Raw genomic sequence first — 70,655 nt, forward strand, 5'->3', positions numbered from 1 at the left:
GTGTCCCAAAAACTTATTTATGCAACAGCCCAAAGCATCAAAACAAGGTCACAATTGAATATCAATGTACTTTTTCATAGCTGATCAGATGTGTAAATGTTTCGTTCAAACTTTAATTGCGGCTGACTGAAAATGGGTCAAGTTACCTACCACCAACCCCTTCCAGAGACTAAGTCCAGGTTCCAAATTTCTCAGACAATCATCTGCAAAAATTCATGAGACTGGTGAGTTCCCCTCCCCCCTAAGGCAATGTTGGTTGAATCCGAGTATTTTCCGTAGTCAAAATTACGTCCCACCAAGGCAACATTGATTGGGGGAGCGGGGGGCCCGAATGAGCCAAAATGTCTCATAATTTTTTGCAGCTGATTGTCTGAATTTGAGAAAAAAAATTGAACAGGACCTACCCTTATTGCTGGGACATTTTTTTCGAAATAATAGCTCCCCTGGTGCCAGTACTTTTTCAAACGTCTAAGGCCTTCACTGCTATGCTTCTTTGTGGTTTTGAGGTATAGGATTTAGACTGACCATGCCGTTTGGGTGGTTTTGAGTTATTGCTTATTCGAAAATGACGTCATAGACGCGGGAAAATTCGTAGTGGCGCGAAATTCGAAATTTGAGGAAATGAGAGCATGGAAAAGCTTCTATTTAAACGTATGACCATAGAATGGTCCAAGGAATGTATAAAAGGTAACACCTGAAGACTTTTTCCTTTTTCATATTCACACAGACACTACTTACAGCACAGGTATGTACACAATAAAATATAACACCGTAAATGTATGTAAATTTTAAAAACAATAAGACAAAGGATGATATTTACAAAGCTAAGAAAGTTTTTAACGCAACAAAACTGTATGTCTACGGCTTGGTACCTGACCAGCTGCTAAGTGAAGCTTTATCTATATCTTGTAGTTCGCACCTTTTAGCACAAAGCCATGGAGATACCAGCAAAGCCCGGCAAACTACCACCCTTACATTCAAGACAAGACCGCATGACGTATCTTGTCACGTACAGTCAAGCTGATTTGACAAGATTCCCCAAGAGAGAAGATTTTGCTTGGTTGGTGGTGGGCCTATTCAATGACAGTGACGCTCAGGGACGAGTAGAATATTGGGCATGTGGTCGTGAGGCGCATCCAAACACTTCCGGGTTCCACTACCACCTGGCACTTAAGTTAACCACAGTGATGCGTTGGAATCAAGTCAAAACTATGTTGATGGAAGATCATGACGTTGTGGTCAACTTTTCAGGTGAGCACAACATGTATCCTTATGCACAACGCTACGCTGTCAAAGAAGACCCTGATGCAGTCTTTAGCCCCAACCATCCGCCGCTTGCCGCTCTTGGGTCACCCAAAACGAAGAAAGCTGTTGCCAAACGACGCTTGAATGCAAAAGCGGCAAGGGAAGCACAAGCCGCCCAACCCACCACAGACAACACCCCATCATCCAGCAGACCAACCACACGGTCCCAGTCCCGACGTGCACAGGAGTCAAACCCAGAAGCCGCAGCCCAGAAGCAACCAAAAGTACCAAGAGTCGGTAAATTTGAAGTCAGTAGGTATATTGCGGAACATAATATTGAGGACGTTCAGCATCTCTGGGCTGCGGCCAGGGTCCGCATGGATGCTGGGGAAAATGACTTGGCGCGTTTCCTGATCGATCGCCAGGCCCGTCCAAAGGAAATCTCTTCTCTCTTTGAGGGAAATTCGAATTTGGAAAACTCTTTGGCTCCAGCAGACCGCCCCGAACCCCGGGCCAGAATGGAGGTATTGCGGGAGGTTTTAAGAGGCTCATGTGTACCGGGTTGCGAGCAACGTTGGTTTCGCTCGGCCATTGAAATTTTGGAGCACAACAGGATTGATGTTTTAACCTATGCTCAATCGATGCGCGTTCTTTTGGAAAAGGGTAGGGGTAAGCGTCGCAATATTATGATCATTGGACCGAAAGACTCCGGTAAGACTTTCCTTATGGACCCCATTAGATTTATATTCAAAACCTTTTTGAACCCAGCGGATGATAAATACACCTGGCAGGACGCTGAGCACTGCGAAGCCATGTTCTTCAACGACTTTAGGTGGTCAAAGAGCATGATAAGATGGAATGATCTCCTTGTTTTGCTTGAGGGTCACCCTGTTAGATTTCCTGTCCCTAAAAATCAACGTGCCAAAGACATCCTTTTCACGCGGGACGTCCCAATTTTTGGTACAAGCCGGTGTCGTGTGACTTATGGGAAAGATGACAATGATGAGGATGACGAAACAAAAGGGGTTGGAATGGAAAATGGCATGATGAAAGTACGTTGGGTTGTTTTTATCATCTCCCATTTTCAATTCCAAATATTGTTGAAATGGACCCTTGCCCAAGATGCTATGCTAATTTGGTGTTTTACGGGGATCCCACTGCATGAAGAATAAAGTTTATTAGTTGTTAGTGTAAATGACCTACAGTTAACCACAGTTAACCACAGTTAACCGGTGCTCTCTGAAAAAAAAAAAATCTTAATTTTTTTTTTTTAAAGGAGCACTGGTTAACAGTGGTTAACTGTGGTTAACTGTGGTTAATTGTGTTGATTAGGAACCACAAGCGCCGTAGACCCCCCAAACAACAATAAAAGTTATAAATTTAGCTAATACCGCAGTCTGCCACCACGTCGTTTCACAATCTTTAGCATGCGATTGGGCATCGATTTAATGATACGGTCCACCATGCGCTTATCAAAGTTTTCAATTGTGCTTTTGACTCGTGCACTGAACTCCTCAAAATTTTCCTTTGTGATGCGGTTTTTCAAAGCATCTTCCGATAATTGACGTGCAACCAAGTTGAAAAAATTTTCTATGGGATTGATATCGGGACTTCTTGGAGGGATTGGGAATACTTCTGCATCCACATCTTTGAAAGCTTGTTTCGCCTTTGCAGAATTCTGCACTGGACACCCATCTTGAAGAAACATGTTGCCTTTGATATGTGCAGTCTTTTTAAGCACGTCCGGGAAATCCTTCCTTACCATTGCCGAGAAGTTGTCTCCATTCCAGCGCTTGTAGTACTGTTTACAAAAAACAACGCCACGACGTGGTGAAAGTGCTACCATAAAATTAGACATACGTCCACCTGTACCAGCCCGCTTCCCCTTTGTTGTGCATAAAGGACTTAATCCCTCTGAGCGCCTCCTCCATGCCATAGTTCTTGTTGATCGAGCTTCATCATGGGGGTTATTCTTATGCGTAAAACCTGTGCCATCAAGATAGAAATTTATACGATTCATCCAAAAGTTCTTTGGGAACCTCAATGCTTTCCGGGCAAAAGTGAGTCTCTTATGGAAGTCTGTACGCTTCATAATACCTTTGCGACGTGAGTGTAGGTAGCGGTACCCATGTTTTCTTAGTACTCTAGAAATTGTTGCCATAGAGATTCCCTCGTCAATACCAGATTCTAAAGATAAGCGTCTTAACGTAAACGGTCCAATAGAGTTACGCAACCGGTTAATGTTTCTGATCAAAATGCGTTCATCACGTTCACTCAATTTGCGCGGTCTGCCTCGGTTGAGTTTACGGCGGTCGAAGGCACGTTTTATTGGACGTTTAACATGGCGGAATACTGTGGCACGACTGTAGGTAGGAAATTTGAGCATAATCTTTGCAACGGACATCTTCATCTCCACGTATAAAAATCTCATATAGAGGGAATCTTCCATTGTCACGCGGTTTTCTTTTTCTATTCATTGTTTTTATATTTGAAATATTTTTTCCTAAGTAAAAAGAAGAAATGTAAATATAATATCTTTTTGTTAACAAGTAACGACAATATAAACAAAACAATGCATAGGAGAAGATCTTGATAAAGTAAACAAACATAGCTCCTGTCCTGTAAAACAAAAACCCTTGTTATTTTAACCTTCATTCCTTTCGAGCTGGCCTTTGTCGGATGTCGCGTTAAGAATTAGATACATTCCGTAGACTTATAAATAGAATTCTAGAATATATGGTAGTTATTTTTTATCATACTATTATTTATTTTCCATACGTCAAATGTATTTATATCTACTTTATGACTTATTAGCTTTGTAAAATAAAAGCTATCCAAGCTACTTCGCTATGTTGTTTACTTTAATTTTGTCGGTCTTCCCCTATGACCCGTTCTTTCGCCTCTTACGAAACACCAGGGCAGGTGGCTGTGGTATTCTTTAATGCCCCCACTGCAGGGCTGGACCAGCTTCTTTCCTTTAATGACCGGCTAACCTTAATCATAAATATGTCGGTCGAAGATAATGAAAACATAGAAAGTTTTGAAAAGATACATAATAACCTGGCCGTACGGTCAAATAGCATCTCCATGCCATCTCTCGATTTCGATTCCCGCCTCAAATAAGCAATGGTGGTTAGATTAAAGCACTACGTGTCCCAAAAACTTATTTATGCAACAGCCCAAAGCATCAAAACAAGGTCACAATTGAATATCAATGTACTTTTTCATAGCTGATCAGATGTGTAAATGTTTCGTTCAAACTTTAATTGCGGCTGACTGAAAATGGGTCAAGTTACCTACCACCAACCCCTTCCAGAGACTAAGTCCAGGTTCCAAATTTCTCAGACAATCATCTGCAAAAATTCATGAGACTGGTGAGTTCCCCTCCCCCCTAAGGCAATGTTGGTTGAATCCGAGTATTTTCCGTAGTCAAAATTACGTCCCACCAAGGCAACATTGATTGGGGGAGCGGGGGGCCCGAATGAGCCAAAATGTCTCATAATTTTTGCAGCTGATTGTAGGTCCAAAAAGCGTTCAAATTGGGAACAAACTGTCGTCACTGTAAACACAAACCTTACTGTTACCTCCGTTTTCCATTTTGTCTTTAATTTAGGGGCTCTATATTAAATCATTAAAGTTGGATTATTGCTTGATCTTGTACTACCCTACACAAAATGTTAAAACGTTACCCATCTAATCTTCTAAGGTCCATAACGTTCAAATAACGTTGTGTAAAAGACGTTTACTCAACGGGTCATTACCAAACGTATTGGTCATCACCAATAAAAATAGCTTTTGTCAAGACCTGAAAAGCTCTCGTTAATATATTTATTTTAATTGAATAGAAAATCAAATCAACAAAAGTGAAAAGTAAAATTTTCCTCATTTTAACCCGTTAGGTTCTGCGGTCTTTTTTTCTAATATTTTAAGAAGTTCGCGCTAGTTCAAACTTTAAAGGCTTATATCTCCGGATCTAGAAGGAGTTAGCTGCGCCGATCTGACTGAATGACAGAAAGATACCCAGTGGTAAAACTTCAAATCAATTCGTAGAGGACAGAATCAAGTGAAGCGGGGCCAAATTTGGAGGTTTTTGGATTACCCATTGAACAAAAATGGTCAAAAAACGGTCAATATCTCAAAAAAGTTTTTTCTAGCCATTTTTATGACTTTTTGGCTTAAAATCTCTTTGGAAAGACTCACTTTTAATCTTTTTTGCTTTACCATGAAGCACAATACCATTCCTACGAGTTAAATCAAAAATGACGATTTCTAACTCAAACCGATATACCCGACATTGGCACTTAAAGGGAAATCATTATTTAGGATCGCCTACATTTTATCCCAACATTTTAAAAATATCAAATTTCAAAAGAAGCCACAATCAATTAAGTTTATAAGCTCTTAAAATAAAGTTCAAGAAAATTATAATTTTTTGTGATAGTTTGTATAATAGGTCACTAAAAAATAATCTGTTAATAAACATCTTGTTCTCATTTGATAAAAAACCATTAACTTTTTGGGGTATTTGTTCCGGAAGGGTTTGCATCGCCGGCAATGCATTGAACATTTTAATGCAACAATTCAAATTGTTTGTTGGACGAAATATTGGATGAAAGTCACGTGGAAAAATTTCGAAAAAGTTGCATGAAAAGTCATTTGCACAAAACGTTAAACATTTTCATCCGACATGATTACGCAAATGCGTCCAAAATTGAAACCAACGTAAAATTGACGTCAATTTCATAAAAATGTTGGATGAAATGTTTGGCGGTGATCAAAACTTCATCCAACATTTCTTATTAAAAAATGTTGGATCCAATGTTGGATGCATTTGCGCCGTACTTATATATGCTCTATGGTGGGGCTTTCGAGGATACAAAATATCATAAGGGAGCGGTCATTAAGTATAGCATATACCGGGGTGGAAGGGATTTTTTTGGCAGACTTCTTATTTTCATATCCTACCAAAAGTTCTCAAATAAATTTCATACCCTACCAAAAATTAGATGAAAATTTTCGTACCCTACCCCTTACCAGATGGCAGCTTTATGACACTTTAAAATTTCTCAGTATTCAGGGTTTGCAAGAATAAAATGGAGTTTTAAAATTGACAAAATTGAAATTTTTGTTAAAATAAGATTCAGCTAAAAATATTTTCGTACCCTTCCCAAAGCCCTCAAGTTTTTTTCATACCCTACCCAAAAGAGGGGAAAAAATTCATACCCTACCCAAATCCCTTCCACCCGGGTATATGTTATACTTAATGACCGCTCCCTAATACCGGTATAATATTTTCACAACATACCAGCACACCGGCCAAAAATTTCTAAATACCGTTCAAGAATGTTCAGACGCGTACAAGAACACCGCAAGTTCAGCTTATCAATACTGGAATACCAGTCATTTTTTCGTTTAATACTGGACTATGTTTTCTTTAGCCTCCTGATGAAAAGTGGGTTAAGACTGCAATGGATATTGATTTCATTCTGCTTAATACTCAGCAAATAATTAAACGAATAATTTTTGGTTCAGAATTCGAAAATAAAAAAAATCATTATACCATTAAAAGAATGACAATACGACTAGGTTTGGTTACGACACGGCCACGTCTTTCACCACGTTGTTGATCTTAATACCTTGGAAACTTATACTACCACGAGTTTATGGTTTACCAATGCCACGAGTCCTTTATTTGTATAACTAATATGTTTGCTGTATTTTCATTGGTCCAGAGTTATGTCAGCTCCATTTGATGAACACATAAATTTAAAGGTCTAAACACCATTTTACAATCACGACTTTAATCAAGTTCAAGATTACTTCTCAAGAAGAAAATTAATTGTTTTTCAGCTGCCGATCTAAGGTAAATTTCTAATATTTTTTTCTAATTTTGATATGTGATTGATGTATGATTTACTAATGCTAATTAAGTCTTTGCACATTAGACGGCTTCAACGTTGTGATCCGGGGGGGGGGGTACTAGGGCAAGATGGGTTACGGGGATGCTCCGCTGGTCAGGGTACCTTTTCTAACCTCCACAAGTCCCAGGTAGGGTTGCAAAAACACCAAAATAGAAAAATCAGTCCCTCGTAGGGTGCCTTTTTTTGGAAAATTTGGGGAAAAAGTAGAAAATTTGAGAAAATTTTGGAATTTCAGTCCCATTCAGGGTCACTTTTTTCGCAAATTTCGAGTCTCACGTAGGGTCCATTTTTCGAACCTCAGCGGAGCAGTTGGTCGACAAGGGTAGTACCCCCCCCCCCCCCGGGGTTGTCTACAGACGTCCGTAGAATTAAGAAAATTTATACATCTACTTATTTTGTAGATTTTCTAGTGACACTGGCCTGACAAATTTCATAAAGAACTACAAACTTCGCCAAGAAAGTTTATGTTTTCGATAAATATATTTTCTTTATACTTGCGAAATTAAATGTCGTGAATTTCGCAATTTTTTAACCCTCGTCTCATCCCGCAAAGATTTTTACGACTTAATCATATTAAGGTGGACTATATTATATGTTTACTAAGGTAAATTATTCACCGATGACGAATTCTACGATGATGGTTCACCCAAAAAAATACAAAAGATGAGTGTATTGTTAAAGCTAATTTTTTTCTCTTTTCTTCACAGGAAAAGATGAAGCTCGCAATCGTTTTGATGTTGACATTCTGTTTGTTCTTACAAACTCAAGCCAGGAAAATTGATGACGAGAAATATTACGAGAAAATGGAAAACGACCCGGCTCGCTGTGTTTACAAGGGAGGTTTTTGCAATCCATTCGTTAGATGCTGTGCACAAAAACATCAAATGCTTTTTTGCATTGGTTTCAGATGTCGAACAATTGGCAAAAAATTTGTATTTTAAACCAAGTATTTTAATTTTCTTTAACGCTAGCATTTTCATTTTCATGGAAGAGAAAATCGTATTATTGTATCTTATGAGAAAATATTTCCATCAGGTACATGATTTTTTATAAGAGCTAATAAATGTTGGTTTGGATTCCTTATTTTCAGTGATTTTGAGGCGTACAGTTTAAGTGTTTAAATTGTTAACTTATTCGTTTATTATTGTCTTAAAATAGGCTGAAAATATGTATTGTCCAAGTAGTAGGGGGCATACGATATTTCGGAATTGCGAAAAACGATCTTTTTTTCTTCGGAATTTAGGAAATCGGACAAAATTCCTTCGGTTTTAACACGGACTTGGTATTTTGGAATGCTGAAATTGTTTCGGTATCGGAAATCCATGAATTTTTGCTGCGGAATTTTGGTATTATAAAGTTTTTATCCCCCTTTTTCGTAATTCATACATGAAAAATCAAATTTGATGAAAAATTAGTCAAAACGAGGAAAAATAGCCAAATAAATCGGTATCGGAATTGCAAGTATTTTTTTACAGAGTTTTGGAAATTTTGGCAAAATTATTCGGTATTTCGGAAATTGCGAACTAATTGCGAAGTAATGATACACCTTCATGGAATTTTGCTACTCGAGCTAACAATGTCACTTTTAGCAGAGTATTTTCAATTATAAATTGCCAATTACCCCCAAATAAGTTTCACTCCTTTCACAAAAATGCCATTTTATGCTCGAGACGTATCCTGAAGTGGTTTGTTTCAACGATAAATTTCTAAATTTCAAGGTTGCAACTCTCCTTACACTCTAAAAATTAGTTTAATGAGCTTTTAAAAAGAGCCTCCCCTCTACTAAAATGGGTCAGTGTCAATTTCTTTTCTATCTGCCTCCATCATGACAAGCTCAACATACATCAACATTATTTACATCTTTCCCATTCTTATACACTGATGATACATTTGACGTTTTACTGCTCAAAAGTTCCCCTTTTCGATTAAATTGAAATCGCTTTCAAACTTCCTGAAGTAACTATCATAATTGAAGGTTTATTATTTACTAAGCTCATATTTATGGCGAAGATTTCAAGTCCCATTCTCTTATTCCATTTGTGAGTGTAAAAAGGTATTTACGAAACATCTTCACACTACTCGACATACTCCCGTGTTTGATAAAAAAACTAATCTAAATCCCCCTTAAACGTTAAAGATAAAGTTAGAGAGCATCAACAATACCATCTTTGTCATCCTAGGGGCTTTTGATGCGCAAGCTAAACCGGCGTTTGCAACGACGGGAACCGTCTAGTTTTATCTATATATATTTTATCTAATCTATCTATATATTGAATGGTGTTATGCGCAGATATGTAATTTCTGCGCAGATATGTTAAACCCGATCTTTAGGACTTAGGTTTTTTCTGGGATTTTTTTTAATTTGCTCGATTTCAATATTAAGTATTCAATTGTTTTTGTTCTTCGACTATGCTTGGTGATTTTTGTTTTTCTTATAAGAAACAGTTTTATGAGAATTAAATCAATAACATTTTTTCTCAGTAGTGGCGATTGGAAATTTGCTGAATTTGACTTTTCCTATAAGAAACAAAGCAATAACTGATAAAGGGCTGGCGCACAATATGAGCATATTCATTTTTATTATAAGCATCTGCTTTATAAGAATCAAATCAATAACTCTCGATAGAACGGTGACATACCTTTCGGTAATTGGTTCTTACAAAGTAAGCAAGGAATTGTAAACAATATGAGCATTTTTATTTTTCTTATAAGCAACTACTTTATAAGAATCAAATGAATAGCTCTTGATAGAATGGTTTATACCCTTCGGTAATTTTATCTTACAAAGTAAACAACGGATGGCGCACAATATGAACATATTTGTTTTTCTTATAAACAACTACGGTACTTTATAAGAATCAAATCAAAAACTCCATATGAGTGTATCTGTTTTTCCTTTGAAGCATCTATTTTTGAATTTTAATATTTTAAATCGATAAATCTTAACAGATGGTTAGATACCAATCTTACAAAGTAAATACGATGTTTGGATATATATTTTTCTTACTGGTACAGTCTGCGAAAAATATATTATAGTGAGATCTTGGATAGAATCTCAACTCAAAATTCGCACCTATGTAACCTTTGATGATTTTGTAGATATGAATTGCATTTTTTACAGTGGAATAAAATAAAAACATATTGGCTGTCTTTACCTTTACATGGACAAAATACATGAACAAGTTCATGAGAAAACTATCAATCTTCTTCTTTTCATGGATCGATCTACAAATCAAAATAATTTAATGAAGTATCCAATGAGAGAACTGATCACCGAAGCTAATAACGATTAGTTAAAGAGTTATGAATTATGTTCTTGTAAAGTTGATGCTTATAAGAAAAGTAAATCTTTCCAATTTAAGCACAATTCCATGTTTCCTTTGATGGAACTGATCACCAAAAGCTAATAATGAATGGCTGAAGAGTTAGCCCGTCAGGTAAGACCCCGAAATTTGATTTTTCGGCTCCGGAGAGGGAGTAAGCCTATGGTGGGTTTTTGGCATCCTTAGACATCTTAGTTATGGAAAAAGTTGGTCGGCCTGTTCAAATCGGTAGCTTTATATGAATTTCAGGGTCAAATGTAAGATTGGTTGATCAAAAATATTTGAAAGATTTCGCAATTTTTGGGGGTCGGGCAAACTTGTGAATGGCATAACTCTTGATCAAATAGTGGTATTTACTTCAAATTTAGAGGAAATCTTCATTAATGTGGAATTGGAGTGTAAAAAAGAGAATTTGAAAAGAAGCCTTTGGGACCCTTGACTGGCCCCAGAAGGCCGACTCTGGTCAGAAAATGAAATTTTCGAGTGTTGATCAATTCGTTGGGGGTACAATATATTCATTTATATTTTTGCTTGGTATTTGATAAAATATCTAAGTCCAAAGAAGGTAAGATTATCAAGGGGTATCCTTGATGTTAAAGATCGGCTTTTCTCGAAATTAAAATATCTGTGCAAAATAATTACATATTTGCGCAAAAATTACATATCGGCGCATAACAAATGGTGTCTATATTTTGAATCATAAAGAACATATTGTAAACAGCTTTTGTAATTTGAGTTACTATGGTATGGTGACCCATTAAATCTAAAAGATCGTACCTTCATAGCTTTTTTCTTGGACTTAAAGGGACATAAAAGTAGTGACGAAATTAAACCGTATGCAGCGAGATACAAAATCAAAACAAATGTCAAAATAAAACATGATTGTTTCAATTGTATTACAAGTTTGTTATGAACACGTGATTTTAATTGTTCTCTTTAATTACACGTGGTTCGCGCAATGTTTACATTTTACGTTTATGTCCCTTTAAGAGGGCTCTTTGAATCCTACCTGAATTTCCCCCATTTGGGGAAAAAATTACAAAATCTAAAAAAACCACAGCAAAAAAACACAAACTGAAACAGATTTGACTTACATGCTTAATCCACATGGGTGCTTGTACAGAATGGACAGCATTTTACATCTTTTAATACTATCATAGAAATGGACATTCAAAATTGACGTCAAGTAAAAAATAACAGTATATCCTCTAAAACTAATTTGTGCGTAACCGTAATCCTCGATTAGTCTGACCTGTATTTATGATATTCATTACGTATTGTCTCAGTAGCGTGGTGGGTAGACTAAACTTGGGGAGGCAGCTCTAGAAGATTTTGATTTTGGCACCCCCTACGAGAAGTAAATATTTTTTTGTAAAATAACGCGAGCAAAGCGAGCAGAAAATTTTTTGGGTATTTTCTACTCTTTTTGGCCGAAAACTGCCATATCTAAGGTGTAAGCAAAGGGGCGCCGAAATTAGTAATTAGAGACGTCTTTTTGCACCCTTTGTATTTCGGCGCCCCTTTGAAAAACCTCCGCTGGGAAACATCCCGGTCTTTGCCAGTAGTGAAAAATTAAGAAATTTAAGCTAGAGAATGCATGTTTAAAATTTGCCACTACAGGCAAAAACTTCGTTGTTTCCGTAGAAAACATTACGTAATGAATATCATGCATTGTAGAGGGTGGCAACATTTTGGAATCTACAACTGTATATAACTAAATAAAATACTTTTCGTGAGTAGAAAATAAATACAAGAACAAAATATCAAGAAAAGATTTAAAATGTAATATAATTATGAAATACAAAACTTGAAAATTTTTTATCATTTTTGTCAAGTTTATCAAAGTTGCTTTAAGGTATGTTATTAGTGATCAAGAAGTTAATGTCTGGTCAAGGTACATTTTCTCTTGAATTTTTTACTGCATACCTCACATCTAAACATGGATTTCCTTTGTCTTGGCTTATTGTGGTTTTTGAGACCAATACTTGTAGTGAAACCTTTTCCACAATTTTGACAATGGTACGTCATTACACCCACGTGATCGGTTGCCATGTGTTTATCAAAACGATTTTGCAATGAAAACCATTTTCCACATTCTTTACATTCGAGGTAGCTTTCTCTCAAATAATGCTCATCAATGGTTGCAAGAGGCTGATTGTTTCCTTTGAAATCGTAACCAGTACCGAAAGAACCATAAGGAACTTGATATCTTAGATACTTAGCAATATCGTCTATCGAGAGGAATGTCTTTTTGTAAATTTCCTTATTAGGGAAAAATAAAAACATATTACCTCTTCCATCGTGTATTTCCATTGGTTTGTATATATTTGCGAAAGATATATTACAGGTACCCACCAAAACGCCACGTGTTTTGATCTCAACTGAAAATGTGATTTGATGATGTGATGTTTGTGGGAATCGATTAACAGCGCTGGATGAGTAAACAGTATTTACGGGAACAAATGAAAACAAATTTCCAAGCTGGTCTCCCATAAACAAAGGGTTGAAAAGGTTTTGAAGAGATAAATTACAAAGTCCAGCCAAGAATTCTTGGATTCTTATTTCCAATGAAAAAGTGATGACAGGATTGCTCACTGGTGGCTTTTGTTGGTGATGAGATTGTTGGATAGGTAACGCTTCATTTATCAGCAATCTTCCAACTTCCATTTTCGTTTATTTATTTAAATTTTTAGTAATCTGGTATAGTCTAAAGGAAATTTAGCGAAGTGAATTAGACAACTTAGAATTTTTAAACAGAGAATTTCTAGGTGATTTTCTCCAAGCGGCTGTTATTAGCGAGTTTATGTATCGGAGGATATCGCGAGCGACCGTAAGAGTAATTGACGTAAAACAAAACCGATAGTTGATTTACGGCTCTATATCACCTTTGCTCACCTAAACAGACGACGGTATTTTGGTGTTTTTGCCGTCGTCGACCAAAGTGGATGGCGATTATGGCGACATGTCAACTTTGCTTTATACCGTCTCCTTCGATTTACTTGAGGCGTACAAACTTTCGCGATTTTCGCGAATTTTGAATGAATCTAATGATATTTATATATTATCCTAAACTTTCTGGTCATTGAATCTGTATTATATTTGCAAAAAGATAATAGCTGGTAGTAAATGTCTTTAAAAATTCTAAAGTTTATGCTCGCGAAAAATTCTTGACAAAATAGATTATCTGCAAAACTTCAAACTTTAAATAAAATGTAACTTTTTAGCCTGCTAAAAGAGTAATAAGTCAAAGGACAAATGTTTCAACCCAATCCAAGAAGTATTTGTCCCTATAAGCCAAAGTGAAAATTCTCAATTTTACGTCTTGATTTGCGAAAGTTAATGCTCGCGAAAAATATTTTCCGTTAAATTCTCAAAAGTAAATGTCGTGAATTTCGCGATTTTTCGTCCTCGCGAAAGTTTCTGCTCGCGAAATTTTGTACGCCTAAAGTATCTCGAATACATAAACTCGCTATTAAAGGTTTCTCTCGAGACAAGCAAGACACTCAATCAAAACATGCATGAGCGAAATTAGAACTTAGTGTCACAGTAAAAGAAAATCACGTTCACAGTTTATTTGGGTAATCGCCTTTTTTAATCTATTCAACATCCTTGTCTCCTATCGAAACTTTTCTTTGGACACATTGGATCCACTGAAACCATTTAATGCGCTGCCCAGAAAAGCTTTGAAAGACAGAGAATTCTAGCCTAAGAGATTTGAAAAAAAAGCTAAAACATGTATCGCATTAACTAGATTTCAAAATTTGGAAAGAATAACTTTATGAAATCAACAAAAATAAATCTAATGGAACAATTTATAACTAATAGAATAACAACAATTTACATATTTGATAATTTGAAAAAATATTTTTTCTCTAAATTCATGTTATGAAGACCAGGTTCATGTTGCTTCACGTAGTGGACCTGAACCTAAATCTGACCTGGACCGAGCGACCGGAATTTCATGTTCTTCTTGTTTTTCGATTTAAAACCCTGCTCTCACTTACTAAGCTTTATCTCATCAATGTTTTCTCCTCCGGGCAACACAGGCACTGTAGCGCACCCCTAGCCATAGTTAATTGTTAGTTTTATTATAAACGTGTGCTTCGTAATGGTGATTCTCCATACGATTCCTTTTGACAAATCCCTCACCACAAACCTTGCACACAAATTGTTTAATTCCCAAATGTCTGCTGTTATAATGCTTTTTCATATCATCTTTGCGTGAAAAACCTTTACCACATGCATCGCAGTGAAAAGGTTTCACACCAATATGATTGACTCTCACATGTTTTTCATAATGACTTGTTCGTGTAAAGGTCTCACCACATACCTTGCACTCGAACCAGTCTGACCAATTGTATTTCTGTGATGGTAAAGGATGAACTGTACTGTCTTTATTAATTTCATTAATGGTACCAATCATCATACCCTTTTGGTTACTCGAATTGGCTCCCGCTAAAATTGGCTCCCGCTTGTTTACATTAAAGTTTTTCATCCCCTGTGTCGTTACCTTTTTAGTTGAGGTTGAGCCTCTGCTTTCACCAAATGAGTCCGCCAATTCATGCTGGGTATTATTTTCTAAAACCAAGTGTTTTAAACTAGTCTCATGATCCACATCTTGGCCCAAGCGACCCTCAACCGAATCTAATAAATCATCCATTGTTTCTCTAATATCATGTTGAATTGTATTTAACTTTTGTAGTTCATTTGAAATTTTTTGAACAATCAAGTCCTCATCGATAGATATGAAGGTTGTTCCATAAATCTTTTTACTCGGTATAAATGAAAATACGTTGCCATTACCATCAATAATTTCTAAAGGTTTGTATATATTTTGGAGGAATATATTACAGGTGCCGACCATATGTTCATCTATTTTGATCTCAATGGATAGTTTAATTGGAGGATGGTCAGCATGTTTGTGTCCAGGTGGTAGATGTTCATGGCTCATGTTTTTCAATATTTTTTCCCCTTTTTTTTCCTTTAAGCGTTCTAAAATTAGAAGATAAAAGAAGCAATAGAACGTAAAACCTCGTTTGGAATTAAAACAGCTCATCTGTTAGATTTAAAGGGATAATCAGATGTGTTGAGACATTTTGCCTGTGGATTACTTCAGTGGTTCTGATAGCAAAACCTCAAAATATTTGTGTCTGATTCTTTTCCAAAGTTGGGGTATTAATATTATAATGTTTTTGATCCTTAGCATGAAAACAATAGAGTTGTGACGTAAGTAAAAACACACTTTTAAAGTATTTACATTGTCATACCCCGAAACTTCGGAGATTCCGCTCAAGAATATAGAACAAATGTACAGGCGAAAGATCTCAAACCATCTGATTATCTCTTTGATTTGTTTGTCTTGGTTGTTTGATGATGTAAGCCAAGTATTTTGGGAAAAGATTGGAAAACAAGTGAAAAACGACAAACCACTCTTCAATCAATCATCAAAAAATGTTATATACAGTTAAAATATAATTTATAAATAAGAAAATAATAACTCCGTGAGTACACTCTACTAATCATCAATATATATTACAATTTATCCGAATTAAAAATATCAATGTACAAATAATTAACGCTACCCACTCACCATTTTATGGTCGGCGAACAAGGCGCACGGCTAGAGCGCTTTGGTCGCTGAACGCTTTTCTCATTCCGCTCAAACAAAATAAAGGGAAAATGTGCTGCCGACCATAAAATGCTGAGTGAGTAGCGGCCTTTAGATACTCCTGTGTTTTGTGTTCTTTGTTTAATACATTATAAACCTATTCCAAGATCTCGAATAATTTTACGATCATCCCTCTTTGACAGGACACGATTCCATGTCCCGGGTAACATCATACAGACATCTCCTAAAAGCAATCAAAAATTTGCGATCAATTAACAGGCGCCGAGAGATCGACAGTCGACAAAGGAGTCAGTTGGAATTTGTTGTTCAATTCTTGAATGCGTTGCGTGCGACGTTCCTGTTGGAGCCAGTACAACATTTCTGTTCGATCTGACTGGATCTTCAACATGTAATTTCGCCCCTGAAATTGGACAAAAATGGAACTTAAATATCAGAAGGATCATTCTCAATCGTAGTTCTTAAGCCCCCCAAAAAATAAAGCATATCCGAAGGTAGAAGTCTTATAAATACGTTGTAATTCCGGGGGGGGGGTACTTAGGCAAAAATGGATGATGGGTATGTGCGGACGGTAAGGGTCGGTTTTTTCACCTTTCTAAGTCTCTCTAAGGGTCGGAAAAATCAGAAAGTTTTAAATTAGTCTCTCTAAGGGTCGGAAAATTGAAGATTTTTAGGAAATTTTTTTATTTCCAAAGAAAAAATTGTAATAAAGTCTCTCTAAGGGTATGACTTTTCTCAAAAATCGAAAAAAGAATTTCAAAAAGTCTCTCTAAGGATCACCTTTTCAGTAAAAATCAGTCTCTCTAAGGGTCGGTTTTCGGAGGTCCCGTCCGCACATACCCCTCATTCGCCAACCCTAGTACCCCCCCCCCGGGTTGTAATTAAATGGAAGGAAAGATGGCGAAAACATATTTAATTGTCAAAGTTTTATTTTAAGGTGCTAGAAATAAGGAATAATTATTTCAAAAAGAAATTATTCTATTATTAACCAAACTATATTTTAGCCTGTTCAAACGCAACAAAAGTAAAGCTGGGAGCAAACTATCAAACATGGTTCTTCAAACATTTGAACTTTCTTGTTGAATGGTTTGCGCGGCATTTTCCAACATTGTCTCAAACATTTATTTTGTTGCATTACAACGGCTTCTTTCTTTTGTTTATTTTTCAAATCACACGTTCGAAATCATATTCAATGTTCGATTAGCAATGCAATGTCTTCCTTCTAGAGAAAAAGCCCGAGTTGAATGTTTGAAAGAATTATGAACTTGTTGAAACATTGTTTCAAACATATTTTTTGATCTTTTTGTTGAAAAGATACGATTTTTGACTCCGCAAACCGTCAAACATCGATTTCAAACATGAAACGTCACGACGTTTGAAGAACAATGTTTGACGGTTTGCTCCCAGCTTAAGCTTTACCTGATAAGTGACGTCATCATTGAATTTTCGTTTTATATCTTCAAGCATTGGTATGATTTCCACGTCTAATCTTTTGATCTCCTGAAAATTTAAAAAGCTTTTTTAAATGATCGACATTTTCAATCAGGGGGAATAAAAAGTGAAAATGCTAGTTCCCATGAAATATTGCAATCTCAAAGAGCCTATTGATGACCATATATCCTAGCGACGCGGCCAGCTCTTAAGGAGACTGTCGTTGAATTTACAAGGACCATTTCTTTCGACGACGGTATCGAGGAATGTAAGATGATAGCATTGAAGTGACAAAGTGACTTTTCGCTGTTTGAATGCTAAAAATAATTTGCACCTTAGAGACTCAGGAAAATGTCTCTTAAATGAAATAGAGTTTTGGCGGGAATGTGCTTAGTTTGTTTAAGAGGCAGCTTGAAAAAGCCGTTCACCTAGAAAAACCTGTCCTTGGAAATTCACCACTCTCCTCAAATGCCAACCACGCCACTAAGTGTTGATAAGTGCATTCAAACCTTTTTTCATGGACCTATTATTTAATTTCAAGGCTTTAAGTATTATCTAAGTGGTTTCACTTATCAACTAGTTTAGTCAAAGGAATACCTTCTCTAATTTTTCACGGACACGGCTTTCATTCAAACGGACAATGGATGATCCTTTGGCTCCTAGAAATAAAATAAAAAATTTATCAGAGCCATTAATTGTAATTTTGAAATGCAAGTTAAAGCAAACATGCAAACACAAATACTTCGATTTCTTCAAAATCTGAATTTCCTCGCAATTTTTGTGATGAACAACAGCCGCGAGAATTAATTGAAAGTGATGAGGGCTACTTAGACTACACAATATATTGGTTTGCAATATTCGACACTATAGTTTGCGGACCGTAAAGAACGAAGTAAACAACAGGTTTCTTTCTGTAAACAATTCCCCTATATCCCTGGAAGACACGCTTCTTTTTTTTATAAGAATGGTGTAAATCCATTTCATCATGGATATTCTTAACGTTTTTGGGAAAATCATCCTAAAATATTCTTAAAGCACATTCTTAGGTTAGGATCCTAATTCGTAATAGATTTAACATTTAGTACATACGTCTCAAGCATAAAATGGCACTTTTGTAAAAGCAGTGAGCCTAATTTGGGCCTAACTTGGGGATAATTGATAATTTATAATTGAAAATGCTCTTAAAATGGCATTCTTAGCTTTAGTAGCAAAATTCCATGATGGTGATATTCTTAGCATATTCTTAGTTTTTTGGCCATTTTCATCATGGACATTCTTATAAAGTGTATTCTTATAAAAAAAAGCGTGTATAGCAAATCGAGCTGACAATATATTGCGGACACCTTTTCAATATATTGCCGGTATTCAGCAACATATTATCAATATATTGCCCGACAATATATTGTGTAGTAGTAGGGGGAAATTTGTTCGTTTTTTTGAGGTCGCTCGATTTTTTTAGTCAAAGCACTTGTTATATATTTTTGGAAAGCTAAGGGGTAGGGGAATCAAACTAACTTGGGTGCCAATTTTTTTTCGGACACTTTGGTTTGATTTTCGGACAAATACAACGGTCTCGCCCGGCAAAAATCATAGGGTGGAAAATTAATGAAAATTTTAGCTTGAGAAAACGGAGACCTGTTGTTTATTTTTGGAAAGCTCTCAAAAAATTAAGATTAGTGATATATTGCGAGTATAGGTGATTTCTTTACTTAACTCGAGATATTAATCCTTAAAAACAGTGTTTTTCAGCCAGAAACAGCTGTTTTGTCCAGTTTTTGCGCTTTCGGAAGCTCAATATCTCGAGTTAGGTACTGAAATCACCTATACTCGCAATATATCACTAATCTTGATTTTTTGAGAGCTTTCCAAAAATATACAACAGATCTCCGTTTTCTCAAGCTAAAATTTTCATTAATTTTCCACCCTATGATTTTTGCCCGAGACCGTCGTATTTGTCCGAAAATCACACCAAAGTGTCCGAAAAAAAATTGGCACCCAAGTTATTTTGATTCCCCTACCCCTTAGCTTTCCAAAAATGTATCACAAGTGCTTTGGCTATAAAAATCGAGCGATTTTACAAATTTCCCCCTACTATAGTGTATGTAAGCCCTTAAAACCTTTCTCGAAGAATCGATTAGGATCGGAAGCATTTCGTTCGAAGGCTTCTAGCTTAGCCATCCAATTTTCTCTTTCCACAATCAGTTTGGTGATGCTATCCCACGCCTGGACAACCTTCAAAAGAAACAGAAGCAAATGGAGAGGCTAGAAGCTTAGCTATGCATTAATCAATCATCATTAAGGTTGCCCTATCTTAAACCAAAAAAATATTAACTTACCCGATAACTCATTACATCAACATTTACTCTCGTTCACAGTTTTCCATATGACGAAAAATCTGAACTCGAAAAATATATCTAATATTGCACTCGATTGTGCGATAACTATTAATTATCATTGAGCCTGAATCTTAACCATATACAATGCAGTCTCCATAACTAGAACCACTATTACTCAAATTATTCCTTAACACGAACAAGTTTGCTGGTCCCTTTAATTAACAATGCCTTAAACAACCAGTCTCTATAACTCGAAATTTCTACAACTCGAAGAAATTTGCGTTTCTCATGGTTTTTCGAGTTATGTAGACTCTACTGTAATTTCAATTCAAATAAGTTTCTAGAAACATATCTTGGAGCCAAAATATTGAATGCAACTCAGACCAGACAAAAAAAACCTTCATACCCTGTTCAGTTTTTCCAGCGTAGGGTCAGAGCTGTGTTTGATAGCCATATCAACTCGTTGCCCATCAGGCATCCTTAGTAATTTCCAAATTTGCTCCAAACGGTTTTGTAGATATAAGAAGGATGTGTGCTGGTAATGGTACAGTATGAAATTTAAAATGTAGGGAAAATTCATGATATTCATTAAGTTTTCTACAGATACACCCCGGCTTCTGCCAGTAATGGGAAATTTCTCTACCTTAAACTTGCCACTACTGGCAAAAGTATTACGTCATGAATGAGTGAAAGAATACATCACACGAAAGTAGACATAGAACATACAAATTAAACAAGTGAATGAAATACTTTAATGTCAGAAATTTCAAGTCAATACATTGGGAATTTGATTTCGCGGAGTTGATTTTCTAGCAATTCGCAAAAATCGTGAACATTTCTGACATTGAATGATTGATTGTTCACAAGAAAAAAGAAATGTATAAAAGTCGAACAAACGATTTGATTTTCTTACTCGATCAGGTTCCTCAGGACCTTTTTTGTCAGTATCTGTAAAAAAATAATAATTTGATATTCCAAAAAATGTAAACTGTATGACTGAAAAAAAATTCTGTAAATTGTTACTACCTTATCGAACCTTTTAACGCCGGCCCTAATTGGCCTTACTTTTCGTCGCTGGCGTAATAAGGGCTGGAGTAAAGGATCAAAATTAAATTAGGGCTGGGCTAAAAATGAAAAAAAGTCTGGCGTAATAGGGGTCGGCGTAAAAAGACGGATAGGGTAATCTACTATCTACATGAAATCTCGGAAATTGAAATGAAAAGACCATAAAGAAATTTTAATTACCACTCGGTATTTTAGCAACATCTGGTTCTCTCCCCAATCCTCCGAGATTAATGCATTGCGCATTCCAGAATCCTTTGTGGTATTCGCATTTTTCTTGCAGTAGCTTCCTACGGATTTCTTCACGTTCTCTGAAGAAAGTGATGCAAGTAAGTAAGTAAGTAAGTAAGTAAGTATATTCATCTGGTGGCTGTCGGCGGAGCCGGGAGTGAGGGAGTCTATCCCCTTTTCTATTTGCGCTAGACCTGGGAGATCGAATGCTGAGGTGGAGCACCACACCTACTCTCAGCTCCCAGTAACTTACCGCCTAGATCAGATTACCCAATCTAAGCTACTCATCCGCTGAGTTGGCGGTGACCGGGGATCGAACCCACAACCTTTAGATTGTAAGGCAAATGCTCTACCGACTGAGCTGCCCGGTCACGTGATGCAAAAGAGTGATGCAAAAGAGAACATATTATATTAACCTCTAAAAATGAGCAACCATTGAAACCTTTATTGACCCAGATTGACCAAGAATTGAGATTTTGAGGTTTTTAATTTCGATATAAATAAAAATTCATAGATTCGTAACAATTTGCGATTTTCTAATTTCAACGGCTTCATACCGAACTGACCTTAACATTTTTAAATGAGCAGACGTGCGTTCAGCTTCCAAGATGACTTCTTCACTTTCATTGGAGTCGTACAAATGATGGAGTTGACACAGGTAATCGGTTTCCTATTTTTAAAAAGGTTGAGAAAATAAATTGATCGTGAAACTAAATGTGAAAAGATCTGTCCCTGGTTGGCGGTGTCGCTTTCAAGTTTCTGATGCAGATTTAGGATGAATATTGGATTTAAGATTTCATAGCAAGTTGATTAACTGAAGTAAAACAATCGCATCAAAATATTGGTTACTGAGTATTAAGCAGTCTCTATTATAGAAACTTTTTGTATGGAGGTTGAACAGAAGCCTATACGACTCACAGAATAACCAAAGTCTCGATTGAAGGAGGAATAAAACCTTTTTTTAAAGTGGTTTAAAAGCAAGATTTTGGATTTTACACAGCAAATTAGCACATATTGTTGAAATGTTAGTGAATTACGTGCAGAAATTAGAGACGGAAAAACTTCTTTAAATACTTCGCTGAGACGGAAGAACTTATAACAATGATTTAACTTACGTGGTTTGAGATGAACTTTCTGTAATCATCCACATCGATGTTATTTTTATACCAAGTCAACCACGATGCATAGTTCTTGGCTAATTGGCCAGCACCTCCCAAATCTACTGACTCAAACAAACCACTTCGACGTAAATCCGCCTTGGTCTGAATCTTAAAATAAAAGGAAGGAAGGATATATAGACTGAGATGAAGCTTTACTGTCGACATAATCACGAGACGAGAGATCTGGAAACACTCAGCAATCTGATTGGCCCATGTAATTGTTTACAAGCCTACTTGGTCCCAGGGCATCCAACCTGCAAAAAATGGCGGACTATTTACCCGAAATCAATGTTGCAACAAGTCTGCGTAAATTTATTAAAATAAAATCATGATTCGTCTTGAAAAAAAAGAAACTATGCAAGAAAAACGATCTGATAACATCAGTTTCCATCAGTAATGGAAACTTTAATACCTTAAGCATATCTTCTCGGCCAATTCCAGCAAATTTTGGCCTAATAATAAAGAAAAAAAGAATTTATAAAATCAATAATTTGAAAAAGTGAACAATTTTCTAAAATGGAGGTTAGTCAATTAAAAAAATAAAAATAACAAGCAACATGCTGAATGGACCTACCTAATGATTAAAATCAGATGAAAATAAGAAAAAAGTGACAATAATTGTACAAAAATTCAGAATGGAAAATTAAAAAGGTTCTGTGTTGAATAATGTAAAATGGTAAAAAGAAATTTCCCCAAATACGAAAATCACTTAAACCATTCAGGCCCAAAAAACATTGAGAAAAGCTATATTTTCTTATTTGACTCCGTCACATTTTAGGCATTGCCATTTTGCATCATTGTGCAAAAAATCAGAAAAAAATAATGAGTCAACTTTGAGAAAAGCTATATTTTCTTATTTGGTTAAAGGGAATTTCCCAAAAATACGAAAATCCGTTTTTTAAGGCGAAAAAGAATTTTCCGGGAGAAACCACTTCAGCCATTCTTTAGAGAATCTTGCCCTCCATCTTTGTTCAAAAAATCAGAAAAAAGTAATGACAGGATTTTGCACAAAGTCCAAAAAACCCTATTTTTAGGCAGTTTTGGCCCAAATTTGCCCAAATATATTTTTTTTCGAAAATCGGGCTCCGACACATTTTAGGCATTGCCATTTTGCATCATTGTGCAAAAAATCAGAAAAAAATAACGAGTCAACATTGTTAAAAGCTATATTTTCTTATTTGGTTAAAGGGAATTTCCCCCAAAATACGAAAATCCGTTTTTTAAGGCGAATAAGAATTTTCCGGGAAAAACCACTTTAGCCATTCTTTAGAGAATCTTGCCCTCCATCTTTGTACAAAAAATCAGAAAAAATTAATGACAGGATCTTGCACAAAGTCCAAAAAACCCTATTTCTAGGTAGTTTTTGGCCCAAATTTGCCCAAATAGATTTTTTCTCAAAAATCGGGCTCCGTCACGTTCTGGGCATTGCCATTTTGCATCATTGTGCAAAAAATCAGAAAAAACTAATGAGCCAATCCTGAGAAAAGCTGGTAACAGACGGACGAACGAACGAACGAACGAACGAACGAACGAACGAACGAACGAACGAACGAACGAACGAACGAACGAACGGACATGGGTTAATTTATAGAACCTCCACCGGGGCACCCGGAGGTAGGTCCAAAAAAATAAACTTTTTATCCTTTGGTGCTAAAAACTCCATGCCGAAAAAAAATTGCAAAAATATACAGTTGACGTTCCCTGACTCGATTTTCAAGGGGAATCTGATTTTCATCGAATAAGGGAGCGTATCGAATAAGGGAGCGTAAGGAATAGTAGAGCGTCGTTTACAAGAGTTTCTTGTTGACAGGGACTTTCAATATTTATCGAATAATAGGGCGCATCGAATAATAGAGCGCATCGAATAATACAACGTCGAATTAGAGAGTGTCAACTGTATCCAGCTCTTTTGTTCAGAACAACAACCGAAAAGCCCGTAAAAAAACAAAACACTTTGAGAACTGCTTCATTTTTTTTGAATAGTAACCATGAATAATAATAACCGCATGAATTTTTGGAGAAGTTGAGCTCGGTAATAATAAAATCCCACCAAATCCAGGTCAAAAAGGCTGCTTGTTTTACGAAAGTATCAGATGTGATGGACTTTTTAGAAGATACTTTAATAATTGGTCATTTGAAGTAATAAAAATGACGCGTTCTTTAGAAAAAGTAGCAAAATTGTTTTATTAATGGTTAACGACCAACCAAATCAAATGAGAGCTTGTAAAAACTCCATTTCGTCCCGAAAGTATGACATGGGAAAGAAGCAACTTCCCCACTTCGACCGCCATCTTGTTTTGTTTTGAAAACGTTCGGTGTTTACGAAGCGCGGAAGCAGAAAGTATCATATAAAATATTATATAAGCTTTTCAGACGGCAAAATTAAAAAGTGTGGTACTGATTTTATACGCCGCTTCTACCAAAAAGGACACACGCGGAAGAATGCAAATGAAATATAGCCTGGAAGCCGCTTAACCCCTCCTAAATCGAAAAATCCGATGAAGCAAAGTGGAAATACTGAAACTGCAATTCTCGCTTCGACCTTTGAATTCTGAAAATACCCAAAATTGGCAATATATTTCGGTGCTGATTGTAGATAGATCATTTTGTACTTACTCATTCTTCCATTCATTTACATCATCATGGTCTTTCCAAGGCGATTGTTCACATGATTGAAGTTCCGGATTTAAAAACCGGACATTGGTCGGCTCGTGTAAAAGTCCGGACATGAATAATAGCGGAAGATTGCGACATTTTTCTGGACACTTCTCGACACAATCGTCCTAAAAAAGGTTAGTTTTAAATAGTTAATTTGTTTGTATTTCATGTATTTGTTTGTACACAAGAGTGACGAAAATGCAAAGCAAGGTTCCCATTAACACTTTTGAAGCGGACTTATAGTAAGAAATAATAACCCGAGGGGGGCCTCGCATTTAGATGTGCAATAAAGTTGTTCATGAAGTTAAAGTCTGTTCACGATAAGTGTGCACTCTTTTTTCTTTTACCTATAACTTTCGAAGGAATTCTTCAATCTTTATAAATTTGGTATCATTGGAAAGATATTAGTGAGTGGAACAATTTGATATAAAAAAATCTTTAATAAAAAAATTCTAAAAATGAAGATGAAAATGAAGAAGAAAAAAATGAAGATTTTGTAGAATTTTGTAGTGCTATAACTATCATTTTCACTGAAGTGAATTCTTGATCTTCGAACGTCATCACTGTGAAAAAAATTCTCAAAAATAATCATCCAGTCAAAAGATATCAAACAAAGTTATAAGCTGATTGACGTCTAAAAACGCTGTTTTCTGCTGTTTTCTGCTGTTTTTTGGGGTCAATCACTGATCAACTTTGTATCTTAACTTTATATTGAATAAATATTTTGGTGAAATTTCTTCACATATGATGACTTCCTAAGATCAAAGAGTCTCTCCAGTGAAAATGAAAGTTATATCACTTTTCTACAAGATCTTCATTTTTTTCTTCTTTATTTTCATCTTCGTTTTTAGAATTTTTTTAAAGATTTTTTTATTTCAAATTTTCCACTCACACATATCTCTCCAACGATACCAAATTTATAAAGATTGAAGAATTCCTTCAAAAGTTATAGGTAAAAGAAAAAAGAGTGCACACTTATCGTGTTTTTTCTTTTAATATTGATATCAAAGACTTTCCAAAGAGGAGCTGCAATAATCCTGCAAGTCATGTACAAAGGAATAAAACCAACCAAATCGAAAGCCAGGAAATCTTTAGTGGAGGACTTGGTGATTTCGTTGTAGACTTCTAGTATTTCCAAGCCTGCATAAAGGTGGTGATCCAAATGATTAATAGTTTCCATGTCCACCTGGTGATGAGAGACAAAAAACACGTATGATTCATACATAGCGTCAGTCTGGGTTTAGGTCCCAGGCAAAAATTAGCCTCCCCCCCCTGAGTTTTAAGTCCCCCCAAAGATATATATTAATTTTTTGTTAGCCCTCAGGACTTTTGACCCTAGACACTTTCAAAAGATTGATCCAGTAAAAAAGGGTTTTCCAATGTAAACTGCGTTTAGTTCTAAGTTTAAGATAAAATATTTTGTTCACTTTCTGTAAAAATATCGCGCCGCATGCGAAAGTTTTTCAGATTCAAGAGCTTCAATTTGAGTAATACCGACACAATACCGACACAATTAAAAAGGACTGGGACTTTTCATCAATGAGTAATGTCTGTTCTTGCAGCAGAAACGGTTAATTTTAGATTTGTTAAGATCCTGCCGGGCCAAGGGCGGCAGTAAATTGGTCCTTCTACCATCCTTGGTTTTGCAGGTCAAAATTGCGGGCTGTTCAAATACGTACCAGTCATCCCACCGTCCTTGACAGGTAGATACATAAACTCGCAATATTACTAGACCGGCGAGAGGGTATGCTATTACCTAGCTATCACGATGAGATATCCAGGCCTAATTCTGTAAAGACAGGTCAGCGTCCGCTGGAGACAAAAAGAGCACTTTTTTCTGCTTTATCATGAGAAAGGCTGTTTTTACCAATATTTTTTTCCGATAACTAAACCTTAAAAAGGCATGTAGAATGGTCTGAATGTTCACTTACCTCATCGAGAAATTCGTTATATATGGTAGGATGCATGTTTAGAGTGAGCGCCGATGCATTGGTTCGCTTCGATATACGACCGTCACATATGCGAACTATTTTCTATGGTGAAAGACAGTTATATCATGCTTCTTACACTTGATGACGAGGGAAACTATCATTACTCGATATTTCAAGTTGCTAGTAGTATTACGTAGATCTGATATCAGCAATCGACGTTCAAATATGCTTTCCTTGCAGTTTTGACCAGCTTTAAAGATCAATCTCAGGGGAATTCAAATATTTTGATGTAAAGAATGCTTCAATGTACACGTTCAACAGACCTTTCCGGGAACTTTGATATTCAATGTGGGTGGTTGGCTATACTCTTCTGCTTTCTTCTCTAGTCTAAAAAACCGAAAAAAGGAAAATTCACTTTCCAAGCCGTTCAGAAGAGAACGGAGCTCTTGTATTTACGAACCCAGCTGGCACAGACGTTGATATGATATTTTATGCCAGCTGAATAGTGAACAATGAGTTTATCTTTGCCAAATTAAAAAACAAAATCTGGCACATTTCCAACTCTCTGAAACCAGAGCCTTTCTCGTATGGCATGACTTGGCAATTCATGATGCAACAACAATGTCCTAAATGCAGTGGTCAAAGCAAGGATTTTCGTCTGAGAAGGAAAATGGATTTTACACAGCAAATTAGTATATATGCTTTTGGTGAATTTTGCAGAATTTTGAGATGCTAAGCCGTCAAAGAATGGGCTTTTCCAGGAAAAAAACGTATACGTTCCAAGGGTGTAAGGTTTGATATGTGGCGGAATTCCATAGGGAGATACAAAAATCTGTCAAAAATAACTGGAATTCCATGGGGGTAGCCTTTTAAATCCTAATAAAATTCAGAATTCCAGAGGGGTTTAAGCCTGAAATTGCCTGGAATTCCAGGGGGTTGCAGCATTTCCAGCCACAAAATGATGGACCTCCTCAACAGGGGGTATACGGTTTTTTTCTGGAAAAGCCCAATTTTCAACACTGAACCATCACCTAAATAACCAAAAGATCACCTTTCAGCTTCAGCTGGAGTTAACTCATTGTTTGAGGCACTTCTTTCGGTTGGTTTTTCTCGCACTGGCTGATGCACTTTCTTCTTTCGTGGACTTCGTGGTTTTTGTGCCTATCAAATGAACGAAAGTTTGTGAATAAATTTTGTTGTTTTTTGCAAACTTTAATGAACGTCCTACACAATCATGGTCGAAATATATTATTCTAGCGTTTTTCAGAATTAAAAATTCGGTCGAGAATTGCAACTTTAGTACTTCCACTTTATTTAATTGGATATTACGTCTCAGAGTTAAAACTCTACGTTCCAAAAATATTTTAGAGTACTGAAAAATCATTTGTCGTGTTAAGATTTTGCAGGAAATTCCTCGTTTTGTATACTACCTGAAGTAAAGGTGAAAAATCATTGTCCGTGAAGTCCGGCGTTTCTTCCTTCTGTAACAAATAATAAAAGAAGAAGGTGAAATTGATGGGTACGATATCCGCCAAAACCCTGTGTAGTTGACAAATGCAATTGACAGAGCAATTTTCATGGCCATACACTTTTTTTATAAGGGTATACAGTATATTTGAGACCTTCGGAAGTTTGCAACAGTTCTAAATATTTTGGCCATTGAAGACTTGTATTTTTATATAGTTTGTTTTTTTAGAAAAATATGTACATGTGTACATCATAAGAAACATTTATAAAACTGTAAGATCTACCCTTGATTTATAAATTGGTGATAAAGTTTAAACCTGGTTTTTCTTGGCAATCAGATAGCGAAGATCCTCTCTTGGTGATAGCAAATCAACATTTTTCTTGATGGCTGTTTCTTTAATACTATCATTAAGCACCATCTAAGAACAGGTAAGAAAATTCAGTAGTTTCGCGAGACAGAAAATTCGCGAAATTTTGCAGATTTAATATAAAGTTCACGAAAGGTGAAAACTTACGCGATTTTTGCAAATTTTTATTTGTAATGGGAATAACTTTCATGAATGGCTAAGGAAAATGTTTAAAATATCAGGCTTAAGGCATATACTTTGGCGAAAAGAGACCAAAACGCGAAAGTCGCGAAAGTTTCTGTTCGCGAATGTTAAAATGTTTGGTCAAACCTGTTCAATGCTTTGTTTTCTTTCGCGTAATTCACCCACTGAAACAAAAATTGTATCGTTTCATTAATTTCAGAAACAATGTTCAGTTAACGCTCTCTAATTCGACATTAGTTTATTATTCGTTATTCGATAATATCGAAAGTCAACGTCAACAAGAAACTCTTATAAACGACGCTCTAATATTCGATACGATGAAAATCCAATTCCCTTTGAAATTCGAATTAGAGAGTGTCAACAGTATTTTTTAAAAGTGGCACCGCTGTTTTTATTGGCTCGACTTTCATTCATCTAGGACTGAATCTAGCGGACAATCGAGGTCGGTGTTGGTTAACTATTCACTTAGGAGACTTAGTACGAATCGGTTTAATGAATAATGAAAAATGGTCGAGGTTCAAGTTAACAAAAAAAAAGCCGAAATAAACCTCCTAAATCTTCAAATCCCTCATGTAAAGTGAGATCGTCGTGTAACCGCGGCATGGAATTACTTCGCTGAAAGTCAAAAAAAAAAAAAATAGTTAAGACCCGTTTCGATATTGCATATCAATTAAATCAATGAATGGCAATGACAATCAAATTGGGAATCTTTACTGGAAACGAGGTAAAAAAGATTTAGAGACTTTTAATTTCGGTTAAATGATCAAAGCACATAGGCAGCTTGCAGAATATGGCTGGGTAATTTGATGTCCTGTAGGTTAAAATACTCTGGCAACTTTCCCAAACTCACTGAACACTCCTGTAAGAACGTACCCTGTATACGACACGAGGATTAAGACCTTCGTCCAAATCTTCTAACGTAATTTGTAAATCATTGATGATTTTACTGATACTGTAAAAAAAAAAAAATAGTTTATAAGGCTAATCACGGTCGTTATGAAGCGATCAGAATTCGGATTGTCACACTCTGATAACCAATACTCCATTTTTGCATCTGAAGGAAGTGGTTATTAAAGCACTTGCATCCCATATTAACCCCGTAATCCAATACTACCCTGTGAAATGCTCACGTAAGTATGCTACAGTTAACTTGTCTAATAGAACAAGCTAGATACTGAATAGATCTACCTGATGATGAAAGTTAGATAGCAATGAGGAGAAAAATGAAAACAATCAGTCAGAAAATATAGCGTTTAGCGAAAATGGATAAACATTTAATTCTATCATTGATTGTTGATGGGAGGAGAGGGAAGGGGAGAAGGGAAAAAAAGAAATAGAAAGTTCCAGTTGCAAAAATCAGTTTTATTGACAATTGAATCATGCTTGATGGTGGGCATTGTTATCAATAATGTTTTTGTGTGCAAAAAAAAAAGAAATATAAGGAAAAAAGCCGATGAAAATCTGCAAAAACGTCGATTTCCTCGGCCAAGTTTTTGCATTGCTAATACGTATCTTTGTGCAAAAAATCAGAAAAACTAATGATGAAATCTCGAAAAAATGTCAAAAAACCGGTTTTTCTGGCATATTTCCGGCATTTTTGGCCGGGAAAATATTTTAATTTTGTTCTCAAATATCAGGCACATTTTAGGTATTGCCAGTTAGCATCAGTGTGCAAAATTTTATGAAAAAATATATAGTACAGTTCGAGAAATTCAAGAGAAACTGTTTTCCGGCGATTCTCGGATGTTCCGAAGATTTTTAGAAAGTTCCAGCTTTATAAAAATATAAGGAAAAAGCCAAATGAAAATCTGCAAAAACGTCAATTTCCGGCATATTTCCTCGCAAATCGGACTCGGCCATGTTTTGGGGATTGCTAATATGCATTTTTGTGCAAAAAATCAGAAAAAGCTTAAGATGAAATCTCGAGACAATGCCAAAAAAACGGTTTTCCGGCATATTTCCAGCATTTTCAGCCGGAAAATTTTTTTTCCCGAACCTAGCTCCGAGGTAGGTCAAAAAATGGCAAGACCATCGTTAATTGGGGAATAAGATGTTCTAAGAAACTTGCACAGAGATTAATTCAATACTCGACTAGCTGAAAGCATCCAAAAGCAGGAGAAATTAAGGTTTCCCGTCAACAAATTTTATAATTACACAGCAGTACCTTTCTTTATGGGATAACCGGTTCTTGCCACCTGAAAAGAGAAAATACAGTAAATTGAATACAATTCATTTCATTGAAACTTCAATTCATGCCTAAAAGTGTGTCCATGATAAGCATGCAATCTTTATGTTCCCATGTGAAAAACCCATAGAATGAGTCTAATTACACGCACATGGTTCCCTAATAAAAAGCAAAATAAGTCAATACTTATCATGGAAAGACTTCAATGCTTAATTTGCGGTAATTCGTGTGAAATTCAATAAAAAAGAAAACAATTTATAACAAAAACTAAAGTTCGACCGACACTAACCTTGATCATCATCATCTGCATTTTCGCAATCATTTCTACTTCCCTTTTCTTCTTCTTCTTCGTTTTCTTCTTCATTCACGCCCTCATATTCACTGAGCACCAGACTGCCCCCGTTCGCCTCTCTCGCCCTCTCTTCAACTAATTGGTGGTAGTGATGTATCAATTGTGTCAGTGGTTCACGCATAGGGTGATTCTCCAAGTCTGGCATCATCGTTTTCAACTAAATAGATAAACAAATCTTGAAAGAAATTCTATGTGATACGTTATTCGTTAGAATAAAGAAGACACTGCCAGTTTCGTGTAGCCATCACATTCATAATGGTGTCTTCTGCTATAGTAATGTAAGGGTCATATCCACTCACGTCTCTCATTTGGCGGCGAACGTATTCCTTGTGTGAAGCACATTCTTGAGTAACCTATGACAGAATGAATGACAAGGATGAACTAATTACTTATTGACTTACAATGAAGGTAAAATAACCTAATATCTTCTCTGAAGGAGCTGTCCGAGTTTTAAGCGAAATTCGAGTTGAGGAGGTTCCAGTTGTAGATGATTTTTATACATATATTCTTTAATATTCAAGTTGCCAATGAGCTTCTTTAAGTAAAGGGAACATTCGAGTTACAGTTCTACAACTCTACTTGTGGCTAACAGGGAAAAGAAAAAATGATAAAAAGGTGATAATAACAAGCTTGATTAAAAGCGCATGTTCTTTATGTATTAAAAAGTAAGTGCTGGTGGTCATTCACAAAGATTACCTTGGTCCATTGATCGAGGACTTTAAGGAGTGTTTTGATGTATCCTTTCTTTGGATGCTTCAACCATCCTCCGTTATCGCGCATGTCGTCTGTTATCTTACGACGTAAAGTCAACACGTCCAAACTGTAAAATGTAATTGTCATAAGATGTTAACCGTTGTCTTTTTGGGCAAAATATTAAAACCTGGGTACAGACTCTTCAAAATTTGTGTCATAGCTTCTTTAATTTTTCAAAAGAAATGTTACGATGATAAGGGATTTTCATATAATAGAAGAATTTGTACAAAAAAGATTACCTTATAAAAAGGGGCCAACCCTTATAAACCGTAGGACCCTTCGTTAAACGCAACCGCGTAGTAGTTGGTTTGAAAAAGGATAGGAATTTGAGACTTTTAAGTCAAATTTAATGGACTTGCTATTCTATTTTTTTATGAAAAACAAAGAACCACATCATTCAAATGAATATATATATCAATGTATAATCTTTTTCCGTTATAAGAACAATCTAAGAACAGTCACAAGTCTGGTATAGCTGATTATAAAAAAATAATTGGCTTTCAAATAGAACTTGGTACCAATAGTAAATTACCTTTTATTAGCCTCGTGTAAAATTTGTGTCTTCAAACGACTCAAGTTAGCTTGGCTGCTGAAAATATGCTGCGAATTCAATTCTGAAAATCCATAAAAAATGAATATAACGAAATAAGCTAAGTCTTGGTATAAGATCTCGATCTATATTACAATGAAGAGGTGGTCCTCCCTGACGGGTCTCTAAGTTTATTAGAAATAACGCAGGCAAATCAAAAGAAGATTTTAAAGAGAGAAAATACGAGGGACCCTTCTTTTCACACACACTTCAGTCCTGCTGTCAACTTACAAATTTTGTAGGCTTAGCTTTAAATCCATTCTGTCTTAAACCGGTCAGGACCTGATAAGAGAGCAGCGACCTACGATGCCCTATTTCTGATCAGCCCGAATAAATTTCGAGAACATCATTATATTCTTAGTTGGGGCGTGTAGCAAGCAACATTTGAAATTTGAAAATATTTGAAGTTTGAAGTTACAGAGTGATGTCATTTAAGGGGTTTATATGTTAGAAACAACAGACAATACAAAGCATATACAAACCTTCTGCTTTAGTCACATATTCATAAAATAAGCGTTCAACGGTCTCGATTACACAAACCGCCACCCTCCTGTAAGATAAAGGTTCAAATTTTGTGGAAGGGCAGTTTGTGGAATACTATGAAAAGACAAGAATTGAACAAAATAGCTTATTGGTATCGCTTTTTCTCTATCCAAGTGCAGCCTATTTAAGGCAGTAGCGTAGACAGGAGGGGCACAAAATTTGTGTAGAGCAGACTTTTATGACACAGTATTTATCTATTCATAATATAAAAAGAGAATTACTTTGTCATAAAAGTCTGCTCTGCTACAGAGCATCCATCAAGAATCCTTTTGACAAAGTAAAAGGAAAATACTTGGCGATTTCGTTACTGGTAGAGCTGCTTATTGGTGTTGTGTGGTGCGTGGCTACGCACATCATCATATTTACTATTTAATAATACGGGATCATAGAAATATTGGTTTTTTATTCAAAGACTATTTATTTTTAGGACTTTGGAACCTTTTTGCAGATTTTCATGGAACCAACATTACTGGTTATTTGTAAAGGAATCCACACTTTGGAAATTTTACTCATTTTTTCACAAAGCCCAAAAAACTCAATTTTTAGGGAGCTTTTAGCCCAAATTTGCCCAAAGAATTTTTTTTTGCTCGAAAGTCGGGTTCAGTCACATTTTGGATATTGTCATTTTGTTTAGTTTTGCAAAAAAATAAAAATTGGTAAGCAAATCCTGAGAAAAGTTCGTAACAGACGAACAGACGGACGGAGGTAGGTCCAAAATAAAGTTTAAAAGATGGAAACTTTTTAAACGAAATATCTTTCCAACGAGGTATTATTATATCTTTTTCCCTCAAAAGTGACGTTTTTTCTTCGTATAAAGAATTTATAATTCAACATACCTTTGCAGCTCTACATTTCCATTCTCACTCTAGAAGAAAAAGTATCACATCTTGATCTAATAAGATCAAATCTAAGCCCTTCATAAGAATCAGATCTTAAGCAATGAGCTATATATGCCTTGGAAGCAGGTTCTCAATCCCCACCGATCAAAGATGGCGGATATATCTTAGTCAAGGGTTTACAAAGGTCAGTAATTTTAAGGGATCTTTTAGCATTAGCCTATTGTATAACTAACAAAAGAACCTTCGAAAATAATGAGGACATTCAAAAAATAATTTTTTTCGTACCAAGAAAGGATGTGTGGCTTGTTTTCGGTGCTGTGGCCAAACAGCTCTAATCGCCATAATCAAGACATCGGCCTATTAAGAAAGTAAAATCAGAATGACAAAAGAACAGAACACAACAAATGCTATAAGAATATTCGAAATTTTGAAAGCCTTAAGGCCCTCATACACTTTATATCCATATATAGTAGAAGTTTTTTAATATTGATTTAATATTGACAAGTGTATGAGGGCCTTTAGAAAAAAAATACCTTGGTCCACAAAAAAATGTAGACAACTCGTTTTCCTTTGTATTCGACATTTTTAACACCGAAACTGATGGTCTTTACAATGCAATATTCATGTGGAATAGGACAATCAACTGACGTAACGCTCGCTATTTTACCTCATGATTGCTTTTGAAAATAACTGCAATGTTTTTGTTGGCTCAGCATCTTTTTCATAGTGATATATGTAGACCTTAATTTATTTGCAAATCTGACTTGCGATTCAAGAAAGTGCTCTATATCATCGGTAGAGCGATATATCAGTCAATAATAGAGACTAGTTTATTTTTAGTTTATTTTAGTTTTAAAATTCGGTAACATCATGAACTCAAAATCTGAACTGATATCAAAATGTAGACATGTCAACAAGCACACCCTCGCCTTGTTTGACAGCAAAGACTGAAATGACGTCAATTTTGACAAATGAAGACACCATACTGTATAATTGAAGATTGACATTGCGAATGTCGTTTTTGTTAATTTTTTTAAAATCTGACTGAAGACTGCCTGAAACGGCACGAAACTCTGAGTATCGGAAAATAAACTAGTCTCTATTATTGACTGATAGACCTTAATTTAAATATCCTTAGCCTGGCGAATAGCCAGGAGAATATACATCTATAAATATCATGAATAATAAATAATAAAAAACGATCAAGCAGTATGTGTACACGAGGTTGAAAAGGTTCGACATTCACTGGAAAAAGTGTTGAACACTCAATCTTAATGGTGAAAGGTCAGCTGAGGACTCCAGCTAGATCATTATATCTTTCAATTCGGTAATAATGACTCACAAGCTCTTTCTGTTCTTCTACGGGTGTGTACTTCAAATGACTTTGAAGGTATAACCGCTCACGAAAACAATTGACCAGTTCCGTATGGTCTTTTGGTGGCTTTTTGATGACATCCTGTTGAGAAATACAAACACAAAATATCTTTGTGTGTTGTCAGAATTTTGTAAGAAGAACACTGACAGGATGAACAATGAACAAAAGGAGACCTATCAATAGTTGAACGTTAACACCAGCCCAAAGCTAATGAATATATGGTTATGAATACAAGACATTTACTTCACCTAACAGGACTTGTTGTAGTATACTTTTTTTATTAGAATTTCTTTCATGCTCTATCTGATGGTACCAATCATTCTAATCATTTCGGATGAATTTTAAATCGTTAAAAACAAAACCTTTAAGGGTAAAAAGATTTCCCTACAACGTCTTTCTAGCCATGAAAATTTGCCAAGCCTAATTCGAGGGCCCCCTCTCAAAAGAGACTCAAAAATGTTATGTACTTAGAGTTGGCCACCTATTATAGGGAACAACAACGAAAAAACCCAAATTTTTGAAAAAATGTCGCAAATCAGATACCGCAACAAGACGAACAGTCTAGAGCCTCTAGAGACTTGGTATATACTACATGGTGCTAAAATTTCAAAATACTTACATTAGCCTTTGCTATTGCTCGATATGTTGGTTTCTCCTTTGAATTTTTAGCTGATGGTAAAGGAAAGTGATTTGTAGTTTAAACATCATTCTATTCTTGTGAATGATTCCAGGCTAATTCATCATTCCAAAGTATCCTATCTCTCAGTTTTAACGGTGAAAATATTGGTGTGATTACATGATACATTTTACAGATAGCCAATTTTCATTACAACAAATTTTTTTTTACTGATGATGGTACTCTGTTGAGGCCGAAACGTTTAGAAAAATAAATTTCAAAAATGAACCAAAAGCAGCTTCTATTATTTAATCTTTTACTGAAGATGTATGGAAGAATTGATTTTTTTAATTGGTGTGATTATAATTGGATGTCAGTGAAGGAACACGTCTTGCTTTTCGGGTGGTAATGCGGACAATCAGTTATAAGTGGTCACATGACAAAGCTTGCAAAAAAAGACCACAATGAAAATCTCCTTAACATTTAGTGATTAGTAATTGACCTTTTCATAAATTACGTCACGAGCAACGCGTACCTCGTTTTCAAAAAAATATTACTATGATAATTGATTCCCAGAGGAGTTCATTCTATTTATAAAGGCAATACTTAAAGAGTCAAGGGATTTAATCACCTTGGTAATGGTTTCAAAACGAGGCAGTCGTTGCACTCAAAATGATTTATGAAAAGAACTATTGAATCTATTTGTGTAGTAAAACCGTTGCCAGAGCTGCGTAAATTTTAAACATGAAAACTCGGTGAAAACAAAATACTAATGGCCGTTTCTATCTTTAGTTTAAACGTTAGTGAGCCGTACACTTTCTTCGTATGTGATAAGAACTAAAAAATAATATGTATACCTTTTTCCTGTGCTTTTTCTTCATCTTCGTCAGAGGAGGGTTCAAAGATGTCCAGTGTAAACAAGTCGCAATTTTTCGGTTCATTCTTCTTGAATTTCTCATGGAACTCTCTCTATTAAAGTGAAAAAAGAAAGCCTTTTTCAAAAAAGTGGATTTGTGGCATATTTCCGTCATTTTCGGCCGGAGTTTTCCTCGATAACCGGACTCCTCGGTCATGTCAACATTGCTAATTTACATCATTGTGCAAAAATTCAGAACAAACTAATGATGAAATCTCGAGAAAAGGCCAGAAACTGGTTTTTCCAGCATATTTCCGGCCGGAAAATTTTTTTCTCTCAAAAATTAGGCTCCGTCACATTTTAGGTATTGCCATTTTGCATGAGTGTACAAAACTTTCATGAAAAAAATATAAAGTACAACTCGAGAAATTCAAAAGAAACCGTTTTTCCGGCGATTCTCGGTTGTTCCCGCGATTTTTTAAAAGTTCCAGGTTTAAAAATCAGTTTTAATGACAATTGAATAATGCTTGATGGTGGACATTGTTATCAATAATGTTTTGTGTGAAAAAACAACGAAATATAAGGAAAAAATCCAATGAAAATCTGCAATATTCCGGCATATTTCTAGTATTTTCGACCGGAAAAAAGTTTTTCTCCATAATCGGACTCGTTCATGTTTTAGGCATTGCTAATACGCATCTTTGTGAAAAAAAACTTGTGATAAAATCTCGACAAAATACCAAAAAAACAGTTTTTCCGGCATATTTCCGGCATTTTCGGCCGGGAATTTTTTTTTCTCGAAAATCAGGCTCCGTCACAATTTGGGCATTACCATTTTGCATCATTGTGCAAAAAATCAAATCGAATGAGCCAATCCTGAGAAAAGCTTGCATCATACGGATTGACGCTGATTGACGAAAGGACACAAGTTATTTTAAAGCACCTCCGAGGTAGGTCCAAAAAGTAACACATATGCCTTATCGGGGAAAAAAATGTCTGAGTTTTATTTAGTTAGAGTTAACAGTCAACAGTCATTTTTGGGGCCAAGTCAAAAAATTCAAGATGTAGTGTTTTTTTATGAAAATTTAACTTATTATGTATGAGGCATTCTGCGCAATTTCTAAGGTCAGAAGTCCAAAATTGGCCGAATGGGGGTACATTCGTCTTTTTTGGCCTTTTTGAAAGTCAAAAAGCAATCTGAGTTCATTAGTTTTAGTTTTTTTTTTAAGCAGGGAAATGAAAAACGATTCCTAAACCGTATTAAGTTTTAAAAGGTGTGAATTCTTTGCGCAACCAAATTTGAAAAGGCTGAAACTAATTAGTTAGAAATTACGGGGGACGAACCTTCTCGTAAGAACTTTTGAAAAAAACTAAGGGAAATTAACTGTAAAATGTCAAAACGGCAAAAAAGGCAAACTTTGAACTGTTAACTAAAGGCGAAAATTGGAAACTGTACCTGATTCTAAAATCCTCGCTTTTGGAAAAAAAACTTTAAAAATTAAAACTAAGGAAAATGCAAAAGCATTTTAACGTTTGCGGCTAATTTTTAAAAACAGGCAAGCATTGTAAAATAAATTTCGGAACTGTAGTAATGACAATTGAATCAAATATGACCGAACATCAAAAACTTGCATGAACTAACTGAAGGATAACTGACCAAATTTTCGAAGAACTATTAGAGGGAAACAACTGCCTTATCTAAATAGATGAAGTGTGTTAACCTTTAATGTAAAAAACCAACTCTATTTTGTCCGTAAAAAAACGCTTCTTAAAGAACTTTATTCCGAAACTATTCAGAAACGAACTAAGGTAAAAAGAGTTGGTTTTGTAAAGTTTGAGTTGTGCATTTTTTGTTTTAAGCCAATTTTGGGTAGCAAAATGCATTTTCAGGCCAATTTTTTAACTTAATTTTTGTTATTTAAAAAGAAAAAAAAAGGAATTGAACAAGTTGAAGAAAATACAAAATGAGGAATGAAGTGCAGAGGAATTTTATACCTAACGATCGCATTAAGCGTGAAACTGGTAGTAGTGTGTTTTTAATTTTTTAAACAAATTGAAATATATATTGAAAAGCTCTACTTACGTATGGAGCACTGAATAGAACTTCCTTTTCTTACTTGTTGAAAATATAAAATCATTTTTAATCTCCCTCCATCCTATATATATATAGTCAAGAAGTATAAAACCCTCAACTACTCAAAATGGAAACAATAAAGACAAAACTCACAAAACAAGAAGACAATATAGATACAACAAAAATCTAGAATGAACATTCACAGAAAATCAATCAGGTTGGAATTGAAAAGGAAAATATGATGATATAGAAATCCACCAATGCAAAACTAGTGATCTAAAGTGACTACAAGGAAGAAAGCGACTCAATATGAGTTAAGATGGAAAGAAGTAACTCAATATGAGTCAAAAATTTTTTCAAGAAAACACATTATCTGTTCCTCAGTTTTCGACCTACACAGGATTTCGGCCATTTACGAAAATATCCTCCTATATGATGGAAATAGGGTTGTGTAGGTAGATGTGATATAGATGTGAAGAAAACAATCCAAAAAAGGTCAAAAAATAATCAAAAGGAACATACTTACAGCAGATAGAGTTGATTCATCATGTACAATAAATTCTTTCTTCATCTTCGATGATGCCATATCAATAATAAACTACGACAGTGGAAAGTCCCAGTGCCCATTTTCATCCAATCAGGTGGATTTCAGCTTCATATTTAGTACTTCATATTTTATTCTCTTACTAGTTACTTTTAATGATTTTGACTAAAAAAAGAAAAGAAAAAATAATGCTGTAGAAATTCAGAGATACGTATAACCATGAGGCCATGGAAACAACAGATGGTGACTTTGAAGAAGGAACAAAAACAAAAACAACATCGTGGTAAAAAAAACTGAAAGAAAATCTAACTCAAAAAGTTAAACGATAAAAATTACAAAATGATAAATTTAATTACTTTAGGCTTTGATTGTAAGACTAGGATATAAATTGAATTTTTTTGAATAAATAATAATTAAAGCCTAAACTAAGAGAGCTCCGTTGAATTTCATTAAACTGTTCATACTAACTGACCAATTCTTTCAAGACATTCGACTGTTAAACTTTTGCATATTTTAAGAGATTGTTTGATTAACGGGGTAATTACAATATAGGGGGTTTGGTACCTAATCTATCATTTTCGTAATAAAAGGATTAAATTAAAATGTTTTGTGATAGATTCCCAAATTTCAATTGACTTTTTAACTGTCTGCGTTTTTTTAAGGTTTTGCCCATTTCCCGAAGGGAGAAATTAAGTTGAACCCCATTTACCAGATATGAGCATATTATGCCGACATTAGCGACTGCGGTGCATACCATCCTTTAAGTTTAAAATGTTCTGAAAATTATCAGAAATGTAAGTGATATGTGTCCCCTTGAGTTTGGAAATGTATTTCCCATTTTCCACTCTTCAGGTTTTTCCATCATAAAAAACTTAGTTCAAGATCGAAATTTCAAATCTCTCATATTAGCATATGCTGAAATTGGCTAATAAGCAGAAAGTGCTCATTAATAAGGCACAGAAGGGTTAAAAGCAGTCGACTTAACTGAAAATACATAATAATAAGCTAATAAAGAAGCTACATAGTATGCTAGAAATAATTTTACAAAATTTTGATAAAAGCTAGTGAAGAATGGGTATTTCAAGAAATATCCATTGTGTTTGTATTATGAAGAGTCTTGAGATGTTGGTGTGCTCGTTCGCTGATGTTCAATGCAGGAGATAATGGCTGGAGGTTGTACAAATTCATAAGCGACATGCCACAAATTCCAAAATAGGTATGCAGTGCATCTATTGAAACAAGGAGAGCAGGCTATTTAAGGATATTCTTCGTTATGATATAGAAAGATGGCGCGCCTTTCTGCTGACAAAGTAGAGTATAGACAAAACACTTTCTCAACATTTGTATGCTCAATCAGCGCGGAAGAAGGAGAAAGTTGTTGTAAACATTCTTACCAGAGTGATAATTTGGCCATTTACTGAAACCGCCAGTAATATTGTGTTGCGTTGTTAACAAAAACTCTCGATTCTTTTCTATATCTACAAATTGAAAGCAATCCAAAAGCTAAAATGGAAAGAGGTTATCGAAATTGAATGATACTCGTTATCTTCAGTTACAAAAGTTTAACTTTTTCAAACGAACTGAGAGTCAGAGTTTTAGCTCCATTTCTTTGAAAACTTGAGACTAGATTCCACTTTAATGACCAAACATAATAATAAGGTATCTGAGAATCTTAAGAAAGAAGTCTGCGACTGCGGTCGGAGGCAACCCAAAGGGCTCCTTTTTCGATAGCCATCTACCCGTAGGTTAAGGGAGGGGCCACTCTTTTCCCTTTTAGTATAACCCGGTCCGCGGACTAAGCCTACAACCTTGCGCACAAAAAATGCTCTACCAGTGCACCAAAAAAGTATACAGGTTTGTCAAGATATTGTGAGCTTACGGTAAAAGAGTTTTTGTTGATTCTTTTTTTATTCTATAGAGCTTTTTTCACATGTACGTAAAATTTTACTTAAGACCTTGAAGGGTGGGGAATTTCCCTAAGCTTACGTAGTGTTTTAAGGCCTCATGTAGAGTTTGCTTACGTTCAAAAAGTTTCTTAATCAACAAAAACTCTACATAATGTCAGGGAAATTCCCAAAAGACAGCCTTACGAATGATTTTCCAAAAGGTCTTATGTTAGATTTTATGTGTATGTGAAAAAAGCTTAGAGGGTAGCTTTACTTAAACTTTGGTGAATTGAAGCTTTAAAATCAGTTTAGTCAATCAATGTTTTTTCAACATTACTTTTGATTGACTGAACCGATCTTAAAGTTCTCTATAGCATAAATAAAAAGAATCAACGAAAAATCTTTAAACCGTCAGCTAATAATATCTTGACAAAACTATATATTTTTTTGCCGCACCCTGTACCTTTGCACTTCGGTCGCTTGAGAATCTCAAATTTAAGAAACGTCACCTTTAGAGATGCTCCAACCCAGAATGAATAACAAGTATCAACAGGTTTATTAGGGCGGCCTTGAAATCCACTTTTCTGTCGTACTAAGCACCACCTCTTCAGTTTCTCCAATTTCTTACAGTCAAAGCAATTTTCTAATTCTCCCATGAGATGTAATGATGCTACAGCACAAAAGGTAGAGCCACCTGGAAATGTTGAAATATAAAAAAATGCAAAATTTTGATATTCCTGATATAGATGAGACAGAAACCTACATGTCTGATAAAAGGATATTCATATTTTAGAAGAGAAACTCTTCCAATTTGACTTTTTTTACAGACAACATAATATTGAGAGTATATGAAAATGGGTAGGGGAATTACAGGAATAAGACTACTGATCTTATTAAACCAATCGTTATGCTTAGGATTACTCTAAACCACACCTGATACTAGATTTGGTTCTTATCATCCAAGCGAAAATTCATATTCTACTTTCTGCTTGCTTTGCTTTTTAATGAGTAACTTTCTGTTACTTCTTCATTTGAGATTTTTTTTTAATATTTTGTGTTGAGTCTCATAAATTTCATGGCTATTTTCTTTGGTTTGAGTGGCAGGTTTTGGTTAGAAAAGTTTTTGCACTTAACTTTATTAGTTATACAAGAGATTCACCTACCATGAGATTCTAGCTGTGGTCCTTGAGAAATGCCATGATCATAACCCTAAGATTGAACAAATTTATAACATAGTAGCCTTAAAAATGTATAGTGTTTAATGTTTGTTATGTCATGGTTATGTACCCAACCGTGAAATAGTTATGAATAAGGAGCTAATAGAATATTTACAAAGACTGGAGTTGGAGGTTGGCTGTTCAAAAAAGAATCAAAACATACTAAAGACTATTGCAATAGATTATTTTCAAACTAAAGTCTACTCCAGAAGAATTGGCAGACTGTCCTTTTTTAAACATTGCACTTTAGGAAAAAATGTTATAATTAAAAGTAATACCGTTGGAAGCACGCTGATTTCTAAAATGTATTCAGATTTCTAAAATGTATTTTGTGTTAAGAGTTTATAGCCCTTTGTGATAAGCTCATTTTGAGCATTCTTAAGCAATTTATCGCCCACTTGAACCTTCTAAAATTTCAAAACTTCAGAAAAATATAAAAAAAAGTTTTTAGTCCTGTAGCGAAAGTCTTCATTTTCTTCTTCTTAATTTTTCAATTTCATCTTCAAATTGCTTCCAAGCCGGTCAAAATTATCTTTCCAACGAAGTATTACTTTCAGCTAGACCCCCCCTCAAGAGGAATGTTTGAAAAAGAACAAACTGTCAATTTCTTTGGAACAGACTTTATATACCATGCTTTTTTGAACATATTTCACAGCTAATTTCTTGTTTACACCACTCCAGTTATCAATGATGTAGGATATACAGCAAGCGCAATATAAAAATCTCATGTCGTTCTCACTTCCTTCAGGTGTTGAGTAGAAACTGAAAAATGAATTGAAAAAAAAAAGTAACAATGGCCTCAAAAATACCATCAAGCAGGAGCATGTTCGATTTTATACCAATCATTGTATTGTCGTGCACCCTAAAGTCCTTGTTTAAACACAGAAAAATTGCCTGGGATAAGTATGAATATGAAACCAAGATATACCACTATATTAGAGGGTTGCTGGATGTTCTGCATAGTCATTACCCAGGTAGGAGGGAAAATGCCAATTGGTATAGCTCGCTCTATATCATTATTGATATATATTGTTAAACATCATTTAAAAGAGTGCTCGTGATAAACTGTGTAAAGCAAACCAACAAATTTACTTCAAAATTTTGAAGTTAAAAAAAGTACTTCAAGTTTCATGCCTTACGGCAATCTGTATCCATATATCCATATCCAAAGCATGCAACTTGAAGTAATGTATTTTTTTAAACTTCGAAATTGTGAATTAAAATTATTTAAATCATTCAAATTATCTTTAGATACAATTTTATTTAACCCTCAAGACCTGGCTCACTAAAGATAATAGTAAAGCAAACCTCCCATTCTTGAGTTGTAGTGACTTTAGGTTTTCAGTGATAGCTTTCTTGTTGACACGAGATAAATCATCGCCCAATATAAGCAGTGATAAAAGTGCTGTGTAAGTCATCGCTATATGGGAGCCTTCATAAATTTCTGATGTTGTAAAACAACCCTAAAAGTAAAATCTAGTTTCAAATTTAAGAAAAATTATAGTGTATAGACTTTGAGACTCTGTGATTTCATATACAAGCAAAAAATAGGGTAATTCAAGGTGATCTGTTGTAAGTCTAGCCATTTCAGGTTTCCGAAACGAACTTTTTATCAAAGAATTTTGCTAAGGTACAAATATGTAGCTTCAAAATGGAAAAAGAATGGACAAATATTGCCAAATTTTCCCTGCACATTTGCAGGGTTCACTTTATAGATCAATTTTTGCCCTCACATACAGTGGCTTCAAATTGACAATAATAGACATTTCTGAGAATAAGAAAATTAAAAATAATCAAAGAAGAATTACATCTGGATTGAATTCACCACCAAGGAATGATGACCCCCGAAAACCACACTTCTTTGTATCTTTATCAGCTAAATATAAAAGAAAAACAAACTCCATGCTTTATCGCATTTCAAATAGTTAACATTTCTATAAAGTACTAGAAAGGGGTTCCCATCCTTATGAAAGCTGGAAACAAAAACCTTCAAACTTTGAACAAAAAATAAGAAGCATTTCTCCTAAAAAACACAATTCATACACAAACCAAATTGGGGTACGCTTTGAATTTAGTTGCATGTTACTCCATCATCAGGGTTGATTAGTATTATTAAAAATATACTTCAAAAGTTACCTGTATTTTCACCAGGGAGTATTTGCAGTGAGTAAATCCAATCAATAATCTTATTCTTATCATTTTCAATTTTATCCAAGGCATTCAAGAGATCCAAACCAGACAATGCAAAAAACAAGATTGTCATCCTAAATGATAAAAATATTTTTTTTATTCTAAAGTAATTTTCCAGAAACTACCTAATTTTAATTAAACTTGTAGATAATGACAATAATATTTATTTTATATGTCGCGATTATGGGCTCACGCCTTATGCCACTTAATAAATAGATAGATACCAAAAAACAATAAAAATATTAATCAAAGTTAAAATAAAGACCACATGCCATATGAAAAAATCTATATTTCATTTCCCTCTCTCATCTTTTATAGTGATTTGCTGTAGGCTGGACTAGAATAAGGAAACTGTAAAAATGTAAAGCTTTTACAAGTGTAAATCGTTTACCTGCTAGTGTCTATTGATGTATAAGCTCCAGGAAGTGCATTCAAGCATCTTATGAAATATTTCACATGTTTATCTATCTTCATCTTCTTTCATTTGAGCTAAACTAACACAAATGAAAAAATAGGTTCTTGTTACTCTGCTTGTAGAAGTAAAAGATTGCAAGGTAAAAGTATTAGATAAAAGATTACTATAGAATTGTACATTGATAGCATAAACAATTAGGGAAATCAATTTTCTAAAATGCATTTTTTACAAAAAATTGAAATTAAAAGAATTCTTTTGCCAACCCCAAAAGCTAGCTCCACAAAAAACAGCAACTTCCAGCCCTGTGAATCCAGGTCGGCATTCGGCAATGCCGACCTGAAAGCCGACGTAACCTGAGCTGAAGTCGGCTTTTATTTGCCGACGTAATTTACACTCTAGGTCGGCGTGCCGACAAAAGAAATGTTTTGGGTCGGCAAAGCCGACCTAAAGAGGAAAAACATTATTTGTTAGGTTAATCTAATTGTGCTATCATTTGATAACACACGATAATCGAGCCTCATTCCATTCTCTTTATAAAACATAAAACTTATTAACACAATTATTAAGGATAGTTAAACTAACTGTAGGAAATTTATTGTCTTTGCCGACCTAAACAAGCTACTTAGGACGGCTTTGCCGACCTAATATAACCTCTAGGTCGGCAAAATTTTGCCGGCCTACGGCCGGTTTTGGTCGGCACTTACGTGCCCATATGATTTCTTCTGAATTCACAGGGCTGAACTTCCCCATGCATTGGATAATTTTTGGGCTGTTTTACAGCATCAGAAGCTCTGTTAAAATACAGAAATACACAGTAATAAGGCTCTAATTTTCCAGGTGCAGTAGTTTAGTGGTCATAAATCTTGACTGCCTTCCAGGAGGTAGGTGTTCGATTCCCACTCGATGCTTTGATTCACTTGGCAAGTACTTAGATATGGCAGAACATTTTGATGGGAGGTGCTTGAGTGTATACAAGGTTCTTGACAGAAATATTTTATTTCTTTGTACGGGTACGGGTCACGGGTACGGGGCACCGGTTACGGGGCATACAAATTACATCATGACGTACACTCCATAACACGTACTACATAACACATATATAATAGTACTACTACTAGTATAGTATGTCTGAAACAATTATATACAAATACAGTAGTATTATGATGAAAATTTTTAAATAATATGTCAACCACAAATTTTGACAAAATGATATTGAATGACAAAAATATTGTCAAAATCATAAAATATAAGGCCTCACCAATTTACTGCAAAATGTTTTTTCTTACTCAATAGGATGCTAATTATGTGACTTGATATAGATTGACATGTTTTAAAACGATTTAATGCTGCAATATAGTGGTTTTAGAGATATGAGTACTATAACGTCATTTTTATTAAAAATTCATAATGGTAGGTGGAAAATATTGACACATTTATAAAATACTATCTTTTTTACGTTATTATCCATTAAAATTATATTCATACTCAAGGTGATGGAGGGGATATAATGAGATATGATTTAACATAGCTGTACTATCATTTTCTTGAGAAAGCTCGCTTTTCAGGCGATGGAAATTGTAATATGTATATTACTTACGTATAACATATATAACAACAAGTGATTTTTAAGTGTGATGGCTTGAAGTACAGTTTGGAAGTAGAGGTTTAATATTACAGTAAGACTTAAGTTAAGACTTAGACCTCAGGCGGCAATCTAAAATATGTTCCGTTCGCGTCGCCCGACGGACTCACCTTCAAAACATAAATCCTGAGTCGGAAAAATGTCGGAAAAAGTTTTTGATAGCTAAGCACTTCTTTGAATCATCATTCCCTACGAGTTTTTGTTTACTTAACCCACATTGAGTCCCGTTTGAGTTTTTTCATGTACCTTTATTGAAATTTTCAAGTCGAAATTTGGCGACGGGGTAGGTCCAATACCCCGAGAGCCGAAAATAAGGTCTGCTTTTAAGGTTCACACATGCGCGCGCACATTTAATTTGGCAAATCAAAGATGGCGGCAAGAGATTTCGTTGATTGGCAACTTGATTTACTAGATTTTAAAAACCTGACAAAATTTACTTCCGACCGACCGACTGACTGGATTTGAAGATGTTTTATGAGGCGGCAATCACAAATATCTTCATTTCGCGTCCTCCTTGGGTCTAAAAAGTGAGTCAGTCGGTCGGTCGTAAAAATTTTCGGGTTTATATACATTTTTCCATCCATTTTTGGAGTGCATTCTTGGATGGAGTAAACTGCTAGCCAGCAGCCAAAACAACCGCGTGTAATATGTGGTTTAAAATTATGACCTTTGAACACTGTGACATCCGACCCCAAAATGGCGCATGTACCTTAAGGGAACTTATTTTGGCGGGAACTAATTTTGGTGAATTTGGCGAATTTAGTCCAAATTCGCCAAATTTAGTTCCCGCCAAAATTAAATATTTTTCTCACTCGCCAAAATAAGTTCCCGCCAAAATTACATTTTTTGTTTCCTTGCCTAAATAACCCCTGAAATTCATCAAAATTGCTCAAAATAAGGCAAAATAGAACAGATTTACGCTTTCATTCGCCAAAACTAGTTCCCGCCAAAATAAATTTTTTTTAAGATTTTGCTGTTTGCCAAAATTAGTTCCCGCCAAAATAAGTTCCCTTAAGGTAATGATAAAAAAGTCAAAATGCTGCGAATTTACCGACTCAATTCTACTCAATTTTCGAGAGTTGGTCGGGCGACGCGAAACGAAGATAATTTGCGATTGCCGCCTGACGCGACACTGCTGTTATGGTGTCCATTCCAGCCAAGCCATATTTTATCATTCTACAGAAATCCCCGCTTGAAAAATCAAAAATGGAACAGTGGTCGGATCGGAATTAAAACGCGGGAAAATATCATATGACATATTACCACGGCTTCCGTTTAATCCAATCATGATTCTGATCACGTGATATAGCTTGATGTTTTGACTTTTTCGCACTAAAGGCCTTTCTAGATTACCGCGCAAAAAAAAAACGGGGGTCAACATGAACTTTAAAGCCTGCTGCGGGAAAGGGAAATGGTTTTGAAGAACCAAATATATACAGAAAGGTTTTAATATTATCCAAATATCACGAAAACAAGTGACATTTACATGGTTGATCTTTATAAAGTTTGATCTGACGGTTTGTTGTAAAGAATGTCAACCCCCGTGTTGGTTTTATAACCTATATTTTTGGATTTGTGAGAAGACAAATGTTATTGTAAAAGAAAGTCATTTGGAAGTGTAATCATACCCTTTCCAGGGAACTGGACCAAAGTCAGAATTCATTGCCAGTAATGTCGCAGGGTGGTTTGAAACCTTGTTGTAGGTCTGGTGGAAAATGGATTTATTTCTGAATGTAAACATTACTGCAGCTAGAATATTTTCTTTATTTTGACAAACAAAAGGTTAAAGGTTTGTTTACTTTTTATTTTACTGCATTTCTCTGTCTTATTCTGCTGTAGTAGGCAAATGAAAACTCCTGATTTTTTGTTTTTGTCAGTGCTCGCTCGGCAGCCATTTTGAATTTTTTTTTTCGACCTCTGTACTCGGCAATTTTGTGACCTCTACAGAATCAACGATTTTGCCTCAGGGGAACAGCAGTGGCGAACAGAACATATTTTAGATTGTCGCCTCACACCTCAGGAATCTAAAAGCTCAAAAAATTTCCAATAAGGCTGAGAATATAGCCTGGAAGCCACTTAGCCCCTCCCAAATCGAAAAATCCAATGAAGCAAAGTGGAAGCAATGTCAATAGACCTTTTTTCAAAGAGGCTACCCTGTTGAATATTATGTAGTCCAGCAGAAAAACAATGATAAAACCATGCATAATACACCGTTTAGGAGTCTCGCTATCTTCACGGTACTCCATTGCAGAGGCCGGTAAAAATGGTAGGTAAAAATGCGCACTTTAGTACTGTGAAAGGTTAGAGGAATGTAAACATTGTGAATTTTTTTCTCTCCTTTAAAGAGAATGATTTAGATATTTGAACATGATATCAATGATAATTTTATAAGTCTCTCCTGAAAATTTCACAAAAATTCATCAAGAGGAAAGAAGTTATGATTAAAAGGAGTTCTTTACCTACCGTTTTTCTGCTATGTTTCCTTATGAGAACCAGATGTTTACCTACCGTTTTTTTACGGAGGAGAGTGAATTTTCTGTGGTTGCTAAAATCAAAACAATGGAAAATTTGATTGACGGGTGCGCAGTTGACACTCCTAAACGGTGTTATTATTACAATATGCATGATACAGTAATTATGCATGACTCTATCATTGTTTTTATGGCTGGACTACATAATTATTCAACAGGACGTCCTCTTTGAAAAAAGGTCTATTGAATATTATATTTCTAGTGACTACAGTTCAAAGTTTCTGTATGGAAATGGCAATGGCGAGGAACCAGTTCGCGAACGATCTTTTGAAAGAAAAAATTAGAGCTCTGCTCACAGGTAATACTTTAACTCTCTTCCGAGATGATACAGGGGTATTTGAACTTTTCAAAACCACGCGCTTTTTTCAATAAAAAAGCGTCTTTACTGGGGCCGTTCGTGCACTAGCAAACTGACTCTATGCAAACATATGTAAACTTTGAAGGGTTGTAAAGTGATCCACAGGGTTGTAGTTTTTTTTTAGTTTTTAGTTTTTATTGAATATTTATACAGGATTACGCAAACAGTTACAAGTATCTGATATTACCTTTGGTCCTGTTATAAATCTAAAATAATAAATAAATTATAAGTTAAATAAAAGGCATGCTGGCATAGTTTACGAACGTATTGAATTTGGCTATGAAAAAGCACTTGAAAATTAATTATTTGAATGAGGAGTTAAATACGCTATGAAAGTAGAAATTACGATGTTAGATCTCGTTTTGATTGAGAGGTGTACGTACTTTCCAATGTTGGAAAGGCATGTAAAGTGATAGACATAAGGGGACCCGTCCATATTCATTTGACAACGCAAAACGTCAAATTGACGTTATCCTCTGAACCCCCCCCACCCCCCACAGATAACGTCAAGCGATGTACTGATGTATTGTAGCCATTTTTCATCAAAGTTTTCCCGTTCCGTCGCAAAGTCCGTACTTGGTTGTACCCGTGCGTGTATGTGTTCTTTTAACTAATGACCTTTATTTAAAAAGAAATTAGAAGCTCCACTTGGTTGGCGCTAAGTCCGTGCCGTGCTGTAGGCGTACCACCTTCTTTACCCACTTGTGGACTTGTGCGATGTGGTTCGCTCAATCGCGCAAACAATGAAAATATGATGTAATGATATCATAGCGCGAACCAATGGGATTATGCGAGCAGCAAATTTTCATACTTCATACACAAATATGTTTTCGAAAGCTTATTATAAAGTAAAGTGTGGTTGGTGGTTACAAATATTTTCACGATTTTCACAAAAAGCTATACCTTTGATTTCTTATAACGTCAAACCTAACTTTTGAAAACCCCCCCCCACCCCCTCATAATGTCAATTTGACGTTTTGCGTTGTCAAATGAATATGGACGGCTCCCCTAAAAGTGTGTAAAAGTGTATAAACAAAAATGATAACCCAGGAAGAAAAACCAATACATAGGTCAACCTAAAGAAGAAAAAAGTGTTTAATTTAGGCTTTTGTGTAAAGAGATATTGTAATTAAAAAATATGTGTATATTTTGAGGTACATGCACCTGTATGGCCTTTAAATTCTGAAAAACGTTAAAATACCCAAAATTAACAATATATTTCGGCGCTGATTGTAGCAGAGAAATGGTAAAGAACTCCTTTTAATCATAACTTCTTTTCCTCTTGATGAATTTTTGTGAAATTTTCAGGAGAAAAAGTATCATTTTTTTTTTTTTTTTTTTTTTTTTTTTTCTTTGAAATTTTGCCATTCCAAAAGTAAATTTAAAGAAAAACAACAATGTTTTTAAAATTGAGCAAAAGCTTTTCGATTAAAAATCATCTTCAGTGCTACAAATAATGTTAAAAATTGGAAATCAAAAAAGTTACAATTTATGTGTTTAAAAGCAATTAAATGTAGTTAAAAACTGGATAAAAGAAACATCATAAAATACAAAAGGCAATGCATGTTAAGAGAATATGTAAAAAGTAATTAAAATAATCGGCTAAGTTACTCCATCATGTTCAAAGACTCTTTAACCGGTGTATTACGCTCGATCGTGGTGTAGGTACGACCGAATAAGGGTCAACAACCCACCTTATTTGCAAGGATACCACTACCTGAGAAAGATCACTTACTCCTCTTTGTACACGCACTGTCATATTGTCTTGCAAAAAGTATTGAAAAAAAGACACGCGTACAGTTCCAAATGGAAGAAACTCACGACCGAAACACTGAGCTCTAAAATAAAGTCTGTTATATAGAGGTCTGTTATAAACTTCCGAATTTTACAAGATGGCGGCTGTTTCAAGAACAAAATTTATTGGTCAAATTTTTTCTCAACGATTGCTTTCTTCATCTACTATTTATGGATCCAAGATTGAAACGGTTCACCACAAAGAGAACGCTGTTGTCTCACAAGAATCTCTAAATCAGGTAATTAATCTCAATGATTTAACTTTTTTTTTCTCCATGACTTTTCAACAAGAAAGTCAAAAAAAAGAAAGCAAGTTGTTTGAGAGCAAAAGATTCAACCCTTAGAATCAGTTTAGACTAAAACTCCTATATATCAAGATTACAGAAGTTTGGGCTGATTTTGCTTTCATTTTCAGTGGTTTCATTTCTTAAATTTAAGCCAACATCTTAGCAAGATGGGTTTTCAGTTAGGAACATTTGGCAAGTTCCTGTACGTCAGTGTAGCTCTAAAGCTCTAAAACAGCATCTAATAACATGAAAACCAGAATATGATTCTTCAATGGGAATCAAAACTATAAAGTGCACCTTACAAACATCAATTTGTCAGATCTAACAAAATTTATAACGGCACTGTCATCATTGACAATAAAACAAACAATATTCTGTCAAGAGCCTTGTAAACATTCCAACAACTTCCATCGAAATGATCTATCACAGCTCAGTCTACCATTTTTAGCGCGGTCTGAGGATTGAGCCGAGAACTCTCGCAGAGCGCCCGAGCTCCCGCGCGGCGCGCACCGCGGGGGTTAAAAAACTTCAATCTGTCAATCATTTTCTCAAGCGAAAAGTACGCAAAGCGATTCTAGCTTTACGATAGTGCCGTGGATCATCAATGGATAGTATTCAATTATCATTATCCCTTTATTTTCATTCCTAGAACTTTTGCAAAAAAAAGGAAAAATAGAAAAGTTGTATTTTTTACTGCTCTATTCACATACTGAATTTGAAAGATCTTTTATGTGGCGTTTTTTTGCAAACTTCAAAAAACTGATTTTTGTTCCGCCTTTGCAGGATTTTGGCCCAAGTGCTTGAGTGCAGCATAGGGTACAAAGTCCAAATATGCGTTTCCCGTAATTTTTGTATGAAGAGTTAGGTCTACACTGTACGTACGCGGCCGCAATAAAAAAAATCATAACGTCACTCATTAAAAAATGGCGTTCGTGTCTTTTCGCACTTTTTTTAGCCTAAAGATGTAGCCAACATAGTAAGAATAAGCACACTGTGCTTTTAATTGGCTGACATTTTCTTTTGTGTCGAAAAAACTTTTTCAACTTTCAGCGATGATTGACCAAACCAAACTGTTACAATGACAGTCAGGCACATCCTGGCGAATGAAAGGGGTATTTTTCAGTCAGGCACATCCTGGCAAATGAACGGGGTGAGCATTTGCATGGGGTATTCGTCACCCAGTGTAAATGAGATAGGACGTCTCAGGCTAAAAGCATGAAAATGAATAAAAATGAACTTCAAACTGAAAATGGGAAAAAAGGAAGAAAACTGGGAACTTTATTTTTTCGTTAAAAGTTTCTTCAATCTTCGAAGAAAAAATTGACCCATGGAAAAAAAATTTCATCTATACAGTTCTTTGAAATGAAGCAAAATATTTCTAACCCGGTTCAATTGCATGGGGTATTCAGTGCTATTAGATCACTTTTGTTTTCGACCCCTTGCATTTGCCACCCATCGCAAGTGAAAAACAGTCAGGCACATCCTGGCAAATGAACGGTGTATTTTTCACTTGCGACCATTGGCAAATGAACGGGGTCGAAAACGAAAGTGACGTAATAGCGCTGAATACCCAGTTTAATTGAACCGGGTTGGAAATATTTTGCTTCATTTCAAAGAACTGCATAGATGAAATTTTTTTTCCATGGGTCAATTTTGTCTTCGAAGATTGAAGAAACTTTTAATGAAAAAATAAAGTTCCCAGTTTTCTTCCTTTTTTCCCTTTTTCAGTTTGGAGTTCATTTTTATTCATTTTCACGCTTTTAGCCTGAGACGTCCTATCTCATTTACACTGGGTGACGAATACCCCATGCAAATGCTCACCCCGTTCATTTGCCAGGATGTGCCTGACTGAATGAAAATTATCCAGCGCATTTTTTATCTTCTTACCTTCTTCATCTTTAATGAAGCACTTGAAGTATACTGAAAGTAAGCACATAAGATATTCTTATAATTAATGATATTCATTTAAACACGCTTCGTTATGCGCTGCGGTGGAGTGCATGACGTAACTCGCGCGGCAACTAACTTGCCTTCTGTTGGAAGATCATATTGGGCGTTTTGGCGTTACCACCCTCGACGCAGCAAGTGCCTTTGTCTTTCCGCAACTCTTTCCACCATTTTAGATGGCCTTAACAATAGATCCAAAAGTGTACCATAATCTTGGAAGATAATTTGTTTTTGTCCCCGGCTTTGGGAAGTAGCAATGTTTTTGGTTGTTTTCGATGGAAAATGGTAAGAAACTTAAGTTTACAAGTGTTATTTAGTTTTTGCTGGCTTATAGAATGGCAGGATCCTGGATGGTTTCCCTAACTGGTTTTCGCCCATAAGGGGGTTTGTGAAAAAAACAATGAAAAGGGAATTTAGTATCAAAAATTAAACTTACTCTCACTCACTTAAAACCTTAGAGCTGTTGACAGCAAAAAATGGAGATGAGATCTGATGAGATACTGAAAGAGTTCACTGAATTGGTGGAAGAAATTAAGGGGGCTCTAATTGATTGGAACAATCTCGTAACCTACAATCAAACCCAAACTACAAAGTTTTTGGAGCTGTCAGCTGTAGTAGAAAAATACAAATCAATATTCAACTTTGTTTTGAAGGTTCTTCTCACGTTTAGTCAGGGACAAGCCGCAGTTGAAAGAGGTTTTAGCGTAAACAAGTAAATATTTCAGAGGAGACGATTGCTCTGCTAAAAGGATTATGAAAGATTATTTTCTTTGAAAACAAGGTTTACATTTCTAATTATTCTCCACAGTCTAAGCTATTTATAGCTTAGAAGCAAGTGTAGGAAAAAGCTAAAAGTGATGCAAAAGATGACACAATGGAGGAAAAAAGAGACCTCAATAGTCAATAAGCTCCTGGCAAGGGAAGAAAGTTTTGCAAATCGCTTGACGACAGTGATTTTATCAATCTAGTCAGCAGGGCAGAAAAGCTGCCAGGAAAAATAGCGTCTTTAATCACTCAGACTAATTAGCATTAATCAGCATTAGCTCTGAAGAGAAGACAGAAGGAACCGGATAAAAACCTAGATAATTTACAAACAGAAATAGAAGCTAAAAGCCAAAAATTGTCTTTTGCAAATTCTTCGAATTTTAAAGTTAAAAATTAAACTGTTGTAATATGTTTATTTTTCGACTGCACAGAATGGCTGGTACTGTAAAGTTAGTACACGTACACCTAGTTCGCATAACTTTAAATTTAACTGTTTTTATTCAACTTTCATCTTCATAGAAAAATCTTGTTAAGAGATTTATAATTGAAGTGTTACTTTTTCTAGCTTCAATTTGGCTTAAAGTCTTTTGTAGATTCAATGTTTATATTTTCTTTTTTACATTTCTGTTAACTGTTAATTTATAAATACTTTAATGCCAAAGTATTTTATCTAGTTAACCTTTTGTATTTTCACCATTTGTAAAACGCTCTGAATAATTGATGATGTTGCATTTTTTAAAGCACCACAAATTTGACTTTCAAATTTTCTTTATGCTTTAAGCAATGACTTGTTTCCAAACAATTATTTGGATTCTTGAATTTTTAAAATTATTCAACATGACATCCAGAATAAGGAATTACTGATTGAAACTTTAATCTATAGCAGTCAGAGAGGATAATAAAAAAGATACATTTGTTTTCACATTTCCAGGGTGAATTGAATACAGTTGCAGGTATTCCACTAGAACAGCTTCAAACACGTAAAGCTACCATATTTCTCCCATCACGTAACAACATGCAAAGCGGAACACACAATATGAGGAAATGGACCTTATCATTTGATACACAACAAAGATGGGAGAACCCACTCATGGGATGGTCATCAACGTAAGAAAGAACCTTTTTGCTAGTTTATTCTTATCAGGGTGTCTCACAAAAATATTCGCATAATAAGCACATTTGGATGAAGAATAATAAATAAAACTATAATTAAATTTTAATGGGATGAACGTAAAAGAGCTAGAGCCTTCTAATTTTTATTTGTGTCAATTCTGTTAAAGAGCTGATCCACTTTCCAACACACAATTGAAGTTTGGCTCGAGAGAAGCGGCTGTTGCTTATTGTGAATCGCACGGTAAGTCTTTCCTTATTTCTCAGTTGAAGGTTTTGTTTTTAAATAAAAGTGATATCATTTGCTTACTCATCAATTTTTATTTACACGGATGTGGAGCAAGATTGGTCAGAAAAAGGAAGAAAAAAAACTTTTTTGTTTAATCAGCACAATATAACGATAGAGAGACACCGTCCTGATACCAGATATGTGCCTAGTATGAAACGGAAACACTTGAGTAAAATATGAAAAACATATTGACCTAGAGTAAAAAGAAAATGGGAGTATTTTTCATGAAAAATATTTTTTTTAATGCATTTGGGATCTCTGTGATAAGATCAATCTGACAACCAAAAATCGATAAAAGATTCTGCCTCTCCTCAAACCATCGGATAAAACGTAGAGTTTTGCTAATAAGGAGAAGCCAAAAGTTAAGCTTAATTTTTGTTACATTAAAAAACTGTCTCTGAATTGTACATTGAGACCACCACAAGATATCTTTACACTGGTATGTAAACTTTTTTGTAAAATTTTGTTTTGTACTTTCAGGTTGGAATTACGAGATCCAAGAGCCCACTCTACCGAAAGTTCGATCGAAGTCATACGGAGCTAACTTCTCGTGGAACAAAAGAACTCGTATATCCTCCAAGTAACGAAAATATGATGCATTTTCGCTTTTTCTTTTTAAATAATTTTTTTTATTAAATCGTAACAATTGTTTGAAAAGGCTTTCAAGCTTCACATTTTTTGTGTATATGAATATTATTGTTTGAAAAAAATGTAAATATAAAAGCAAGGCATTTTTCTTAACTACTTTCGGCGCTTGAAAAATGTTTTGAGGACTTTTTGAAATTCCTTTGAGAGCAAAATATATAACACAGGATCTGTGATAAATCCAGCAGCAAATGAAATTCCCATAACAAACCAAACTTCGGTCGAAATCTTTTTACTGGAAAGCTTAGTAAAGAATATAATTTGATCAGGAATCAACCAAAATGTTAAGAACGTTGTTACTAACAGAAACGGTAAATGTACTAATCCTTTAAAAATTCTTGCTGATTGGCGCTTCTGCGGTGCAGATCCTCCAGAGGAAACATTACTCAATTGTAGCTTGATACATTTATCAATTTTTCGATTTTGATTCATTTTCTTCAGTATGTGGAAATAGACTGGGACTGAATAAAGTATAACAATGATTTCAGCGATGGGCCATAAGAAAACACTGTTGTAGTATCGTACTTGTTTGTAGGTGTTGCATGTTGAGAAGTAAATAATCACCAAAATGAATGAAAGAATGAAGACGACCAATATTGAAATATAAGTCTTTTTCTTGGACCAGATCAATAAATACCTAAGAAAGATGAAAAATTTAATGTCTTTTAAAAACATTACAAACTTTATTTTATTTTTGGTACATCAGAGGTACTTTGGAACCTCCTGACTTAAGGGCTTCCTGAGTCGTGTTAGGGAAATGTCATTACTTGAAAAATACTTTTCACATGTCATTTCTTCAATCAACCTGAAATTTGAATTTCGATAGAATAGTTAGAATAAACATTCTGTATTCTTCACTAACCTGATATTGAAGTAGACTTCCAAAAATCGATCAGTAATAATTAACATCATCAATAACATATACCATAGAAAAACACAACCATTCTGAATTATCTCTAACACAAAAAAACTGTTTCGTCTCAAACGGGACTTCGTAGTACAAGAAAAATCTTCGAATAGTGTATGTGACGGAAAAGACGAGTTCGCATATACTTAGATGGATAATATGTATACGCCTTGTGGCTGGAAATCGGTCTTCTGGTATCCGATTCATGATATATAAGCAGAGAAGGTGAACGAGTGATGCGATTAAGAATAATACGATTTGTATGATGTATGAAATCTGTTTATCCATGACTTTTGATTTGATTGCTGTAGTGAGTTTTTTATGAAATTCCTTATTCTCAATATTTGTCTAAAATTAAATTTTAAGATGAATACCAAGATCAGTGAAGTAGCCAAAGAGATAGAAATAGCTTTCCTTTGCAGTAAGCCACTGGGGCTCCCCTCTATACTAACGCACTTTGTAATAACACCACACTTTGTAATACCTGACACACTTTGTAATACATCTTGACGCACTTTGTAATAAAAACTGACGCACTCTGTAATAAACGACCTAACGCAATTTGTAAAAAAATTAACGCTTTTTGTAATACCAAAAGCTGACGCACTTTGTAATGACACCTGACGCACTTTGTAATAACACCTGACGCACTTTGTAATACAAAAAAGCTGACGCACTTTGTAGTAAAATCTGACACACTTTATAATAATTTAAAGAATTTTCAACGCTTTTTGCTACTTGATGATGTCATCCATTTTGCCACCGCCTAAAAAAAAGGTCTCCTTTAACTTTTTACCAACTTTTTTTTTACTCCTCTAACTCTAATATTTTGAGCTCAAAAGGAGAATTCCCAAGATAATTTGAAAACCAAGAAGCCAATAAACTCTTCCTCAATCGAAATATCCAAGGGAATAAAGTCGAAAGGCTGAAATCACCCTTTTCGCCTCAACATAAAATTCCAAAAAACGACAAAATACCCAGAAATTCCATTATATTTTGGCCACCATTGTATGTTGTAAGCTAAATGTTTTTAAAATTTTATTTCATAATTTTTGTTTTTAAATAAGAGTGATATCGTTTGCTTGCTCATCAATTTCAATTTACAAGCTTTTTTATACTGAATTGACACGAATGTGGAGCAAGATTGATCAGAAAGAGAAAAAGAAAAACATTTTTTGTTTATATCAGCATAATATAACAATAGCAAGACACTGTCCTGACATGAAATATGCGTCTGATATGAAACGGAAACACTTATGTAAAAACAAAACCTTTAACTTATAGCTTGGTCCTTGAGCAATTCTTATAGAATTTGGAAAAAAGTATTCCCGCATTTTCTGATTTCGGAAAAAAGGTCTTACCGATTAACCAATTTCGTCAAAAATGATTAAAATAATAATTTCCTTATTTTTCTCAACTTGGAAAAAGTTTCCCCAATTATCTGGTTTCGGAGAAAAATGTATAACTGATTTGACAACTTAGGAAAAAATATTCCGATCTCAGAAAAAATGTCTTCCCGATAATCCGATTTTGGAAATTTTTTTTACCTGATATGGGTACCCTTCATACAAAATTTGAGCTCAAAATATTAAAGTGGTAAAAAGTTAGAGGAGGTGTCCTTTTTTTAAGCGGTGGCAAAATGGATGACATAATCAGGTAGTAAAACACGTTTAAGATTCTCTAAATTATTACAAAGTGTGTCAGATGTTATTACAAAGTGCGACAGCTCTTTTGTACTACATAGTGCGTCAGCTTTTAGTATTACAATGTGTGTTAATTTTTATTACAAAGTGCGTTAGGTCGTTTATTACAAAGTGCATCAGTTTTTATTACAAAGTGCATCAGTTTTTATTACAAAGTGTATTACAAAATGTGTCAGGTATTACAAAGTGTGGCGTTTATTACAAAGTGCGTTAGTACACCCTCGAAGTTCTTTTTCAAAATATGAAAATATTTTTGGACATACTTCTAACTGAATAACGTTAGTATTTGTAGTAAATATTTAACCAGGCTAGTAACCAGACAAACCCTAAAGTTACGTGGCGAATTGTAAGAAAGTGCAAACCGTTCAAAATAAGTAGCCTGAAATGTAGACTAGTAAACCACGTCGTTGTATTTCGCTGCAGATTAAACTTTCAATGGGATCTATTTTTCTATATGTTCACTGAATACAACTGAATACATGTCTTTCCAAACCACTCTCCCGCGGCAATTTCTATTTTTTATAAGAGCTCTTTATTACAAGCACTATTCCCGCGTTCCTGTGTCCAAGGAAAGACAGACGCTTGCTAGTCTACCTGAAATGTGACCTTTGTTTGAACGAAAAATTTGAAATCTCTGCGTAAAGACAATTTTGTGAACTCTAGATCTGAACTTATCTCAAAATGCCGGCACATAAACAAACACCTTACTCGAAAACTTCGATTCTAATGATTGACGTAGAATAAACGTAGAATTTTGTTTTGATAGTTATTTCTAATCAACTGATGAATGCGTAAGCTAGAAACTTTAAGTATTGAGAAAAAATAGACCGTTTCTTAAACTTTATGTGGTTAACCTGGTTAGGTTAGTAAATATTTAGAGTTGACAGATTTTAATTAATTTTCGGGCAAAAAAGAACCAATGAACCCTGAAAATGAAAGATCTTCATTAATAAAGGAGAATTTTTGGTGGAGAATTAATATTTTGGGTATAAAGAATAAAAGAGGAGAAATTAAAAGGTTAAAAAGTAGGGTGCGAATTACACAGAAAATAAGTTAAAATGTAAAGTTTCCCAAATATGCCCTTGATTCGAATAACCATTATTTAGTCCAAAGCTATTTTAAACTCTGCAAAGTACATGTTTTTTCTTTTATAAGCATAACGTTTATAAGCATATGCAGGCTCAGTTTTTGGTACCTAAACAATGGCTCTATTGTTTGAGAACAATAGAATGCTAAGCATAATGCGAGCCTGATGTAGGGGCAGACACTTGCTTATAAAAAAAAAACATGTATTGCTGCTCACAAACAACAAAATTATGAAAGTTACGAATTCGCAAATAAATGAAGAAGCATGTTTTGAAATTGAATTTTCATGTAAATACACGTTTTTTTATAAGAACATCCAAACTTTTTGAAACCTTCGGATGTTCTTAACTTTTTGAGTTTTAAGCCTAAAAATGTTCTTATTAAGATTTTGACTATTTTGTAAATATTTTTGACCATTTTCCTAAAAAAATAGCGTATTTTTGAGTCCGCAAAGCCTTTAAATGTTCTTAACTTGTTCTTAACATTTATGCCAGCGAAGCCTTATGTTCTTATAAAAAACGTGTAATATGTGTGAATTTATTAAAAAAATAATCCGAAAAAGTATTCTCCGTTTCTTTATTATTTACATAGAGACAATACATAAATTTACGTCATGAGCCCCAAAAGTCTAAAAAAAGGGGTTTCAAAAATGAAAATCAATAACTAATTTCTACTCAAAACCAATCTATTTGAATAAAAGAATTCGACAATTTCTTGAGAAATCAAGAAATATTTGACGGCACTGTGGAATTGGGGACCCTCTAAACGAGGCTGAAAGTCATTAATAATGCTTATTTTCAATAATCTGAAATAGTTTAAAATGACTAAAGCACCTTGATTGAGTAAAAGATTGTTCGAACCTAATACAGTATAAACCGGTATAAGCCTTTCCATTATGCGAACCTGCGAATGGTCCTTCATCAATTTGAATACCTTTCATCAAACCCACCTTTGCACTGTGAAGGAGGTTTATGGAGCCTTTTGATGCCCTTGGTAATGCACAACCGTGTCTCACAGTCCCGGTGGAACTTTTTTCCTCAGTGTGGATAAAATTGAAACCCCAATGGGGATAGAAATTCCATTGTTCCAAGGTTAAAAAAACCAGTGCGATTGGTTTTGGAGTGTAATTTTTAAACATTAGATTTCGAATGGGGATGAACTCAAATACAATTTCCCAGTGAATTCCAACGTATTTTTCTACCGGGGACGAAATTTTCCAGTGGGGCTAGGGCCCAGGGGGTCTGCGACACAATGGTGTTAGGGGCCCGTGTTACTGTGGTTCACCACCAATATTTTTCATACTTTGAATCTTTTTTTTAACGATATCTGCAGGCAAAAAAAGTGCAAGTTGTAGCTAGGCCACTTACCATACTGGCGCAAAAATGACACATTATGTTATCGTCAGAATATTTTTGAGTTAAAAAAATATTGCTTAACTTGGGAATAGGAAAATTTCGACGATGATCAGAGACTGCAATCAGAATTTAAAGATCTCACTAAAATGAATCGCTGCATACTTATACGCGATAAATTTGGCATAGTTTTCAAGATTCAGTTTTGAGGCTTGCTCGTGATTCCATTCTTCTTTAGCATGGCTTAAAAAATCTTTTTTCTCTCCCGGGGTCATCGTTTGAAGATTCGCGAGAAGGTTAAAGAATTGACTTTTATCGAAACGACATTTATGGTCCTTCTTTACAGAAATGCTCAGAACACTTCGTGTACCTTTTTGATGGCTTCTGGAACACGGCAATGAATCTAGAATGCGAAACCTTCCTTTATTTTCAATCTGTAACATCTTTGCTGCTTGATATATTACAAGGTCTTTAGCTATTTGCAACTGTTTATGTGATTGTTCTTCGTGTTTTGCATTCCATTCATTCAAGTCATCATGCATAAGGAAAACAGAAAGTCGGTAAACCTCAAACATAAATGGCAGGATGATATTGGTTTCACCAAATATTGAAAATGTTGTCCAAGGTCTACCTAGGGGAAACTCTAAACCAATTTTCGTTGCAGCTTGTAAGGTTAATAATTTACGATCTGCAGGGCATTCTTGTTGAACACCAGATGCGAGGACCACTTGATTAAGATTGAGGGTCCATAGCCCTGGTGTCAGTATCGAATCAGTGTCTACATTGAGAATATATTGATATTCCTCAAACATTTCGTCGATACCTTCTCTAAGAAACGGTAAGAGATTATCCAATGAAGAGAATCCATCTTTGAACGTATTGTTCGATTGAGGTATTCTCCAACAAGCTGACCGAAACATGATTTCATCTTCGGAAATCCGTGTTTTCGTATGATTTGTATTCTTCAGCTGATCAAGTTGAAGACGAAATTCGGAAGCATCTTTGTTGTTGTTTTTATCGACGAATGAATTCAAGGTAGCGTCGTTTTGTAAGAGTTGGTGACGAGTAGCCTCTTTTCCATGGTAACGGAAAATTTGGCAATCAACTGGTATCTGTTCGTCAAATGATTGGTCAAAAAACACAATCAGGTCGATGAGATTGATAGACGGTTTAGGATTCTGATTGAAGAAGATCTGCAAAGAGAGAGAATCAAAATGGTTTAAGTATAACATAAAGTTGTCTCACTTTTTTTAGTTGGTTTGGTTTTAGAATTGAATTGAGAGCCTGCTATCTCTGATGGTATATTCATTCCCCTATACAGTTTTCTAGTTATAGTCTAAAGTATGCGATAAAAAGAGTGTTACACTTTTGCAATCTTTTACAGAGTCTCCGTAACTCGAGCCATCGATGCTCAAACACGCAGTCGATGATCGAGTTACGGAGATTGCGAGTTATGGAGTTAGGTTTAAAAGACATTGTTAACTGAAGAAAATATAAAACTTGTTTTAAGGAGGCATTTGAATTATAGAGGTTCCAATTAAGGAAACTCCACTCTACTAGTAATATCCTAATCAAGAATTCCAGAAAAGCGCGCAAATTCAACCTGTTGATGAGATTCAACATATTTCCATGATCCGTACAACATCATGTTGAACTCGTACATTTTCTGCAAATTGTTTGGTAGGTACGCCACAACCGCCATTCTTGGTGGAGGAGATCTTGTTGAAACTTTCTCCAATGCGTCAACATTACCTGCTAAATTAAAAAAAAAAGACAAGTATCTGGAAAAATATTTACAAAGGGATTTTAAGAAGGTATTAAAGTCATGTCGTTCACTTTAAGCCCGCCCCGGGCGGGGGCTACTAAGTTTGCGAGGTGACGGGTATATTCGAGCCAAAAATCGAAAATCAACCCTTTGAAAGACTGAATTTCGACGTTTTTGACAATTTTTGTCCATTTTCGCTCGTTTTTTGTCCAAATTTTGGAAAATCATGACCCTTTGGGAGAGGAAATTTCGATTTTAGACCCTTAAAGAGACTCAACTTGCTTTTTAATGGTTTTTGTACCCCTTTGAGAGACTTTCGAGGATTTGAAAAAGGAACCCTTATGACTCGCACATACGCAGCACCCAATTTGCCCCCCCCCACCTGGGACTTTTAATCTTTGTTTTAGTTGTCGGCATTTTCGACCAATTCTTCAAAAATTATATACTATAATCTTTGTTCAAATTAATCATTCTAAAAATGTTGAAAATAAAGATTAAACACGAGAAATAAAAAAATTGAGCATTTTATCCATTTATGCTAGTAACTTCATCTTTGGTACTTTGGTACTCGCTTTGGTATAGCAGTTCTACGAAGCCTCCTGACTTAAGCTATATATTTATATTTTTCACATAAAATTATCACATTAAAAGTTCCAACCTCTAGAAGGTAGAACGTTGAAAACTGTATACCTTGCACTTGTAGACAGAATATTAGCGTCAAAAATATCTTGACAAAAATAAAAACATATTTGTGGCAGTTACAAAACATCACTTTGCTTTCTCTTCCCTCGATCAAACTTCTCTGTAAACATTGTAACTGTCACTGTCATAATTAACCAAAACACAAAAAGACAATTAGATAAGCAAAGTTTCTTAATTGATAAAATATGGTATCTAGGCTATTATAACGAAAGATAAAGAGGTCATTAAGTAACGATAGATAAAGCACGACGACGACGGATGAATTTCTCGAAGTGGGGGGGGGGCACCTTAACGGCCAACGGGGACATACCACTGGAGTTTAAAAAGTAGATACTGCCAGATATGAATGTTTGGTAAATTTGGGATACCTTGTCAGAACGAAAAATTGAGAAACTTTCCCATTTTTACCCTGAAAAATAGCTGAAGGTTGACGAAAAAATTAAAAAATTTCTAATTTCAAACTTAACAATTGTCCAAAATAACCAATAGCCGACCCTGTCAAATACACTTCTTGAAAATTAGTAAATTTGGGACCCTGTCCGATATATGTAAAGCCTAAAAAAGGGACCCTGACTAGCGGCACGTCCCCGTACCCAATTTTGCCTAAGTGCCTCCACCCCCCAAGCCATTGTTCGCGCAACAACACGATTTTTCGTTATGGAAGCAAAGCGGGTACAATACGCGAAGGTAAATCTGCCTTGCTTTCTGACCAGCCTCTGTAGAAATAACCGGGATTTTTCATATCGTTAATTGCGTAAAAAAGGCTGGTGACGTCTAGTATAACTGTAGAAAAGTGAAAACATGAAAGAAGGCAAGAGGAAATTTGTCCGTCGTCGTTCTTTATCTATCGATCGTTAATTATTAACCTCGCTATTAAAGCCACAAGTTGAAACCAAAAGAAGTGATAAAACATTCCCCTTATAATTGTATTTCATATAGAAGCTATTCAAATCAAAAATTATCAAAATTAAATAAACGATTTAGAATACGTAAGAAATATGATAGGTATGATAAAATTCCCAAATCTTATATGTTTCCATAACTGTGTCCTTATTAGAGTTCAAGATTTTAAATGATGAAAAAATATTTTTACGATTTTTACGATTTTTACGGGGTTTTAATCAGGTCTATGATAAGTTTAAAGTAGTTTGAAGTTCTAAACTTTTGGTAAGCAAATTTTCTTGAGACTTCTTTTGCTAATGCTGCTACTGTATGCTTTTACACACGAAAAAATTAGACTTTATCTAGAAATGTATTTATATTAATCTTTAAAAGGCTTGATATCTAAATTATCAAATGATGAAAGGGCAGCAAGATCGCTAAATCGAATGTACAGCGCTACTTAAAGTCCTAAGAACTAAAACTCAGTTTTAATTAACCAAATAAAGCGAAGATAAGCTAAAAATTTAAATCAAGAATTGAATAAATTTTCTTTATTTTGAAAAGTTAATAGTTTAAAGATTTCATAAGTTGTAAGTTTCCTTTATAATTCCTTTATAAAAGAACAGCCAGTCCCACATAATTCACTCCGATAGCAATCACCAGCGATAAAGTGAATAAAAACCAACAGAACACTTTGGTCGTCAGTGAAGTTTCACATAAACATAAATACAAAATGATTGGAACGAATGTCGCCAGATTGAACAAAAATCCTCCACCAAGCCAAGATACGAATTGCGAAAGTTTTGGAAATACAATGACAATCAAATTGCAAGCGCCAAAAATGAGAGTTCGTAGTATAAACCGCTTCCAACAAAATTCTATGAGAAAATATTAAAACCTTTGATCACAAATGTTTTAGTAGAATAACATTAATCTAAACCAGTAAGGATAAAAGTAAGAAGTTAAAATCCGATGGTATCGTGATTATCCCATGTTCGGCTTTTGAAATACAACCTTTGAACAATTTATAACTTTACTAAATAGAAATTCACTGAACTCCATTTAGGGTGGACAAAGATACTAATTTCAAAAGATTTGAGGACAAAGAATAATAAACGAAGATTGCGAATACAGGAAATCGTGAGAAAAACATACCATTCGGAACTGTGAAGACGGATTCCAAGTACAAGTAAACCGGATTACCAGCAAGACATATAGCACAAACGAAGTGGAGCACCAAAAGAGCTTCGATGATCTTGGCAAGTACCAACAAAGTAGAATTTTCTGCTCCCTTCGCTATCCTTTGTATCGTATCAACAATCGAAACTTCGATGACGTAATCACTGAATAACAAGTAGGTCACATAGCCTGCTGCACAGTATAATATATAAACACATATAGCTGATGTTGTGACTGTCCTATTAAGAGATTCAGTATCTGGATCTATAGCTGCCAGGCTCGGTAATACCAACATATATCCAGCAAGTGAGAAAAATATAGTGCCAGAAACTGAGAAAAATGTGTATGGTGGTGTGTAGTCTATCCACGGTAGTGATTTCTCTAAGACACTCTTTGTTAAAGGGTCTGGCGGCAAGATATTATTTGCTTGCACTATGTATCCTGATACAATAACCAAGAATAATGCAGTCACACTGAAAAAAACAGCTGATGGTCCAACGAAACCCAATTCTTTGAAAGAACCGATCATTTGGGTTGGTAGCAGTCCCAAAAATGTTATAAGTAGCCAAATGCGAGTTAAGTTTGATGAATTTAAATTCAATGGCAAGATTGGCAATGCAGATTCTAAAATGGTAGCAGCAAACATGGTACACGAAACGACGAGGGAAAGGTTGCTGGATATTTGAATGCAAGTAAAAAGCATATTGAGCCATGATTTCTTACCAAATGCACGTTCAGTGCAATATTGTAATGGTCTCCGCAACGATTCGTCATTTTCCGGGGTTTTGCTTAACAAATCACCAAATACGTAATTTGCAAGCATTGTACAAGCGTATGACAATATCAAATAGAAAAATAGCATCAGAAAGAATGAGCCTACCCCGACTTGTGAGACAACCCCAGGGAGTAAAATTGAAGCAGACCCGAAGATGGTGCCAGTCATCATCATACCGCTGACCACAGGGCTCATTTTTTTTACAGCGGAACTGGCGGTTTGCGGCGCTTTCTTTTTCATCTTTTGCTCTAAAAAAAAGAAATGAAAAAAGATTCTCCTTTAAATCAAGTCAACAGATCCCTAACATAAGAGAGTTAAAATTAGTTACAAATTTTTGCTATTCCATAATTCAATTTGATTCATGTTGTCTGGGCAACCGTTAACTTTTGATCCATAGTGTTTGTTGTTAGTGCCTTTCATTTCTCGTTCAAACATCATATCGCAATGTCATCCGTGACCAAAATGATTCTATCTAAAGTATAGACAACATACAGTAATACAAACTACTTATAAAGTAAAATCAGGAATGTTATTGCATTTATTGTTGATAAGAAAGAAATTAAATTTGTGGTTAGTTTCATACGACTAGATATTATCATGGAGGTATAAATGTATGTATTCTGCACACAATAAAAAGATTTGAGTCCACCATGATTAAATCTATCAGTAAAGTGTTTCGATAGATAAACGACTGATATAGTAAGAAGGATTTTTGTTACCTTAAAGAAGCTAATTTTAGCGGGAACTTATTTTCACGGTCGAAAGAAAAAAATATAAAAAATCGTGTTATATCGTATTTTACTGGAATTATTTTTGGGGGTTTTGGCCTATTTTGGGCACATGTCTTTCATTTTCCTACGGGTTTTTCAAATTTTTTGATAAAAAATGGCCAAGTGAAATTGTTTTAGAAGAAAAAAAATTCACTGGAGATTATTATAATTGGAATGGGAATAAAATGGAATTTCTTTTTCCTATTATCTACATATAAATCCAGGGGAGTAACTTAGGCGAAATAGGTATGTGCAAGCCATAAGGGTACCCTTTTTCATACGTCAAAAGTCCCTCAAAGGGGTACGAGTCGAGAGGTCAATCTTTCAAAAAGTCCCAAACTCACTAAAATCGAGAATTTCCCTCTCAAAGGGTCACGTTTTATCGAAAATTTTGACAAAAATCTTTCAAACGGACTCAAAAATGTCAAATTTTTTCTCTATATATAAAAAAAATCCTAAAAATCACGAATATTCCGACCCTTAGGTTGCCTGTACTAGATGACCATGGCTTTTTATTCATCGACACCGGTGATAAAAAATCGCATGTTGGGACAGAGATAGACTAAGCCTTAGAGGGACTACTTTAAAATTTTCTGATGATTGTAACCCTTAGCAGAGACTTACGAAGATGAAAAACCGATTCTTATCGTCTGCACATACCCAGCACCCATTTTTACCTAAGTACACCTTTCCTCCCTCAAAGTAGGGCTAGAGACGATCAAAAATCACGAAAAATAGCAAAGATGGAAAGTTAAACCAAAGACTTTATCACGATCAAATTCTTGCACAAAACTATTTTCAAAAGAAAATAACTCGACTCTTCTCTATGTTGCTATTGGAAAAGCATGTTAACAACAAGCTTTGAAAAATACTGTCGTTACCCTGAATAAATAGAGATTGGATATCAAATAGAAACACAAGTTTGATAGAGTGTGTTTACAAAATCTACCCTCTGAAAATAATCAGATAAGCAATATTGTAGGGGCTCCCCCAGGGGCTGGCGTGACACGTGAATGAGCCTTTTTTCTGACGTGAGTACGTGAATTGGACTTTTTTAGCGCGTGAATACGTGAATTGAGATATCAGCGTGAACGTGAAAATAAGATTTTTCCACCGTGAATTCGTGAATCGAGATTTTTAGCGTGAACGTGAAAAGCAAATCATTGTCTAAAATACAAGGAAACTCTAAAAATCTGTAAACCTAAATCTGTAAAATTTCTTGCTCGCCTCGCTTGCATAGTCTTGGATTAACTTATTGTCATTCGAAATAACCAAAACTTTATAACATTAAAATCATCAAAGATATCTTAAACAAATATTTTCATTATTTTTCTGAGGGCGTATTTTTTCATTTTTAATGTCAATTTTTGTGATGCAAATACGAGAGCGTTTTTAGCCAAAACAAAAGAGTCTAGAGAAAATTTTCTCTGTCAGCGTTTAATAATGGTCATCTCTCCGTAGTCACTTATATTGTTACTATACAATACAATACACAAAATGATACTGCGTTAACTTAGAGAGATTTTTGCTCCTTCAATACTTTGCAAAAGTAGGTAGTTCTAAAACATCTCGTATGCATGCAGCATCGAAGAAGTAAAAAATAATTCTCATAGATAATGATGCACATGATGCCTTTTCAAGCAATCTAGGCATTCTAAATTTTAAAAGTTTTCTCTTGGGCGAAGCTCTTGGAATACCGCACCGGGTACGGCAGGTACGTCGCTTGCTGTTTCAGATTTTTGCCAACAAATGGTCAGTGTTGAATAAAATCAAAGAATTGTGTGACCAAACAAGGCAGACTTGACTAACACTAGCGTATTAAGGTCGTTTTTTCAGTCATAAAAGAGCGAAAATTGTCGAAAGATTTCGCGCTCGCATTGCTTTTTTACATACATTTTTTTCCCATGAAATAGGCAGGTGTCAAACATTGGAATTTGCGTCCTCTTGTTGTACACTACCGCTCCACCTCTTTGAAGTTTTTGTTGAAGTCTACGGCTTCTCAAACCATGATTAGCCCAACCTCGATTTAAAATCAAAAAAGACCTTTTACGGGTCTGCGAGGAAGAAAATCCCACAACAACAGCCCACCCTACGCCAGAGGGGTAGTTTTTTGTAACTTTTGCGCGGCAGACCTAAAACATTGCTCTATTAAAGCTTAAATAGCTGTAAAAGATGCCTTAAATGATCGACGCTATCGATAATAAGGTCACAAAACTGCAAAAAACTTTATATTGGCGAAAATGTTTGGCATTAGCATAGGTCAAACCGTCTAAAGAAACCATAGAAAGGTCACAATCGATTTAACCAAAAATATAAAAGCAAAATTGGCACGTGAACGTGAAAATGGTTTTTTTCGCGCGTGAATACGTGAATTGATAAAATTTTGTGCGTGAATACGTGAATTGAGGGTCGACTGGGGGGGGGGGGGCTCATTGTACTATTTCTCCCATCCTCACTGAATCCCCAGCTATAAAAAAATGAGAATATATTAATCCCCATCGAGTTTTAGGCTGTTATTTTTACCCCCACTGGCATAGAAAAAAATGCTATCGGGTCTGTGAGAAGGGGTGTACAATTAGTTGCAAGTGGATAGTTTTGTCTCGTTTGGCAAAAAATTTCGTATGCAATCAATCGTTTTCCCTTCATTCCATGTCCGAGATAAAATTCTTTGATTCTTTCAAGTCATTTGAGACAGTAAAGACAAAAATGAAATTGTATTCATATCTTAAAAATATCTCGAGAAATCGCTAAAATTTCAAACCTCCGTTTTGGGGGCCATTAGAAAAATAC

General features: G+C 35.1%; 5 protein-coding genes and 1 long non-coding RNA gene across 7 annotated transcripts; 2 read left to right on the forward strand and 4 right to left on the reverse strand.

Annotated features, from left to right (window-relative positions):
* The first annotated feature begins 7,021 nt into the window (after positions 1-7,021).
* On the forward strand, positions 7,022-8,168 carry LOC136823575 (uncharacterized). Its single transcript, XR_010849050.1, has 2 exons — positions 7,022-7,108; positions 7,874-8,168. It is a non-coding gene; the product is annotated as an uncharacterized lncRNA (long non-coding RNA).
* Positions 8,169-16,216: 8,048 nt separating this feature from the next.
* LOC136823576 (coiled-coil domain-containing protein 87-like) lies at positions 16,217-39,835 on the reverse strand. Its single transcript, XM_067079757.1, has 32 exons — positions 39,651-39,835; positions 37,052-37,163; positions 36,198-36,247; positions 35,546-35,659; positions 34,489-34,560; positions 34,201-34,229; positions 33,304-33,371; positions 32,765-32,846; positions 32,176-32,299; positions 31,779-31,832; positions 31,417-31,636; positions 31,107-31,137; positions 29,816-29,894; positions 29,491-29,557; positions 29,069-29,106; positions 28,709-28,810; positions 28,355-28,405; positions 27,976-28,085; positions 27,248-27,311; positions 26,925-27,026; positions 26,063-26,179; positions 24,952-25,118; positions 22,748-22,787; positions 22,291-22,443; positions 21,742-21,845; positions 21,128-21,255; positions 20,796-20,830; positions 20,289-20,417; positions 19,664-19,778; positions 18,144-18,205; positions 17,535-17,615; positions 16,217-16,518 (listed from the first exon to the last, which is right to left on the reverse strand). The coding sequence occupies exons 1-32, from the start codon at positions 39,708-39,710 to the stop codon at positions 16,366-16,368; spliced, it is 2,913 nt and encodes a 970-aa protein (XP_066935858.1). The 5' UTR covers positions 39,711-39,835; the 3' UTR covers positions 16,217-16,365.
* A 118-nt stretch (positions 39,836-39,953) lies between these two features.
* LOC136823577 (geranylgeranyl transferase type-1 subunit beta-like) lies at positions 39,954-45,495 on the reverse strand. Its single transcript, XM_067079758.1, has 9 exons — positions 45,353-45,495; positions 44,908-45,035; positions 44,580-44,647; positions 44,080-44,234; positions 43,401-43,533; positions 42,718-42,763; positions 42,064-42,248; positions 41,063-41,171; positions 39,954-40,897 (listed from the first exon to the last, which is right to left on the reverse strand). Exons 1-9 carry the CDS (start codon positions 45,433-45,435, stop codon positions 40,749-40,751), a joined length of 1,056 nt encoding a protein of 351 aa, XP_066935859.1. The 5' UTR covers positions 45,436-45,495; the 3' UTR covers positions 39,954-40,748.
* A 6,263-nt stretch (positions 45,496-51,758) lies between these two features.
* LOC136823567 (NADH dehydrogenase [ubiquinone] iron-sulfur protein 4, mitochondrial-like) lies at positions 51,759-56,829 on the forward strand. Its single transcript, XM_067079752.1, has 4 exons — positions 51,759-51,940; positions 55,632-55,807; positions 55,981-56,054; positions 56,580-56,829. The coding sequence occupies exons 1-4, from the start codon at positions 51,800-51,802 to the stop codon at positions 56,681-56,683; spliced, it is 495 nt and encodes a 164-aa protein (XP_066935853.1). The 5' UTR covers positions 51,759-51,799; the 3' UTR covers positions 56,684-56,829.
* Positions 56,830-60,713: 3,884 nt separating this feature from the next.
* LOC136823590 (uncharacterized) lies at positions 60,714-65,356 on the reverse strand. 2 transcript variants are annotated; one of them, XM_067079772.1, is made up of 3 exons: positions 64,248-65,356; positions 63,396-63,544; positions 60,714-62,985 (listed from the first exon to the last, which is right to left on the reverse strand). In XM_067079772.1, the coding sequence occupies exons 1-3, from the start codon at positions 64,324-64,326 to the stop codon at positions 61,918-61,920; spliced, it is 1,296 nt and encodes a 431-aa protein (XP_066935873.1). In that variant the 5' UTR covers positions 64,327-65,356; the 3' UTR covers positions 60,714-61,917. The 2 variants fall into 2 exon arrangements, with proteins under 2 accessions (XP_066935873.1, XP_066935872.1); XM_067079771.1 differs by having other exon boundaries at positions 60,913-62,985; positions 63,396-63,547.
* A 41-nt stretch (positions 65,357-65,397) lies between these two features.
* Positions 65,398-67,339, reverse strand: LOC136823589 (sodium-coupled neutral amino acid symporter 2-like). The gene is made up of 2 exons (XM_067079770.1): positions 66,297-67,339; positions 65,398-66,019 (listed from the first exon to the last, which is right to left on the reverse strand). Exons 1-2 carry the CDS (start codon positions 67,333-67,335, stop codon positions 65,754-65,756), a joined length of 1,305 nt encoding a protein of 434 aa, XP_066935871.1. The 5' UTR covers positions 67,336-67,339; the 3' UTR covers positions 65,398-65,753.
* Positions 67,340-70,655: the final 3,316 nt, after the last annotated feature.

This window comes from Clytia hemisphaerica, unplaced genomic scaffold (genome assembly GCF_902728285.1).
Source record: "Clytia hemisphaerica strain Z4C2 unplaced genomic scaffold, Clytia hemisphaerica genome assembly, whole genome shotgun sequence".
Classification (NCBI taxonomy): domain Eukaryota; kingdom Metazoa; phylum Cnidaria; class Hydrozoa; order Leptothecata; family Clytiidae; genus Clytia; species Clytia hemisphaerica.

Bases quoted from the DNA above. Each gene is read 5' to 3' on its own strand.
- LOC136823589 (XM_067079770.1), bottom strand. From the start codon at position 67,335: ATGAAAAAGAAAGCGCCGCAAACCGCCAGTTCCGCTGTAAAAAAAATG. The intron at 66,020-66,296 runs GTATGTTTTTCT...ATTTTCTCATAG, and splicing joins CGTCTTCACAGTTCCGAATG to AATTTTGTTGGAAGCGGTTT.
- LOC136823576 (XM_067079757.1), bottom strand. From the start codon at position 39,710: ATGGCATCATCGAAGATGAAGAAAGAATTTATTGTACATGATGAATCA. The intron at 28,406-28,708 runs GTTTAAACTTTA...TATTTGTTACAG, and splicing joins TGATTGCCAAGAAAAACCAG to AAGGAAGAAACGCCGGACTT. The intron at 22,444-22,747 runs GTATTAAAGTTT...TTTTATTTTAAG, and splicing joins GCCGAGAAGATATGCTTAAG to ATTCAGACCAAGGCGGATTT.
- LOC136823567 (XM_067079752.1), top strand. From the start codon at position 51,800: ATGGCGGCTGTTTCAAGAACAAAATTTATTGGTCAAATTTTTTCTCAA. The intron at 51,941-55,631 runs GTAATTAATCTC...TCACATTTCCAG, and splicing joins CACAAGAATCTCTAAATCAG to GGTGAATTGAATACAGTTGC. The intron at 56,055-56,579 runs GTAAGTCTTTCC...TTGTACTTTCAG, and splicing joins TGCTTATTGTGAATCGCACG to GTTGGAATTACGAGATCCAA.
- LOC136823590 (XM_067079771.1), bottom strand. From the start codon at position 64,326: ATGTTTTGTAACTGCCACAAATATGTTTTTATTTTTGTCAAGATATTT. The intron at 63,548-64,247 runs GTATACAGTTTT...TTTTTAATTTAG, and splicing joins ATTCTGTCTACAAGTGCAAG to CAGGTAATGTTGACGCATTG. The intron at 62,986-63,395 runs GTTGAATTTGCG...CTCTCTTTGCAG, and splicing joins ATGTTGAATCTCATCAACAG to ATCTTCTTCAATCAGAATCC.
- LOC136823577 (XM_067079758.1), bottom strand. From the start codon at position 45,435: ATGAAGATAGATAAACATGTGAAATATTTCATAAGATGCTTGAATGCA. The intron at 43,534-44,079 runs GTTTGCTTTACT...TTCATTTTTCAG, and splicing joins CTACAACTCAAGAATGGGAG to TTTCTACTCAACACCTGAAG. The intron at 40,898-41,062 runs GTAAGAATGTTT...TTGTTTCAATAG, and splicing joins ATGGCCAAATTATCACTCTG to ATGCACTGCATACCTATTTT.